This window comes from Emys orbicularis, chromosome 4 (assembly GCF_028017835.1).
Source record: "Emys orbicularis isolate rEmyOrb1 chromosome 4, rEmyOrb1.hap1, whole genome shotgun sequence".
NCBI lineage: Eukaryota > Metazoa > Chordata > Testudines > Emydidae > Emys > Emys orbicularis.
In genome coordinates, this window is record NC_088686.1 from 56,122,699 (window position 1) to 56,194,787 (window position 72,089).

The 72,089-nt window shown below is 39.7% G+C and overlaps 1 protein-coding gene across 1 annotated transcript; it reads right to left on the minus strand.

Annotated features, from left to right (window-relative positions):
- Window positions 1-10,813: 10,813 nt before the first annotated feature.
- On the minus strand, window positions 10,814-35,439 carry DPH6 (diphthamine biosynthesis 6). Its single transcript, XM_065403700.1, is given in 5 exon segments — window positions 10,814-10,914; window positions 10,917-10,998; window positions 27,079-27,272; window positions 29,435-29,529; window positions 35,326-35,439. Coding segments are annotated over 5 exon segments (495 nt in total). The 5' UTR covers window positions 35,349-35,439.
- Window positions 35,440-72,089: the final 36,650 nt, after the last annotated feature.

Here is a 72,089-nt window from a genome sequence, read left to right on the forward strand (position 1 = left end):
TAAAGAACAGTATTCAGGTTGCAAAGTCAAAAATTCAAAAGTTATGAAGTGCCAGAAATTACTGTACAACCTTAATTTGGCCCCTTGCACATATGCATTATGACACAGACTTTAATAACATGAGCACATACTATTTTTTTCCGGTCCTGACTCATTCAATGTACAGGATGGATATAGAAGGGGCAGAATTACGGTTGCACAGGCAAGCACAAATCTGACATATCTAAATTTTTGAGAGCTCAACTTTTCAACCTAACAATGACACACATGTTACTATACGTTTTCATGTAATTTTCCAAATACAGCACCTATTTACAAAAGGTGTCACTACCCACCATTCCAGTTAGAACTGGATGCTCTGAAAGTGAGGAAGTGGGACCTTGTAGTGAGTCGGTGTGGCTCCCCTCCTGTCCTGAAGAGGGAGCCCCGGCGCAAACACCCAAGTGGGCGGAGCCACCGCCACCTGTCCCCGCCCCCCGGAAGTCAAGGGGCGGGACAGGACGTATAAAGGCCAGCAGCCAGAGCTCAGTCAGGCGCCGGCCACCGCAGGGAGCAGACGTGCGGTCGGGAGCTCCCTGCCAGGATACCTCGGAAGCCCGAGGTGGATGCCCTAGCTGGCCGGAGCTGCCCCGAGCTCATTACGAAGAGGAGCCGCCGGAGCCCGTCCGCTCCCGTCGCTGGGAGGCGCCCGTGGAACTCCCCCACAGCAACCCTGAAGGGGAGGCCCCGCCAGAATCCTTCCCGCCCTGTTGTTATCCGGAGGAACCGCCCGAGGATCAGTGGCCGGATTTCCCTACAGAGCTACCAGACCTGCCGCCAAGCCCCGGCCGAGAGGAGCCCCCACTGATGGACTGGACCGCAGCCGATGCCACAGACGAGGTAGGCCCTGAGGGGGAAAATGGAAGTAGCCCGGGGGTAGCCGACCCCAGTCAGGCTACAGAGGCCTATGAGCCCATGGCAGTGTGTTTCGGTCAGGATACCCCACTGACCGGCAGCGACACTAATCGCTGCTAGGGCCCCGGGCTGGGACACAGTGGAGTGGGTGGGCCTGTGTCCCCCCCCTGCCACCCCTACACACGGGTGGCAGGCTTCCCCCTCACCCAACGCAGGTAGGAACCTGAGCCCCTTACCTGCCTAGGCCAATTGCCTGCTTGTGCTCCGCCCTGACCCAGGGCCAGAGCTCCTAAACTGCCTGTGTGCTCAGCCCCTGCTACAGAGGCCTGAGCTTATTGACTGCTTGTGCTCAGCCCCTGCTGCAGAGGGCCTGAGCTAAATGAACTATTGTGCTCCGCCCTGACCCAGGGCCGGAGCTCCTAAACTGCCTGTGTGCTCAGCCCCTGCTACAGAGGCCTGAGCTTATTGATTGCTTGTGCTCAGCCCCTGCTGCAGAGGGCCTGAGCTAAATTAACTATTTGTGCTCCGCCCTGCCTCCAAGGGCCAGAGCTTATAGACTGTGTGTGCTCAGCCCCTGCTACAGAGGGCCTGAGCTTATTGACTGCTTGTGCTCAGCCCCTGCTCCAGAGGACCTGAGCTAAATTGACTATTTGTGCTCCGCCCTGCCTCCAAGGGCCAGAGCTTATAGACTGTGTGTGCTCAGCCCCTGCTGAAAAGGGCCTGAGCTTATTGACTGCTTGTGCTCAGCCCCTGCTCCAGAGGGCCTGAGCTAAATTGACTATCTGTGCTCCGCCCTGCCTCCAAGGGCCAGAGCTTATTGACTGCTTGTGCTCAGCCCCTGCTACCGAGGGCCTGAGCTAGATTGACTGTTTGTGCTCCGCCCTGCCTCCAAGGGCCAGAGCTTATTGACGGCTTGTGCTCAGCCCCTGCTACCGAGGGCCTGAGCTAGATTGACTGTTTGTGCTCAGCCCTGCATCCAAGGGCCTGAGCTTAGTGACTGCCTGCCTGCCCAGCCCCTGTTCCAGAGGGCCTGGGTTCTTGACTGTGGTTTCCTCAGCCCCCTGGACCAGAAGGGCTGAGTCCTGAGCTAACGGACTATTTAATTCGTGCAGTAGGGAGTCGGTGTGGCTCCCCTCCTGTCCTGAAGGGTCGAGCCCCGGCGCAAACCCTTTTACAGACCTCAAGAAAGAAGAAAATGCTAACGGAAAGCACATGACTGCTATCTTTGGCTAAACGACTGAGAATATACTGGTGGCGGGTAAGCATTATTCTTTGATGCATTTAATTTTGAGGGATATGGTGTCTTTTTGTTAAAACACTTTGGATAGTCAAACGTTACAGGATATTGTTTTTAGGTAGTTACAGATATGTGATTGCCGGAGCCCCTCTCTCCATTATATTTCTCGGGTCAGCTTGCTGACTGACCAGCAGTATCTCTTTCAGGGCCTTTAAAGTGGAACTCCCAGATCATAGAATCATAGAGTCATAGAATATCAGGGTTGGAAGGGACCTCAGGAGGTCATCTAGTCCAACCCCCCCAATTCCCAACTAAATCATCCCAGCCAGGGCTTTGTCAAGCCGGGCCTTAAAAACCTCCAAGAAAGGAGACTCCACCACCTCCCTAGGTAACGCATTCCAGTGCTTCACCACCCTCCTAGTGAAATAGTGTTTCCTAATATCCAACCTAGACCTCCCCCACTGCAACTTGAGACCATTGCTCCTTGTTCTGTCATCTGCCACCATTGAGAACAGCCGAGTTCCATCCTCTTTGGAACCCCCCTTCAGGTAGTTGAAGGCTGCTATCAAATCCCCCCTCATTCTTCTCTTCTGGAGACTAAACAATCCCAGTTCCCTCAGCCTCTCCTCATAAGTCATGCGCTCCAGACCCCTAATCATTTTTGTTGCCCTCCGCTGGACTCTTTCCAATTTTTCCACATCCTTCTTGTAGTGTGGGGCCCAAAACTGGACACAGTACTCCAGATGAGGCCTCACCAATGTCGAATAAAGGGGAACGATCACGTCCCTCGATCTGCTGGCAATGCCCCTACTTATACAGCCCAAAATGCCGTTAGCCTTCTTGGCAACAAGAGCACACTGTTGACTCATATCCAGCTTCTCGTCCACTGTGACCCCCAGGTCCTTTTCTGCAGAACTGCTACCTAGCCATTTGGTCCCTAGTCTGTAGCTGTGCATGGGATTCTTCCGTCCTAAGTGCAGGACTCTGCACTTGTCCTTGTTGAACCTCATCAGGTTTCTTTTGGCCCAATCCTCTAATTTGTCTAGGTCCCTCTGTATCCGATCCCTAGATAAGTGGAAGGAAGTTCTACTCCTCAAAATATCTTATTTTTTTCCTTTAAGTGGTGAGGACTTCCATAGGAATGCTGTCCCCTGCTAGTGTAAGGATGTGTGTGAGTGTCATACAGGTGCAGAGGGAACCCACCAAATGTATATTGTATACATAAATTAATCAGCATTGGGTTGGGGATAAGGATGAAAATTTTCATCCCAAAGGATGAAAATTCCAGAAAATTATAAATGATTGAAAATAGAGAATTAGAATGGAAACCATTAAGCAACCTTAACTATAGCAGTCACTGCTGCTCTATAATGTCTCTCCCTTAGGGAGGGTAGAATACTTAATGCCAGAATTCTAAAACCACTCTGTAGCTAATATCATGGACCTTGTATAAAAAATAAGATCTAAGTCTCACAATAAAAGTTGCTCTGAAAGCGTTTATTGATCTTCCCTCTGCAGCATACATCACCATTTCTGTAAAGCAATACTTTGGGGGATGATGATTCAGGCAATGAATAAGTCACTATGGCTAGTGGGTAATAAATAATGACTGATAGACTTTTCCCAAGAATAATGATCTGATCTCCAGTAGTATAGAGATAACGGGGGTGTGACAGACAACAGGGGTTCTTCCAGCACCAAACATCTTGACAACTGAAGACCAAGAGTAACTCTTAACAAAGTTAAAAGAAGGTGATAAAAGGAGAATTGTTTCTCTTACATGAAAAAACAAATTGTAGCAGAATGAAAGATGAACACGGGGAAGGGAATGAGTAATTCAATAGGAGAGGCAAATAGTTATATAGCAATGGCTATCAAAGATTTGGAGAAGCACAAATAGCAGTTTAAAAGTCAAATTCGTGTGTGTGTGTGTCTGTCTGTCTGTCTGTTCTAGCACATGGGCCAGAGACATGGAAGCTAAAGAAAACCAAGCAGACAACGCTATACTAGATAATTCAATTCATCTACTTTCAATGACAGTTTCTGTAATACACTGTGCCCTGCTGGTATACGATGGTATCATTGTTTCAGACACCAAGAAATACCTGACAAAAGAGTCTTGTATCAAACCACATCAAACAGAGTCTAGGCAGCACCACTGGCTATCTAGAGAATCATTTACTAAGTTAGGGAATAAGGAAGAGAACACGAAACAAGTGGTCTGTGGACAGTAACAAAAGAGGCCAACAGAATGCAGAACAAATAGTTCTAAATTAAAAGAAATACCAGGAAAAGAGGAAAAGCACCCAGTGGTCTTCCATCCCTAATTCTTCATCATCTAACTGTAAATGTCATTTTACTGCAGCCTTAAGAATACTACTTTACTTCCCATAGCACTTTTAAAAATATGCATAACATAACATTACAAAATGTATTTTGTTGTTAAAAAATGTTATTCCTTCAAACCACAGAAAGAAAAAAATATCAATATGGTCTGTAAACTTCAATTCCAAGTTAATAACAAATGGGACACTAGGGATGTAACAGCGACACTTAAACTCTCGGGGAGTAGGGGGGCAGAGGAGGGAGGGAAGTGTCATCTTTCTTTTTGTTATGTAATGCTTTATTTTATATCGTATACCAGCAAGGCACAGTATATTACAGAAACTGTCACTGATATATATATTATATATATACACAAACGCACACACACGCATTTTCAGATCTTGAATTTGACTTTTAAACTATTATTTGTGCTTCTCCAAAGCTTTCATAGCCGTTGCTATATAGCATATTTAGTTTGTTTCTTATGACATTATTCTGAAAATCTAAAAGAAAGGAATTGATTGGGCATAGAAATACAATATCATAAATAGATACCCTCAATATTCAATCTGCATAACTTTTGCTCTTCTAAGACAGTTAAGTTTTGGAAATTAAATACTTTTGTCTGTTAAAACCTCCTTTTCAATCTTACCCTTGAAAATTTGTCTCAGCTCAGACTTCATAAAAGGACAGACAAAAATTATTTAGCAGTTAATCTTTAGTAATTTCTTTGAAAATAAGTGTTCGCAGCCTACAAAATTAAAATATACTCTAAAAATTATTTTACTTTATGGGTTCTTTTTCAGTAAGAAACCACAACAGTTTCCCTTATAATCCACCTACATGAAAAATCAAAGGATTTGGGATGGGGGGTTGGGGAGCAGGTATTCAGGAGGGTTGCATTTTTTGGTGGAGGGTTGTAAAATTATCATTGACATTTTAATTAAAGAAAGAAATGTTAGTAGAATAAACAGGACATTTCCTGAAACAGTCTGCAGTGGCTGCTCTGTCACTTCTTTGTATCGTCTTGGTAAATTATGCAGACTCTCACTAGACAGAGCAGCTGTAATTCACTGTCTCCAGTAATGTAATCTACGTTTATCACTATTTTAATTAAACTGAATCTTAATTTGGTACTTTTATTGCAAGAAAATATACCTTATTCCATTTTTTTTCTCAATACACAGCATCTTGTCTGTCTTGGAGGTTAGAGTTTAAAATTAAACACTTTTCTCATTGCAACTGAACCTTACCTATTAAACAATTAAAGAACTACCCTATTTGCTTTGATTATTAAAATGTTTTTATTGTACCTAAATCGACTTTCATTACTGAGGCAAGATTCTCATTGTCTTTAATGGGACTTCTGCCTAAATACAGAGTGAGTGCTGAAGGTCCATTGATAGCATCTATCCAAAAGATTAAAAATGGAGATGAAATACCAATTCACAAATTACACATGAAATGCAATCCACCACTTAAAAACATTACAGGCCAACATCTGCCGTTTCTCTATTACTGCTTGCAAGGTTACTTAAAAAAAATTAGAACAATCCACAATGTCAACTGCAGATTTCTGATACGTTTCTGGGCTATCATATGGGGAAAGGGGAAAAAAAGAAAAGATACTGTAGATATGAATTTTATCCTAAAAGCCACAAAATATGGTTACTGAAATTTAGGACATCTCAACACCCTTATATGAAGCTTATGAAGGTGGCAGAGCCCCAAATCAGATCATTAACAAGAAGATTCAATTCAACCCAAAGAAAACATTAAATACCAAAAGTGATTGTATATATTGGCAATAACTGTGCAATCACTTTACAAAATCTAAATTTATTAGAACTGTTAATGAAAACCATTTCCCTATTTAACAGAGTTTTAACATTCCTTCCTTCTTTTCTGCAAATGTATTAGCAGTTACTTTGCTCACAAATACATCCTTGTCCTTTTAACTTCTCTAACTCATATAAGTCAACAGACAATAGATTTTGGGAGTGTTTTCTGTATTAGCTGGTGCACGCTCCATGCCATGATAATTGCTTCTGCCAGCAGCATTTCAGAATATAAAAATCACAAATGCTGGTGAAAAGTGAAGATCTGATATGACTAGAGGCTAGAGATTATCCATAAACTAGGTAGACAAAAATCAAAGCTTCTGTGTATTACCCTCTCAAAGCACCTCACCTCTGACCGGAAGGTGCCATTTTAATGTAGTCTTCATCTTTATTTATTATCAGATCTCAAACACTGCCAAGAGTGGTTTGTGATGCAGAATAGTATCTACTACAAATGAAACTCCTAACACTTGTGACACGGTAAAAATGGTCTTCAAAGACAGAAAACTGGTGCATTAATCTACCCTTCCACCTGCTCTTCCAAAAGTACCAAGGGATGTGGGCAGTCATGTGTTTAACACAAATCATCAGAGATACTGGAATGTTTTGAATAGCCATCAATGGTTACATCATTAAAGATAATTTACTGCAATGACTTATGATTTTCAATTCATAGAAGTGCATTAAGAGTGTGTTCTACACTTATATTAACACTCCCCATCATAAAATAAAGCCATTTGACTTCTCACAGGGTGACTTTTATGATGCTGTTATAGAGGGAACTAATTGTAGTTAAAACATTTTTTTTTAAAAAGGTCACACTTTTTTATTGTAGCATATAATATTTAAATAGTATCCTAGGAGTGGTGAGGTGTTTTTGGTTGTGTGTGTTTTTTTTTTTTTAAACACAAGACCTCCCAATAAATTTCACTTTTAGTGGGGAAAAAACATAAAATAAAAAGTTACTTGCACACAAGCTATAATGAGATACAAAAAAAGAAATTTAAACATTAAGTGAGTTTGGGAGACAAATGAGTACTAATGAATGACAAATACTTCAGTCATTGTGTGAATTAAAACATCATCATTAATAAAGCCTATGTATCCAGTTCATAAGTAAGCATAAGTTCCAGGCAGACCATGCAAGATCCAGTTACGAAGAAGTAATAAGCACAAAGAGTCTGAGTTTAAAATTATTCTGTTTTGAAGCTCAGCTTCAAACAAAACTTCAAGAACAGTCTGTATGACTCAGAAAATTCCATCTATCTTAAATTACTGTGATGAATATCTGATAAAATTTCTGAATAGCCACTGGGTAATGACAAGCAGTAGCTAATCAATCTGAAAGAAGACAGAATAGTCTATTTTGTTCACTCCCTTCAATGTAAAGCAGCCAGTAAAAATCAAAATGTTTCCTTAAAAAAATGTGCTCTCGTATGAGCTAAAAATAAATCTAAACATCCCACTCTTTACCTGTATGCTCACACGGGCTGCATTCATTCAGTAACTGTTTACAGACAAACTATAGAGGGCAGTGTTGTATCAGTTTTGAAGCTTTACAATGGAAGTATGGCCCAAGAAGAGAAAACTGTCACCAAAAAAAAAAAAAAAGACCACCATCACGCACAAACACACAAACCACAAAGTGGAGAGGATGCAAATATACTAAACCTAATACAATAGTAAGGTAAAAGCAAAAAGACAGAAGCTCTGTTTCTGAAGAAGACTGGACTTCAAAAAAAAACCAAAAAAACAAAAAAAAAAACCTTCACATAACAGACTGTCAGACTGAGAGGAATATTGCAATGCACACATTTGGCATTTCCTTTTGTAGTGCTTCCCATGGAAAAGGTAACTAATCATAGCACCTCCTTATCCTTTGCAAACAGCAACCTATTACTGGAATCCTGGCCACAATCAATATGAAAATTAGTGAGGACTGTTATGCAATTCTTCTTTAATTCTATCAACAGGAAGAATACCTTCTCACTGCAGTTTTGTTTAAAAGGCCAATTCTATATTTTATCTTGTTGTAATGACAGCTACAAATCAATCATTTCTATTCTAAAAGTGGTAATGCTAGGAAAATATATATCAAATGAAATCCTAACCTTTCAAGAAGAAATGAATTTAAACGTAGTGATCAGCGTCTGTTTAGCAACAATAAGTGTCCAGTTCAACATAATGGAGTCAAGTTATTGCTACACTGAAACAGAGACACACACACGATATCAGTTGGGGGGGGAGAGGTGTTAAATGGTACGCTTACATAAATAACTAATTCTATATTTAGGTAAAATTCACTTTATAAAAAGAAGCCTATGAATACAAAATTTGATGAAATATTTTATTGTTCAATTAGATTAAAGCTTTCTTATCCTCAATTACATTTTATTAGAACTAATCCCAATTACACTTCATTAAATGCTAATAAATTTTAAAATAGACATTAATGCTGGTTTATGAGGGCATTGTAAACAATATAAAGAAATCAATTACCTCAGCACACAGTAGTAGTATTTTTAATATTTTTCATTTTTGTCCTTAAAAAGCACATTGAGATTGCCAACTAGGAAACCGAAAACACTGAATACTGAAACCTGTAGTAGGCTGATTGACAGCAGCATGACAAAGCTCTTGAACGTTAGCTTCACCTGTGAGTTAAGGAGAAAGGGCCAAAACAAAGTGCTAAAAAACAAATTAAGCAATGAAAAATAAGAAAAAATGCTAAAAAAGAAGAAAAAATGCTCAAGCAAACAGATGGGATTGTCCCATTGGGAGACATCAAGCAGAGAACTGTTTAGCAACAACTGATGCACAAATAACCAAAAAGCTAATGGACATTGCCTGGTGGACATTCACCCATATGCATGCTCACAGAAATGCTTAGAACATATTGATAACTGTAGAAAGAAATGCACTCATAAACATCCAAATAGAAAGGTACCAACATGAGAATAGATTACCATGTCACATTAGAAGCAAGGTGGGTGAGGTAGTATCTTTTATTGGACCAGCTTCTGTTGCAGAGAGAGACAAGCTTTCGAGCCACACAGAGCTCTTCTGCAGCTCTGGTAAAGGTAGTCCGATGTATCCACCTTGTCTCTCTAATATCCTGGGACTGACATGGCTACAACTACACTGCATACATGTTAGGCAAATCAAAATCAAGATTAGCACCAATCCAAAGAGAAAGGAAAGGAGGATATAAGTATGCTAGAAAAGGGGGCTTCATCCTATATTTTGTCATCTTCACCACACCTTGGAAGTGCAGGGCCTAATCCAAAGCCACTGAAGTCAATGAGACTTTTTTCACTGACTTCAGTGGGTTTTGGAACAAGCCCATAGGGCAGAGATCTGAAAATATTACTCACTTCTTGACTTTTTTAAACTCTTAAATCGTAACATTGTATGGTTATTAAAGATGATCCATATACTTGCAGTTTATTAAAATTCACAATCTTAACTTATTTTCTGCTAGTGAAAGACAAGGGTTAGACAGAAAAGTGTTAAATAAAGCTTCACTGTATTAAGTTAACAACTACAGCAAACACTCATCTATTGCTTCCTTAAATTATTAATTAATTTATTTTTGTTTAGGTTCCTCCTGAGGCAACATATTTTTGTAGGTGTACTACATGCATGCAAGTAAACTAAGAGCTTTTGTTAGGTACGAACTAGATAGATACACACACACACACACACACACTGAATACAAATTCCTACAAAAACTGGAATAATACAAATGGATTTAATAATTTAAGGAACATGTAGTTTCTAACAAAAAAGTAAACGTACTTTTAATTCAGAGAAATGGGTTTTTTTAAGTGATACATTCCATTCTTATTTTGACAGGCCTGCAATTGGATCCAAATGCTGCTGTTATTGAGATTGCTGAATCTATGCATGACACTTTGAAAGCAATTCTAACGAAATCCAAGAAAAAAGTTTTGATAACTTTTACAAAATTGATTTGAACACTAATGAATTTTTCCATTTAACTACAATGTTGAGTGCCAAAATGTTAGTACTGTAGATAACTTTCTAAACAGTCAAGGTATTTAACAAGATACTTGAGGTTACTTCCTCCCTGTGCAATGCAATGTATTAAAGCCGATTTTAGCTAACTAATTTATTCAAAGCTTGATTGTGAGCAATAGCTGCTAGAAGAAATACAGCATTGTTGATTCATATACAAGCATTTCACTTAACTACATTGGATAATAGCAGTGCTCCTAAAGGAGTATAAAAGCAACGTGATTAGCAGTCATTACTGTTAATTAGTGTTCACTTTACATTCATAGGGATGAACCTCTTCTGTGCTGAATAAATGGAAAAGTTTCTTTCTGAAGGCTTGCCAAACCTGGCCTAGGTAAGTCCTGGAATAAACAGTCAACTACCAGTAGCAGAATTTAAAACAAAACAAAAAAAACCCTAGGAACAGATCAGTATCCAATTAGTGAGACCCAGTTTTTAAACAGGAAAAGGTTTGAAGGGAATGAGTAAAACTGGAAACTCATACTTCACATTCTGCAATCTCACTGATAAAAGGAGGAAATGTGTGTTTATCAAACTTGCTATAAGTGCACAGTTCATTTGGCGTCCTGTAAACAATGCCTGCCCGCTCATTTCCAAATGCATGTGAGAATCTTGCAGACCCACAACATCATATTCAGCAGGCAAGGTCACACTAGCGATGCCCTGGAAATGGGAAATTAGGAAAACCTGGCAATCAGAGGTTTAAGGCTGACCAGAAAAAGCCCTGAGGCTTGCTTACCATCTTTCACCACTAGCCTGGCTGTCTCTGCTTATTCAGTATTAACACAACAGAACTGGGAGTGAAAGAAAACAATTCCACACACCTAACAGGGAGAAATACACTGACTTTCTTGTTTACATAAAGTTCAACATTTCTCACGGTAAGAAGCCACCTTTGAAATGTTGCTTAAGATCCCACTCTGAAAGGAAAACATATCCCTCCTGAACATTTCAGACAAGAAGTGGGGAATAGCAGGCATCCTGCTGATTAGCAAGCTTCCTCATTCCCCCCTCATTTTAAAATTCAAGCTAGAATCCAACCCTCAATTTGTAAATAGAAGAAGACATACAAAACAGAGGAAAACAATTATTTTACACTGCTTACTGTGGAGGCAACCACATGACCACTTCTTCCTTCCATTAATCCACCAAGTCACTCATTGTTAATTACTACAATGGTACCCTATATCTTCACCAGAAAAGACAAGAGGCTCCACATGAGAATAAACAGAAGCAAATTGCTGGCCATGTAGGTCATGAGTGTCAAGGGACAATGCAAATTCTTGAAGAACAAGATCTAGTCATTCAAAAAGTGAAGAGAGGCTACTATCCACTACATGAAAACTACATGCAGAAATCGGTGCTGAAAAATTCACCCCCTAAAGAGAAGTTCAATTATTTACTTCTCTCTCAGCATAGGTCACTGATTTTATTGCCCAGAGCAACACACAGCATTTAAGCATTACAGCCAGGATACACAGTTCCAGAATTTTCACCTATAGATAATCCACATAATTAGTACCCAATCAGCACCAGAAGGCCCTAAAAATAACTGCCATTATTGCGTTTCTCACTGCTGTTCCCTTAACTTGAGTAACAAAAAATGTTTAGTTTTTAAATATTCACTTCATGAATTTCATTTGCTGTATACAAATTTAAATTTCAGTTGATGCACTATATAAAGCTTATCTGTCAAAAATCAGAACTATACTCACCCATCTTGGTTTGCAGTTATTTTAAAGTCTGAACATATCAGTGGTTATCTCTTTTGAAAACTTCTCCATAAAGACTGCCTACCACCTGCTGCAATTTCAATATTCTGCAACTTTTTGCAGGTAATAACAGGAATGTTTAAAGGAACTACCGCACAGATTAAAGATTCATTCAACAGAAAAAAATAGAATAATGGAATTCTCTTAGACTGGAGTATGATGGTCAAACCATAGGACTGTGCGACCAATTTACTGACCACCTGTTTCGGTCTTCAAAATTTATTCATTAGTAAAAGAGGGAGAGTACTACCTAACCAATGTGGTGATAAGATGCTTAACTAATTAGGTAAAAAGGACATTGAGATACTCAGGTTAAACATTTTAAAAGTATTATTACTAAATTAGTAACAAGTTGATTCATCCCTTTATAAAATGCATAATTACTTTCACTGAAGTCTCTTTCTTATTTTATATTGTCATTCTTCCATTCACTAAGTAAAGACAATGAAGTACTATTTCCTCTCAGCACCCATGTGTAACTCACATTAATCGGAGCAAGGTGTGCATCATGAAGAGAACACAGTACATTGTAAATAGTGCTGTAGATGAAGGAAAAGGTCATGGTGAAATTAGCAGACAGTACTGATGCTTTGAAAAAAAAATCAATGTTTTAATACAAAAGAAGCAGACAAATTCTTGTTTTAAGTATCTGCAAATGTAGACTTAACTAAACAAAACTGGATGTAGTATTTTCTAGCTGATCTACAGGTTACTGAAGCTATAAAAACACTTTTTAAAATTTGTGACTAAGTCAAGTAAATGGTAAATAACATTTCAATTCAATAATTATGAAATAATATTATCCTAAAACATTTGTTCAAAGAAAAGTTGCACAGTTGACAAATGGTTTAGTTGTACAAATATTTAACAATACTTTATAATACGTTAACAGACAATACTTTATATCCAGCAACTGCAGTGGGTAACTCAACAAAAATATAATTGTTGCAATGACCATACTGTTATTACACAATATATGCCACATGTGCATAGTACCATCTTATTAGTAATCTCGTATGCATACCATGAAATACGCTATGTGGCCAACTACCAACCAAGCCCAATTTACCTCTAATCTAAACACAGACTATGCAATATAGTTATACCAAGAAAGTTAGACTTTGTTATGCATTCAGTTTTCCTGATAATATCTGAAATACATTGCTAGTAGTTTATTGGCCACTAATTCTCCAGTTTGTACTTCTGTATAACTAATGTTAAAAATCTATGTATATTATTGGAAAACAATACTCATTCATAGCTTCCAAACCAAAACCAAACCAAATTTAAATGAAATGAATCAACAATAAACAAAGCAGAAATCATCTAACTGCATGCAAACGGTACACCCATTATACTACCTCCTCTCACTCACACACACACACACACACACACACACACACACCCTCCCACCCTGCACCTTTCTGGAAGGGCTCCTCCCAGACTAAACTACTTTAGATAACGGATAAAATTAAATATGTATGAAAGCAGAAATACATTTTTAGTCCTCCCTTTACCCAGGCTTAGCATAGCAGCAATTGAAAACGTATCTTTTGTTCTTTATAGGTCCCCCAAAGTACAATTGCCCAGCAGCTCTACCCAGAATCTCTGTAATGTAATCCTTCTGCCAGTCAGAGTTGGCAGCAACAAGAGCCAGGTTCAGTATCTAGGGGTTCCTTTTCAACAATACAACACAAAACCAGCTGGAGCCCCCACCCAGTGACCTGGGACAATTACACACCACCCCCTGGGTGCCTCTAAGAGGCAATACTTCCCCTCTCGCAAGCACAGAGTCTGAGTGCAGCAAAAAAATTTTAATAAAAGGAGGGAAATAATGCAGCATCAATTTGGGAAACACCGCAAACAGGGTTTATAAACATAAACCATGAACAAAAGACCCACCACCAAGTAAGTTGGGCAGTGTCCTTTTCCCCTCAGGTTCTTAAGTCCAGCAACTCAAAAGTCCGTTTAATGTGCCCATCCCTTCTCTGCACCCCACTCATAGTTGCTGTCCTTGGACAGTGCAGACCCAGAGTTCAGAGGTGCACCTGCAGAGTTCACTTCCCCCCCTGGGTGGAGGGGGAGGTAACTCGCCGCCCCTCTCTGCGGGGCTCTGCTCTGGCACTCTCCACCAGCCACCCTGCTGGCCGCTCGCCGCACCGCTCCACCAACCACCCTGCTGGCCGCTTCCCACACCTCTCCGTTGGCCGCACCTCTCCACCAGTTGCCCTGCTGGCCGCGCGGCACGCCTCTCTGCCAGCCACCCTGCTGGCTGCGCCAAGATGTCTTCAGGGTCCCCCACACTTAACAAATCTCTCAGTGATTTCACCTCTCAGTGATTTCAGCTGTTAGTGGGGGAGCCTCACTGCTGGTGCACACTGGGCAGTCTCTTGATCAGAGACACTGTCCCAAAGCAGGTCTAATACTTAGACCTAGGTATCATTGATTTCAGCTCTGCAGCATGTAACAAGACTCTCAATTGAGTCTAAATTAGGTCTGTTATTACACAGTGGAGAGAGGAAGGGTCAAATGGTGTCTGGGGCCCTGAGGCAAGGCCCACACCAAAAGGTACAAGTACCTGTCCCCACCCTCTCTCCACTCACTGGGCTTTGGAATTCATGTCCCCTGCCTAGCAAGTGCCGTTCAGTTGAGGGTGAGTCCTTCAATTGGGAAATGCCAAGTACAGTTCTGCTGCCCTTGATTCACGCAACAAGGATAACAACCTTTATTACACCTTCCCCAATAACAAGGAGACTGTGGATCCCACACCAGCCAAAAGTGATCATTTGGGCAAGCAATCCCATCATGCTGAGCACCTACGCAGGGTGGGTGTGCCCGAGCAAACGAGATCGGCTCCTGAAGTCCTTTTCCACAGCTCATCTCTAGATGTCAAGAGAGAGCTCATTCAGACTCTGCTTACATCCTCCCCCCAGCCGAGAATTTGTCATCCCAACAAATCACACTCCCTATTATACCAAATTCATTAGTTCCCTCCGAAGGGCCTCAGAAAACCCACTATGGCTTCAGCAAGCCTGTGAGCTAAGTGTATTGGTTCTTCACTAGCCACCCCAGGTGCATCATAAGTTAAGCGGTTTACTGGCCTTATAACCCTGTCCCACCTATTGAGAATGTGCATTGCAGGGTTAGGGGGGACATCTTCTTGGGCGACGGATGGTGAGGGTTCCTTTGAAGGTCTCTCAGCTACTAACATAGGCCCCTGCATCTCTGATTCTAATAGTGGAAGGTTCAAGGCACCCAGGACACCTTCCACCTGTATGTCTCCACTGTCCAATAACCTGTGTGTGTCAGGGCGGTCTCATTGGCGGCACAAATGTGCCAGCAATGGGCCTAAATACTTCCTCCATAGGGTTTAGGGATGAAGAGGTGGAGCTCTCTCTTGGTTCAGCTAATCGAGACCGAAATCTTGTCTCCATCCTTGGATACGCCATGGTAGTGTCTTCCTCCTCAGACTCACTCTCAGATGTGCTGAGTAGATGTAGGTTAGCCGCAGGGAGCCCACTATCCATGCTGGATGGTGGCTTTAGTCTAGCACTTTTGCTCTGCCCAGTTGTCATGTTTAGAAGCAGAACTCTATCCTCCAGCTGGAGCTCCTCCGAACACACCCTAGCATCATACCGATGTTTGTTACGGTCTGAATTTTTCCAAGCTGCAGACGTAGCTAAGCAATAAGCATCCTACAGCTTTTCTCTTAGTCGGGATACATACTGCTGATGAGTCTCATAGCTATCTCCATCATCTGATATGCCAAAATACAAGTCTATGGGTAATCTTGATTCTCGCCCAAACATCAAGAGATATGGGGTTACTCCCATAGCATCGTTCTTTGTAGCTTAGGCATGCACCAAAAACACAACATGCTGGCTCCGGGTTGCCTTCTGCTCTGGCTGTAAAGCCCCCAACCTATCTAACAGAGTTCGATTAAACCTCTCTGCTGAGGATCACCTTGCAGGTGATAAGGCTTTTTCCTAGACTTTTTAATTCCTGCTATCCTCAGCACCTCCTTCAGAAGGTGACTCGCAAAGTCCTGCCCCTGATCGGAGTGTATCCGAGCTGGGAACCCATACACTGAAAAATATTTTTCCCACAACACTTGAGCAACAATGGTAGCCCTCTGGTCACATGTGGGATATGCCTGCGCATACCATGTAAAATTGTCAGCCACTATTAAAATGTTCCCGACATTCCTCTTGTCCACTTCTAAAGGCAAGAAGTCAATGCATGCCAGCTCCAAAGGTTTGTGCTGGTGATGTTCTTCAGATATGCAGCTCTAGTGGACAGAGTTTTCCTTTGAACACATCGAGCGCATGTCTCACATTTCCTGCGAACGTCTTCAGCCATCTGGGGCCAATAGAATCTACTACGAATAAGTTCCAGGGTCCTCTCCACTCCTAAAGGTCCAAAGTCATCATGCAGGGCCCTCATGGCCAGGGCTCTGTACTCTTTTGGTAGCACTAGCTGCACTCATTGCTTTTGTAAAGGATCAGTGGTAATTCGGTACAGCATTCCCTGAATCAGTTTTAGTTTGTTCCATTCTCTCAATAGTAGTTTACCCTCAGGGTTAGGTGGAATAATCTCCCCTCCCTTTTGGCAATTTATCATGAATTTCAGTATCTTGCAGCTTGGCTTCTTGCCAGTCAGCCACATTGAGAATGGGCAATGGAGATTGGTCCAACACGATATAGTTCACTGAGGCAGAAGGCACACTTGCAGGGGACAGGCCCAGAGCTTCTGCAACACACCCATGAAGGCTCTCATGGGCCTCTGGCTCTCAACAACTCACGCTGAAAATAGCTCTCACTCCATCCATAGGTATCACAGCAACTTCCGATGCCTGTGGAAGCCGGGACAATGCATCCACATCAACATTGCTTCTCCTTGATTGTTACTGAATGCTGAACTCGTAACTAGCCAGGGCGGCCACCCATCTCTGCCCTGTAGCATCCAGCTTAGCACTTGTTAACATATAAGTCTGGATTGTTGTCCGTCCACACTTGAAACTGAGCACCTTACAAATAGTCTCAAAATTTCTCAGTGATGGCCCCTTTCAAGGCCAAGAACTCCAGTTTGTGGATGGGGTACCAAGTTTCACTATCAGACAGTCCTCAACTAGTAAAGGATACAGATTTACATTTGCCTTCCGCTTCCTGGTACAAGACTGCTCCCAGACCCTCCAAACTGTTTGCTTGGGTCAGCAAAGACTAGGACTGGAGCATGAGTTAGGAAATTAATGATTTCCTGAAAAGCCCTTTCACATCTCTCATCCCACCGTGGTCCAAATGGTTCTAAGGGGCCACAGTGTCTCTGCTCAGGAGGCTTTGGGGAGCTCCCCTTATTCTTGGTCTTAGATTTGTTCTTGCTGGACTGGTATCCCCTGTTAAGATCATTCAGAGGTTTTACAGTGGTAGCATAGCTCTTCACAAATATGCAGTAGTAGCCACTAAATCCAAGAAAGGTCTTGAGTTGTCTGTAATTACTTGGGCAAGGCCATGCAGTGAGGGCATCTGTTTTATCGGGATCAGTACTCACACCCTCTTGAGACACAATGTGAGCCACATACTTCACCAAGGTTCTGCAGAACTGGCATTTGTCAATTGAAAGCTTCAGCTCATAGGCTTCCAGCCGATCTAGAACTTTAAGAACCATGCTTCTCCAAGGTTCTTCCAAATACAATCAGGTCATCCAAATAAACTAACACTTGCATTAAATTCATATCTCTCACAACTTTCTCCATAAGATGTTGAAATGTAGCAGGTGCTCTAGAAATTCTTTGGGGCATGCGTTCAAATTGATAAAACCCTAATGGACAGATAAAGGCCATCTTCTCCTTATCTTCTTCTCCCAGAGGGATCTGGTAGTATCCACATTGAAGATCCAATACAGAGAACCACTGGCTATGCAGCAAATAGTCCAAGGCATCTTGTACTCGAGACACATTGTACTGGTCAACTACAGTGCACCTGTTTAGGGTGCGGTAATCAATACACATCCAATTTTTTCCATTCTTCTTACAGACCACCACAATGGGTGAGGCCTACGGACTGCAGGACTCGGTAATTATGCCATTTTTAATCAGCTCCTGAAGATGATGTTGCACATCTTCCATCTCTGAGAGGATACATTACAATGACCTAGTGCTGCATCCTCTCACCTCCAGCCCTGGCCCCCTTACCATAGAACCCCAAAGTAGCAGTGTACCTACAGGATGTTTCATGAGATCGGAGTGAGGGAGCCTGTCAAACCAATGCTCCTCCCTTTTCACCTACTACTCTGGGGATTGATGAATTTGGCTTATTCTAATCACTACATGTGATTACAAAGCAGGCTATGATAACATCTTGCTGGAATTCCTCTAGCACCTTGGACCAAAGGTGTCACAGTGGCTTACTAACTTCTGCATACGGGTCTATAGCGGGGCAGTTACCCCGCTCCTAGGGAAAAGGGTAGGCTGATTGCAAGAGGCAGCCACAGATGTGGCCACACCCAATCAGGCCAAAGCTGGCCCTGATATAAGTGCTAAGAGAGGAGCTGGGTCAGTCTCACTCCAGCCTTGGAGTGGGAAGGACCTAGCTGCCTTGGAGCACAGGGTAGAGCAGTAGAGCAGTGCTGGGGAAGGGCAAGAGGAGCTGGGGAGCTCCAGCCTGGCAACTCCCCAGGCTGAGGCCTTGTTAAGGCCGAAAGAGGTACTGGGTTGCAGAGGTAGAGGCAGCTGGTCCAAACCCCTTGCCAATGATGAGTGGCCATTACGGACTGCAGTTTGCTCCAGAGAAAGGGGGCTAGATAATAACTGGAATAGCCACTGAGGCAAGGTGGGCATAGGGGGATTGGGTTCCCCTGGGAGGACAGACCCAGAGTATGGGGACTGCCGTAAGGCAGCATCCCAAGGTAAGGGGCACCAGGGTCCGGGAGGGACACAGGGGCCTGAGGCAGAAGAGAAACCGGCCAGCAGGGAGCACTCCGAGTGCTGGAATCGAGCTAATTCCTGGACAACCAGCAGGAGGCGCCATGGCGGTGAGTCACCAATCTGCTACAAGGTCATTAATAAGAATAAGTTACCACGCACTTGGCATTAAGCAAAGATTATTTCCATTCTTAAGCCAGGCAAGCACCCCTATAATGTGTCGAGTTACCACCCAATATCCTTGCTGTCAATGTGTTTCAAGGTGTTTGATCCTTCAATGAACTGCTTCAGATTTGGACAATGTCTTGCAGGTCGAGCAGGCAGGGTTCAGGAAAGGACTACCTTTATCGAGAACAGTTTTCAACAAAATCCAAAAACAGGAGCCATCTTCTTGGATTTGACTGATGCTTATGGCATCGTTTGACATAGACACCTTTCGTTTAAACTCTCTCAACTTGTCCCACATGGGTGGTTGAAATAATAGAGCTCTTTCTCCAAAATATGCGGTTTAGAACACACCTAGGCAACTGCTGTAGCTCTCAGAAGTGTCCGATCAATAGCTTTCCTCAAGGCTCAGTTCTTTCACGGATACTGTTCAATGTGTACATCAACGATCTGCCAGCTACACTCTTGCACAAGGTTATCTATGCTGACAACATCTGCTGCAGCTACCAAGCTCAGTCCTTCTCAGAAATTGACGAGGTCTTGAATGATGATATGAAGCTCATGGCAGTCCATTGTAGTCGATGGCACCTGCAGCCGAGCTTTTCCAAGACGGTTTCTAGTGTATTTCATGTGCATGATGCAAGCCACGAGATAAATGTTTTCTTCAACGGCCATCTGCAGCACGATCCAAACCTGGTTTGCCCCAGTGTGACACTGGATAGGTCATTAATGTACCTCAACCACTTGAAGACGACGGCAGCCAAAGTCAACACTCAGAACAAGCTGCTCAGTAAATTTGCTGGTTCAACCTGGGGTGCAAGCACCCAGATACTTAGAACATTAGCCCTTTCCCTCTGCTATTCACCAGCAGAGTACTGAGCTCCTGTCTGGTGTTGCTCATTTCACACAATGCTGATCGATGTAAAGCTGCCAATATTTACTAATATAGCACCACCCCATATTCACCATGAGAGCCTCTGTCGTGCAGCTGGCCAGGATCAATGAGAATAGCGACCTGCCATTGTACGCAAACCTCTTCAACCACCCGTCAGCTTGCCTGTCTTCTAGATGCCCTTATGGTCATTTATGCCATCACAGGACATGATAGTGGAATCTGCTTGGTGCAACAAGTGGTCAGCGATGACAATTGTCAATCACTCTCTCGTCACTGACTCAACCATCTGTCAACTAGGTTTTGATCTGCCAAGGCACCTGTGGTCATCTCTGAACCAGTTTTGAACAGGAAAGGACAACTGTGCAGCCAATCTCTTTAAACGAGGTTTTTCTAATGACCTGCAATGTAGCTGCAATCAACTTCAGACTATTTCGCATATCCTTGACAAGTGACCACTGACTTATTTCAACGATGGGCTATTGGATCTCCATCTGGCTGATTATGACACCATCAAATGGCTCGGCACATTGTGCATACACTGAGAGGGAGAAAGGAGAACCAAACCCCTTAACATATGCAGGACAATATGAGAGGAGAACAGTTATCACAATATTACTCGTAGTAAACAAAAAATTTTGCTGTCTTTGAATAAGTATCAGTCCTTTTCCATTCCAAGACCATACACCGCTGAGCTTGAAAATTCATTTTAAAAAATAGGTTTAAAACGCATTATACTGCTTTCAACTGCTGCTACTAAAAAAGCAAATGTTTCTGGCTGGGGCTTTTGTGGGTTTTAATTACCAGCCAATAAGATTGCTGATCCATGTCGTCTCACCATTTTTAAAGCAGAATTCCACTCCGCTTTCCTCCTCTTCCCTCCCCCCCCCCACGGAAAAAATTAATGGCATGATATGGTATAGCAGGCAAAGACTTTAATAATTAAAATATTTTTGTCAACACATTTTTTATATTGATCTAGTTGCAATATTTATTTTTCAGCTGATGATCAGTAGAAGATACTGCAATTATCCTGCAGTCCTCAAGTCCATCATACCTGTTTTTCTCAAATGTGTTTTTTCTTCTTAATAATCTTTAAGACTCTAACCTTGCAAAGCCCTCCACACACAGAACTCGCACTGAGCTCAAAATAACTTTGGAAATATGCAAGAGACGATGGAAATGTTGTAATCATACTTCATAAATGGGTTCACATAAATTTCTTTAAATTATAAACAGAATTATAAATATCTGGGATAAACTTTCCAGAAACTCAAGAATAATCATGTCAGAAGATTTTATTATGGTAAAGGACAAGCCAATATTTCAAAGAAAAAATGCCTATTAAGAACAAGATCTATAACGTACATTATATATACACATAGACACATATATACATCAGAAGCACAGAATGAACCTGAAGAACTCTATAAAGGTTAACTGTCTTAGCAACAAACCTTATCAACTAAGGGCCAAGTTCTGGTTTCCTTCGAAGAGTATGAGTAAGGAGACCTACTCAGGTGATTGGTAGAGAGTAGAATCCTCCACCGACACCCATCAGCCTGGTATGGAGCACCAACAAAGTAATCTGCATTCTGCTGTACTGTCTATGGGTCCACTGTACCTACCCCCTAGACATAGTTTTAGCCACAGGACCCACATGTCATAGACAAACATCCTACACCTCCAACGCTCAACTGACCTGCCACTCCAACCTGTGCCTCAAGCACTATGGTAATGGAGGGCCATTTAAGTACCTATGATTGACTGATAGAGGATAGGTGCTTCTGAGAATGCACTCTGTACAGGCTCTCCCTGGCCCGTTCCCTTGAGCACTTTTCAGGCTTTGAACACACACAACGAGGAGGACCATCTAAAGAAAATTTGAATCACTTAGAAAAAAGCTATTGGTGGTTAAAGACTTGCACATTAAAGCTACAAACCTGCATATTGTAATAAATAAATGTTTAAAATAAAAATCAATCAAATGATTTCAATTTTGCCGTTAACATTCAAAAAGCCAAAAAATTCCAGTTCCATCTTTTTCTAAAAACTAGTGAAGACCAACAAAGAATGATAGCTCTTCTAGATTCCTTTTCTTCCCGATAATTACTCAATTACTCAGGGGAATATTTACATTTTTAAAAAATCTTGTTTTCATAAAGCTGTTTTTAAAAATATTTAATACTTTTCCATTCATATAGGAGGATTTGACCATAAAGGAAATGTCAGATAACCGGGGAAACCTGGTATCGTTTTAGGCTTCAGTCAGTAAAGCACTTAAAAGCCCACACTTAAGTCCCATTGGCTTTATTTAAGTGTTTAAATGCTTTGTTGAAACAGGGCCTTAGGCACTAATCCTGCAAGTAAATACACATGGTTGGACACATGGATTCAGTAAGGCTCCCAGAGTGACCTGCCTAGTATATTAAAATTAAATTAGCCTTTAGTGTTCAGAATTTATATATCCCACATTCAACACACATGGTACTATAAACTGACTATATATATATCCCTACATGTTACACATAGGAATGGAAGGGACCGATTAGGTCACTTACTCCTGGGAGAATTCTGCGTCACTGCACGTGCGCAGAATTCATGTCCCCTGCAGATTTCTTTGCTTTCCCGCAGAAAAATGACTTTCTGACAGGGAAGCATAAGGAAGCTGCAAGAGCAGTCATGCACCACTCCCTGGCAGAGCAGATACATTGTTTCAGGCACCCGGAGCAGCCGGGGGCAAAGTAAATAACCGTGGGGTTGGGGACACCTCAGCCAGTGCCTCCTACTCTGAGCCAGGATCAGCTGCTAGTCCCAGCAGGGCTGGAGGCAGAAGAGGACAGGACTTCCCCTGCAAAGAGTGTCTGGGGCTGTATCAGACCCACTCCAAGAAACCTCCCCCAGCTGCAGGAAGCTCAGCATCCAACCACGTCCTGTCCCCATCACTCCTTAACTGTGGGGGCAGGGGTCACTGTACGAGGAGCTGCTCCCCCCTCTACCCAACTCCCGGACCTCCCAAACCCAGACACTCCTGCCAAGTCTCACCAACTACATCCTAACCCCCATCCCACTGAACTTCAACCCCTGCAATTGGAGCCCCCTGCTGCTCCCTGCCTCCGGACCCCCACCCCTTCACTCAGACCACCCTGCACTGAGCTCCCTACACTCAAACCACCACCCTGATGCCCCACCCCCTGCACCACCCTGAGCCCCCACATCCAGAGCCCCACACCACTGACCCTAACTAGCTGCACCAGACCCCCACCCCACCAAGCCCCAAGCCCCCAGCACCCCCCCCCCGCTGAGACCCCCACACCCAGACCCCTCTGCTTCAACCACCTTCAACTGGAAGCCCCTGCAGAGTCCCATTGCCTCTGCACCTGGAACCCCCCCAACGAGCCTCTGTCCATCCAGATTCCCCCAAACCTAGACCCCGCACTGAGCTGCCTGCACCCAGAATCCACTCACCTCCACATCTGGATCCCCCCACACTGAGCTCCTCCACACTTGGATCCTGCCTGGTTGAGTCTGCCTGACCCACACTTGGTGCACCTGGCGCAGAGGGGCAGGGCCCCAGGGTGTTTCTGGGGCAAGCCCAGGCCATGCACTGTGTCAGGGTTGGGTGCAGCCTCACTGCTGAGTCCGGGTCCTGTGGGTGAGGGGGCTGCAGGGTGATCTCCCGCCTTTATGCAGTCAGTGGCTTGTGCTCCCCACTGCCATGCTGGAGCCTCTGCATTTATTTATTGACAAATAACACTTGCAGAATTTTAAAATATTGTGCGCAGAATTTTAATTTTTTTTGGTGCCGAATTTTTAATGTTTTGGTGCAGAATGCCCTCAGGAGTAGGCACTGAGGCCATCAATACAAGTAATTTGTATGGTTTTGGATTTATATTTATATTTATATAAATCCAAAACCATACAACCTACTTGTATTGATGGCCTCAGTGACCTAAGCAGTCCCTTCCAGTCCTATGTGTAACATGTAGGGATATAGATAGTAACACTAAACAATCTTTATCCCCTACTAACACATTAGACTATTTAAAATAAATCTAATTTACGTCACACATTTCACATAGGGTAGAACACAACATCAGAATGGTCAGTTTCACATTTGTCTGCAGTCATTTTCACTCTCTCAGTTTTACACACTAGCACAAAACTGCTGTGGTGGGCTTTCCAACATTGCAGGGGAATATTTACATTTTTAAAAATTCCTGTTTTTATAAAACTTTTAAAAAATATTTAATACTTTTCAATTCACATAAGTTTTTTCAATGTGGTTTGTTTTAATTTATTATTAAACAAGCACTTGTAATATAAAGATACTTTACAAACTAAAAGCTAGACATATTATGTGGTTTTCATCTAGACAGACTCTTTCCTGCATCCTCATATCCAAAGCATTACATTAAAAAAAGAGTGATGCTATTTTGGCCAGTGCTTTCAAATTATTTCAACTCAAGACTTTTAATAAAAGTCTGAATTATTAAAAACCTTCATCAATTCTTTTTTTCCCCTACTTTCAACAGGCAGCAGATTGAGCTCTCTTTTAAAAAATTATATTGTAACACCATCTAAAGAAAATTTGAATCACTTAGGAAAAAAAGCTATTGGTGGTTAAAGACTTGCACATTAAAGCTACAAAACTGCATACTGCCATAAGTAAATGCATAAAATAAAAATCAATCAACTGATTTTAATTTTGCCATTAACATTCAAAAGGTAAAAAAATTCCAGTTCCATCTTTTTCTAAAAACTAGTGAAGAACAATATAAAGAGTGATAGCTCTTCTAGATTTCTTTTCTTCCCTATAATTACTCAATTATTCATTAGAGTACTCAAGAACCCCATTGCAATTTTTACACCAGAATTTCATATATGAGTTTGACTGTAAGGAGATGGTTACACAATGTCTACATAAAGGCAATGTATTTCCAATATTTATGTCTGTAAAATATCCTATAGTGGAATTCATATTTCCACACAAGAAAGAAGCAGTTATTTAGTTCCAGACAACTTGATAACATCTCTTTCAACTATAGTTATAATTATCGTGTACGAACTTCCAAAGCAGAAGTTGTCAAGATTTAACATTAGCATTAATTTATGTCATAACTGATTGTTACTATAAAGATAATGGGAAAGCATCCATTTCTCCAAAGACAGCATGGATCGAAAGGGAAATTTCATCTTAATTGCCACTAATCTCCCCATTTTTAATTAAATTGATCAGTAATTTATCATCTTTCCCAGCCTTAGAAAGCTGTTATCACGAAGCTTCCAACAGATAGCATATCTGTACTTCCCTTCTCCAATGCTGTCGTTTTCAAAAACATTTTAAAAGTGCTGCCGCATGTTTCCTCAAATTACTGTCCTGCTTCCTATACACACTCTGTTTAAAAAAACAAAACAAAAAACAAAAAAACTTCACTGATCTCTCTATACTGGTTGTACAGCCTCGAATGCCCTATTGCTCCACAAAGATTTAGAAGAAACATCAAGAATCTTGTACTCCAGACTAATGGATACTATGGGCAAAATCCTAGCCCCACTGAAGCCTATGAGAGTTTTGCCACTGATTAAAAGAGTTTTGAGAAAATGTAACGTGGTCTCGGAAAGCAGGAGTATAGAGTATTGAGTTCAGGTCACTTCCCACTGGATCCCAGAGATCTCACCCATTCCATCAGAAGAAACTGTGGTAGGATAACAGACAGAAAGGAAGTAATTTCAGAGGAAAGATTACCCAATCCAGAACTTCCCAACTTTATGATATTAAAATTAAATAAAACTTATAACAACCAAAGAAGGACATAATGGGTTTAGTCACCTTGCCCCGGTGATAGTTTCTGATCTCTGTAACATACATCTTAGAACCAAATTATTCATACAATTTTAATATAAAATAATGAACAAGCCATTTAAGCATGACGTTTTCAGGTTTATCAATTATAAATCTGATGAAATAAAATTATAATTGGACAGGTATTGAATACTTAAATCGAAGATAAGAATTATCTTTTAGGCAACTTAAGGAAGTTTTTCTAGGACTGTAAATAATATTCAAATTAATCATTTCATTTTAGTAACAACTTTCACAATTAATACTGCCTTCTGACATTTACAAAAATATGATTACGTATTCTGGAAACCTCAAACATAATCTGCTGAAAGACATTCAGGACAATGAAGAAACTTCAACTCTGTCATTCAAAGTTGCTTCTTTCCTCTCTGTGATCCAAAATCCATTGGAACCAATGGATGTCTTTCTACTGATTTCAATGGGGGTTTGAATCAAACCCCAGGTAATAAAGATCACATTACATTTTTTGAAAAACAGCAGAATAAATTTCAAGTGTCTTAGCCAATATATCCATTTTTATTGAAAGAATGATTGTATTACTAAAAAGATTGGGTAAAGCTACTGCTGAGTATATAACGGTATTTGAACATAGTCACTGCACTACCAACATCAAAATCATAATTGTAAAGTATTTGGGAATACTTTGAGTCTGAAATGCATTATGAATAATATTCTAGCACTTTGGGTTTTACTTTATAATACATAAGTCCATGAAAAAGCAAATGCATACATTTCCTGTGCACTAATAAACAAAATGCACACAAAATCTATGAGAACCAGTGGGAAACAAGCAAAATATTACATCAGTTGCATGAACCTCAGAGAACTTTACATCACAGTTTCATGATAAATAATTCTCTTTACATATAATACTTTCTGAATACTTTTACAGCATACAATTGTTTATTATTATGGGCATCTATTTATTGTATATGATCAAGGTTTTTGGTTTAAAATGAGGGATAATCAGTATGGTCTATCTTAACAGATTAAGATAGTAAATCCCCATTTCACATAAATTTATACTGTAAGGAAGAACAACAGAAAAGAAAACAAATATTATACAAGAGTATAAATATTTTTTAAAAATTTTCAAAACTTTCCAAGAGGAGTGAGTTATGCAACATACCTTAACAAGTTTCAAAAGGTGATAAAGATCTTCGACCTCATCTCCTTCACACTTGGTATACACTCTTCCAGTGTCCACACTGGTACCCTTTATGGTGTGACGATAGAGAGGCAAATCCATTGCTTCAGCATACAGGTCTATGGCATGATGTCCTACTGTCTGATACATGTAGCTGTCCAGCTCATCTGTCCCTTCTGCCACAATTAAATAGAGACAAACATGACACTAAGCACATCATTCAGCATTTATAGAAAATCATAATACTTTAAAAGCACCAAGAGTACCTAAATCTGACTATTCCTTAGTTCATTGACACACACATCTGTGATGGCATCTCTACAAACATGGAATTAAAAAAAATGGATTTCTCCCCTCTTATAACAATGTGTCTCATGCAACTGCCTACTTCTCAATGGAAGTGTCCACTTCACTTCTCCCCTACCATTTCCAGTGCTTCCTCCACAAATCCCCCACTACAGATCCAACCAGAACCAAGTGAAGCCAATGGTAATTTTGCTTTGCTATGCAAGAGGAGCACAACCCCAGAGGCACAGACCAATAGTTTTTACTTGTGTTTCAGCATACTTAGTGCAATATACATAGAACACACTGCAGCACTTATTCTGGTGGTTAGAAATAGGCTGTCAAAACTTCCTGAAACTTAGCCATTAATACATTTAGTACTGACAACATGATACTCACAGCATGTTATTTCAGTATAAATGGAACAATAGAGGATTACGGCAGTAATTTTATATTGTTTTATACACTGTAAAGAAAGGGAAATCTTTGTTGTTGCATCCAGGACTTTTTAATCTCCTTTCCTTTTAAAAACTTAGGATAGAACTCACCAAACTTCTTGCTGTTAGTGCTTTAATTAAGAGACAAATTTCACTAAACATTCTTACCGACTGGTTGGCAGCTAATCAATAACAAAAAAGGTAGCTCATGTAGATTGTAATAATTAAACCGCAAACCTTGCAATTCACATTTTACGTATCTCAGGAGTTATCCAACAATTGTGATCTTTATTGATAATTTTTCAACTGATCAATAATAAAGAACACTTAATTATTGCTCAAAGCTACAATTCACTGGTAAAATTTGATAGAGTTCGCTTTATTTTAAGACCACCCTGAGTAGTCCTGGAACTTCCCCTAACTTCGGCCCTGCTCTGTGAGGGCAGGCCTCTGAGCCCACATGGAATAGCTTGAAAGGAGAGGTCCCTGTATCACGGAAACAAGCCGTTAAACAAGTTGTGATGTAACCATAATATGCTAAAACTGATCATTATAAATAATACTTGACTTTACTATAGTGTGTAATGATTTTTAGAATGGACATGGTGACTTCCAATAGTAAGAGAAGCAGGTATTTGATCAAAATGGTCTAGCGGGTTCTATAATCTTAACAAATTAACCAGGACCGGAGAAGTTGATTTTACAAGAAAAACAGAGTATTTTTAAATTTATATAAAATGTGATGCCTGAAAAGAACAGACAGGGTCCCTTTTAAGCTGCCACTTAGTTCTGAATGTGCAGTTACTTTATTACTTGAGGGTCTCCAGGCAACAGTGGTACAAGATAAAATAAAATGAATGGGATAGGCCCTACTGCTGCCTGGGGTACCTCAATTAACTTTCCATTGCATTTCCTACCACATACACGTAAAGAGGCCATTTTATGATTTGAATGACAACATTCTACATTTTTGATGTGGATACATTAGTTTTACAACAAACATATTTCAATAAGATTCGAGAGGTTTTGTCCTGGGTACCAAAGGAATAAATTGCCCCAACCTACTGATTTTATATTCGCCTACTCTACCAATGATTCACACATGAACTCCTCCTCCCAGCAGGCACACCTCCTTCTCTGCTTCCCTCACAAACCTCCACAGTTCAGATGGCGAAGGTGACACCCTTTTCACTTGTGGGGCCTCTTTCCCCTCCCACTGGTACAAAAGTCACCTCCTTTTCAAATCTCACCTTGAAACCTTCCTGTTCATCTTAATTTAAGATTGATGCTAAGCCTCACTCACTTTTCACTACCTTCATTACTGCCTCCCCTTACTACAGTACAAGAAAGTATTTATGCATTTTCCTCCTTTTAAACTGCAGAATCCTTTCTTTTACCATTTTTCATTTTCTTGTATTGTTTTCTCGTTTGCTGCTTTACAAGTGGCTTTAACAAATTCTCTAAATTGTCTCTCCCCCTTTTCACCTTTCTCTGTAAAGATGTCCTAGTATACCTGCCATATGTACAAAAAAATAGCAGGGTTTAATTCAGAGACAGCTGTGCCTCAGCTGTTTCCTATTTCGAAAAGTTTCTTACAAGCAATGAGGCATTCTTACCTGTGTTTTCAGCAGGTCTTAAGTTGGCTAGAGCAACAATCTGATGCCCAGCAGCAACACACTGCATCATATTGTAACAGCTGTCCTTTCCACCACTGGAATTAGAAAAAAAATGAAATGATCAGAATATTAAACCAGGTCACTACTAGGCATTGTCGCCCTTTTTTAATTTTTACCTGATTACTTCAAAATTACAATGTAGGCCCACGGAATAAAGTTTTCAAATAAGAAGTATTAAAGAGAATTATAACAGTAACAAACGTCTAAGACTGTACCATACAAAATCTTTATAAGAAAATAAAGTATTTATAAAATGCTGAAGAGTGCAGTTAGATCTAAAATCCATAAGGTTTATGTGAAATTCCTAATTTGATGGCAGAGAGAGAAAAACTTATATTGTATGTAAGCTCTTTGGAGAAGAGGCTGTCTTTTGCTCAAAGGATTAGTGATGGATCACAGAATGTTTCCTCTCTAAAGTACTGATTTTTACAAGCAGCAGTGACAACCTGGCTTCTGGTTGTGCGCCTAGATGTAACTGCGGACAAAATTAATTACAGGTGTATTTTAAAGCAACTGGCACAACAGGTTCCTGATGTTCATCTAGGTGCTGATGTAATATAATATTTACTACAAATAATAAAGTGCAAAATAGATTTGATTTTGAAATTAATAACCCAACATTCAAAAGCTAAAAGAATACTCTGCCTCTGTCAACATGGCAACGGCTGAATCCTGTTCCCATTGAATTTAATGGCAAAATTCCTATTTCAGTTACACATAATCAAGTCTTAAACAAATGTCAAGTAATAATAATAAAACAAAAACTATCTGATCTATAGAATACTATACTTCAAACGTCCATCTTCAAATTGATAGACACGGCACCACAACCAGAGGGGAGAGTCTGTGCTTTACCTCTCTAAGAGCCAAAGCACAGAACTCACAGCCCCAAGGGGGGGAGGGAGGCAGTGGGGTATATACAGTGGGGTGAGAAGAGGGGGTGAGGCAAATTTGGGACGTGCAAGGCTGCGGCGGCCAGAGAAAGAGGCGACTTTCCCCAGCTCCAGGGCTGAGGCTGCTGGGGAGAGATGGCCCTTCTTCCCAGCCCCAGCTCAGGGGCTGCTGTGGCGGGGGAGAGGCACATTCATCACATTAGAAAGGTAAGACTACTGATATTAAAATATGAGTTGTGTACTTTTATTTGTAGAACAAAGAAAACGTTAATTATTATTAAGTTTTTATTATATAATGCTTTTATCCAAAGCATTTACAATAGTTAGCTAATGGTACAAACAACATTTGGAAAGATCATTAAGTGGTCCGCCGAGACCCTCAGCAATTTTCAAGTGGTCCATGGGAAAAAAAGTTTGAGAACCAGTGGTCTAGATAATACTAAGTCCTGCCTGGAGTTCAGGGGACTGGACTAGAAGACCTCTCGAGGTCCCTTCCAGTCCTATGATTCGATGATCAATTACTCTCTCTCATTTCATTGCTGTTAAAATTTAACATGAATTTGTTAATGAACAGGTTTTCAGCAAGTTTCTAGTTTGAGGCTCAATCACTTTTCAAAATAACCATGATGTCAAATTTCTTCTAAACAGCCAACAGACAATGTAATTTAAAGCCCTATCTCTATTATTTTGATAGAACATGCTTGGTATAGTTAACTTAGTTACTGTTCATTTAGTTACCAATGAGATTGGAAAAAAAGACTGGATGGATCAAGAAACAGTAATGGGACAGAGAATCTTACCCTTATACAGACTTCTTTCTCAAAACTAAGGGCCTCAACTTAGCCCCGATTTTGTCCCTAAATATAACTACAGCCAAAAACAATTATACATGAACTGTGTAGCCTTTACATATCCAACGACACAATTTATGAGTATAATCAGGAAGCTACATATCTAAGCACTATAAAATGTACCCACAATTATTTGTACCAGCAAAATTGCAGGTGCAAACTCAGAAACTGAAAGTCACCAGTCTTGATATTGTCCTTGCTAGCATTCTCAAGAGAAGGACCATGAAATTAATAGAGATGGTAACTGAATTACACTCAGACCTCAGAGGTACCACAGAAACAGGGTTGAGGCACGTTGCTGGGACAAATCTAAAGAAAACTTGCATTGCTACTGTCTGTATTGTATCTGTGACATATACTGGGAAATCCAGTGTTGGCTTCCACAATCTGGCATGTTTTATGAGAAACAATTTCATTCTAATTTTTCTTTTAAACAACAAAATAAAGTACATTGGCTAATTTACCAAAGTTATTAAATATTATCACACCATTCCAGTATTAAAATAAAAATGCTCAAAAATAAAATATCTGCTAATTTCAAAAATTGCTTGAAAAGAACAAGATAGATTTTAAAAAGAAGGATGTACTTTGACATGATTTTAGGCCTAGTTTGTTGTTTATGGACCACTTGCTGATGGTCTGTATAGTGCTGGATGGTTACCTGGAGCTGGCTCTCCTCATTTCCAGAGAAGAGAAAAATAACAGATGAAAGGGGCATGGGGGGGTGAAATGAAGAGCCAAAATAGAAAGTGCGATAAACTTATTTCCAAGAGGACAAAACATCTCAAAGACAGCAAAATTGTACATAAAAGTCCTTTCTTAATATCACTTCTACACAAAAACAATTTTTGTAGCTGCCACTGACGTGAAAACAATCACAAATGGGAGGGAAAACAGTCTGTGCAATCATGAATGAGAGGACATGTGGGTCCAACAATACTCAGGCCTCCACTGATACTCAATATTGATAGCTGGAGAGAGCCCCACAGAGTCAACAGAAACACCAAATAATCATGAATTGGTGTCCCAGCATTACACGGTTGGGATTTTTTTGTATGCCACTGCATGATGATAATCACATCAGGCCAGAACTCCATGATAGTTCTGTGACTCTTAGGGGCTCCATTTGTCAAAATATTTCCTGTCTCCTTCCATTGCTTTCTAGCCTCTGAGAGAGAAAGAAGTGTTTTTCATCTCTCTCTCTTTCTTTGTCCTACTAGCTGATGGAACACGGTCAGAGTTTTTTATTTTCTTTCCTTCTCTTCCTCTCCTTTACACCCTAAATTCCTGGCTAGTTGGAGGGAGAGATAGGATTACTACTACATCTGTCTGTTTTTTCAATGCTACCCACAAAGCTTCAAAGGGGAGAGCCATCAAACCCAGGGATTTCACCAAGTGAGGCCCCCCTCAAAAAGCTGTATGTGGCTCTAGAGCAGTGATACTCAGACATCAGTGGTTCGGGAGCCAAATTAGCTATTAGTCTACCCAAAAGAGCCACAATAGTGTGAATTCATTGTTTCATTTACTACTGTACTACTCATATTTAAATAGTATGACAGGGAAAATATTTAGGTTTTTTTTATATACACACATACACATATTATATACATCGCTACCTCGATATAACGCGACCCGATATAACACGAATTCAGATATAACGCGGTAAAGCAGTGCTCCGGGGGGGCGGGGCTGCGCACTCCGGTGGATCAAAGCAAGTTCAATATAACACGGTTTCACCTATAACACGGTAAGATTTTTTGGCTCCCGAGGACAGCATTATATTGAGGTAGAGGTGTATATATATATATATATATATATATATATATAATTCTCACAGTAAATAAGTTCATAACTTAGTACGAGTTGATAACTTAATTGCTTTAAAAGTAGCAAAAGCATCCTGATTGGGTAATAATTAAATCACAGTGTTTTAATATCGTGTGCTGCAAAGAGCTGTGGGAAACACATTAAAGAGCCATTTGCAGCTTGTGAGCCTCAGTCTGAGTATCACTGCTCTAGAGCCACAGTTTGAGATTTGAGTATCATTGAGATATGGAAAATAATAGGAGGCCAGAAATGGTAGTCAGATGGTCTGAGTTCCTGGAGCAAGACAGATGTCTGGTTGCGGCATTCTTGGTACCCTGACATTTAGACTTTTGGGAATATAATAAAAGAAGGAACTGCAATAGATATGAGACTCTTAACGATTTCAACAGAAGCACAGCCACAGTTAGGACAAATTTTGGCCACAGGCACGCTGATAGGCAGACTTACAGACAAGGGGAATATGAAAGAGAAAAAAAAGGAAATGTAAAGATTACTTTAGCGACTATCCAAGACTTCTGAAAAGGATGTCCTTCATATTCCTGCATGTCGCTGTTCATGCAAAAAAAAAAAATCTAGGCTAATTAAGGATTGGGGGGATGGGAAGAAAACTTATTTTGGACAGATCACTGGCTTTAAAATGCCTGATGGTTTCTGATTTAGCACAAGTTACACTTTGAGGTTTACTCAATCACTACCTCCTTAGAAAGAGAGTGTCAACTTGAAATATTGTCAATACAAAAAAAAATTAGTTAAAATTGATTCAGATACTACTCCTGCCTATCAAAAGCACAAAAGATTTTTTTTTTAAATAGAGAATTTTCTCTCTCATCTTTTACATTACTTGCAGTGGGTAGGTTAAAAAAAAATCAGACTTTGACATCCCTTTAAAACAAAAAACTCTTCTTAAAACTTTTTCTTAAGCTAAATCCATCCTAGGAAAACTGCCCACAAAAATAACAGTCATGTTACAAACCTGTTTTTAAGATTTTATTTCATGCTGCCTTTTAACACATTCCACTGCATAACCAATATCAAAATAAGTACTTCTAGAACTTGAAATCTTGCCTTTTCTACGAGTTGGGAGGAGAAAGTGTGGAAATTGACTGTGTTAATCTGCTATTAAAAACAAATCTGGATAAAAAAAGTACAATTTTTCACAACAAAAAACAAGTCCCTTTTGTTGTATAACATTTTCTTTTGGGATAATTTTAAACCATGATCCTGCAACTGACCCTCCATGGCCAAACCCAAATTTTAACAGGGCTTCATGCAGCTTGCAGGACTCTGCACAATGAAAGTCAATATAGAAGCTGCACCTTAGTAAAAAAAAAAGCTATGGGTTGGCATCTAAAAATAAAAATATCACAGGGTTCACCCAATACACAAGCACAAGTTCCTGAGTAACCTTCCTGGCTTACATGAACCATCAATGTATTATCATTTCTCAATGAAAGAATCTACCTGTCTTCTTCAATGAAAAAATAATTTAAATACATATCTGAAAATATTAAAACCTATTTAGAGCATAAGAAGTGCAGAAAACGAAGCAGCAGAAGGGTAGGAGAAACAGTCCCCAAGACAGAGGGCTATGTCAAGCTCGGTGTGACTACATAAATGAGTGAGCTTTTTTAAAATGATGAGTGAGATTAAATGTCTCATTGAAACACACATTTGCAAAACTGATCCTAAAAGGGAGATACTTGGAAAGGAAAAAAAAACAGCCTGAAAATCAACTGAAAACGAGTGAGACTAGGTAGAAAAAAATAGCAGCAGCTCACATATATACAGCACGTCTCCTTCCAAAGCATGTTACATATAATTACAGGGCACACCTAAAATGCAGCTGCCTCTGGGGTGGAGGGCAGCCACTGACAACAAAGAGCACATTATAAGACGCAGGGGAGAGTGATGATGGTACGGTGGGCCTTTATTTATTTATTTTTTTAAGTGTGACAGGATGTTCAACACCCCAGGGCAGAGCCAGGCACTTGTGCAAGGCCTCCTACTAGGCATGCAATTACACACCCACCACTGAGATGCAGCCAGCTGAGGCAGAGCAAGCTGGGGAAGACAGAGCTGTTTAAAACTCCTTGCTGTGTTTGGGGGAGGAAGGAAAGCAAGAAATGCACGAGCAGGAGGGTCCCGAGGGCAAGGCTGCGGGGTAGCAGCCCAGTCCCTGCTATGGGCTCGGCAGCACCCCCCAAGGGCACGAGGTGTGGCTCAGTCTGTGCAGCAGGGCAGCCCCCCACAGCCACGTTACCTGATTAAGGCCACTACTCTCATGCTGCTCGCACCCCCCCCCGGGCTGGGCTGACACTAAGGGGGGGCTGAGACCCACGGGCGCTACTACAGGCTGCAGCCGGCGCCCTCCTTCCGGAGCCACGCGCCGTTCTACACGCTCGTGCCGCTGCCGCCCGGCCAGACCCGCCCAGGGCAGCCCCGAGGCTGCCTGAACCAAAGGGCTTGGGGTGCGGGGCGACCCGCGCCGCTCTCCCTGCGCCCGGCCAGCGCCCTGCCCCTGCCGCTCGGGCCGCAGCGGCGGGCGGGTGAGCGGCGCGGGGCGGCGAGGGCTGAAATGCAGGCACCGCGCTGGTCGCCTATGCGAGGGCAGACGGGAGGCGCTGCAGGGAGGCCTGGGCTGATCCTGGGAGTGTTCGCAGCGGGCCCGCGGCTCAGAGCCGTTCCAGTGCGTGACATCAGGATGAGTCACCTCTGAGCTGTCAGCGCCTGCCCTGTGTGCTCATCCTGCTTACCGGAACCCGTTTCCCCCTGACAATACCCTCTCTATCTAGTTATTATTGGCAGTGGGGCAGTACCCAGTGTTGTCCCTGGCACCAACAGAAGTTGGTCCAATAAAAGATATTACCCCACCCACCTTAGCTCTCTTACAGTTAAGGTTGCCAATTTTGTTTGGACATATTCCTGGAGTTTCATCACATGACATAATCTTTAATTAAAGATTAATCTTTAATTCCTGCAGACTCCAGGACAACCCTGCTTATAGTTATCAAAGACTGCCCACTGTTTTGAATGGTGCTGAAAGTAAGAAGGCTGGTTTGTTTCATTCCTATTCAACGGCCACAGTCTGGAAAGGCCCTTACCTGGCGCATTGAAGTTTAAAGCAAGTTCTCCCACTTTTTTGGGGAGTAGTTAAGAAGAGTTTGGCACAGTTTACAGGCACTTGTCTCTCTGTTGCAGATGAAGGATGGCGGGGTGGGAAGTTGAAATGGGGGAGTTAGTTTGTTGTTTTAAAAGTTATTAAATAAAAAACAGGACAGTGTGTAACTCTACTCAGATGTTGAATAACAATGTCATCAGTAGATCAACAGCAGCAACAACACGCCCACACACCCTGAAACTAAGGATGTTCATCTGCAGATTTGGTTTCAAACTTTGCAATTCATTCCCATCATTGTAGGGAATCAAATTGTAATATTGAATACAAACACCTTGGAATTCAGATCCAGAAAAAATCCCTTTGTAAATAGTGGTACAAAGTCAACAAGGTTGTAAATATGTAACTAAAAGCAGAATATGTCACACACTCTATTTTAGCCATCTACGACTGCATAGCTTGGGGCTTCCAAAGCTACCGAACATGTCCCCAGGATAGGAGATGGGGGAGTGACCACATGTGGACAGCTTCAAATAAAGAATTAAAAGTGATGAACTGAAGATTGTGCATGGGGCTGGTAACCCCACTATGTAAACACAAACTTACTAAAGAAATAAACACTGGGAGCCATACTTGAAAAAGAGCTCCACTTCCCATGAAGTATATGATAGGCATTGGTCAAAGTTGTAAGGAAGCCTATGTCCTGAAAATTCCCTTGCTCAAGGCCAGATAAGTAATGAAAATCAGTCTTTGGAATATGAGAACTATGTACAAAGCTACGAAAGCTATTCAAGCAATTAAAATAAATGGATAGATACCATCTTGATGTCCTTGGAATCAGTGAGGGTAGATGGACAGGTTCAAACAAACTTCACTTTATAATATGGACACCACCTAGAAGAGAAAAGGAGTGTGACCTAGAGAAACATTATGCAGAGCAATAGAAGAAGAAGCCAGATCCATCAACATGACACGTAGAAGCCTGAACAGACCAGCATAAGACCAAAATAAATGGCAGATACTAGTAGATGCCCTATCCATCTGAGGGTGTAGGAGGATAAAGAAAAATGCTGCATATGCTGAATTAGGAGAAAGCTTCAGGGTGTATCTGTTCCCTGGTTGGGAGAGGCATTCGTCCAAGGAGTTTCACTTTTGGGATTGTGCCAGTTGCCTCAACTGTACTGCCAGTAGGCATCCTGACCACCTGCACTAAATGCACCCTTTAGGCTAGCTCCAACCTTATCTGACTGGGTGCCACCCACCCCAGTGTTCTCATGTCTTCCTGTGGGACTCAGGCCTAGGGTTGCATGAGCTAGTGTCCCTCCACTTGAATCTAACTACTATGAAAGCCATAAATGTGTTTGCCTTGAATCAACCTGATTCACAGCCTACAAAAATCAATCTGCTAAACAAGGGTCTACTCCAAATGCCCATCAAATTCCCTGTGAGAATCATCTTGAAAATGAAAACAGAATGGAAACAGGATGGAAAAGACCCCCTCAGAAGACCTAAAACACGATGGATGGACAGTATCAACAGACACATGTCCCTTCACAGGCATCCTACCCTGTAACATGTCAGATTTGGCTCAGGACAGACCATCATAGCTCATTCGGTGGCCTCCCTGCTGTCCAAGTATATTATGAGAATGAACTCAACCTATCTTAATTTGTTCCCTGCCCCAGGCACTATGTGCTGCTCCAGCACCATAAGAGAGATGGAATGGCTCCCTGGGGTCTTTCCAGGAGTGAAGTGTTGGCATTAGGCCAACATTAGGCACTCCTATTCAACCCTCATGCATGGCCTCCAGAACAGGGCAGTGTGTGGGGAGTGGTTGGAGCACTTTGCATTTTGCATTTCGGAGCTGTAGAGCATGGAATGTTGCTGTATATCCCAGTATTCCCACGCATTGAAAAATTATGAGTTAGCCCCCCAAAAAATCATGAGATAGGCTTAAAATTAATGGAATTTTAAAAACTAATTAATTTGGGGTTCTTTTTATTGTCCTTTGTTTTTTGAGGCGTTGGGGCTCATATTTTGAGGACTTGAAACCTACTTTTTAAAAAACTCTCATGTAGCCCCTCCACTCCAGGAGCTGAGGCTTTAAGAAAATACCAAATATCATAACACTTGTGATAAATTAGAGGAGCCCTTGGGGCTGCTGTAATTTGTGCTGGAGTCATCATAGTAACCCAGAATTAGGGAGGTGCCAATGTGGCATAAAGCCACATAATATCTATATATATTGTATAAACTGATATATATATCATCACACACAGAGAGCATATTATTGGCTCTTAGGCAACAATAAATAAGAACATGTAGTTGTTAGCATTACTGTTAAAAATAATGATGCGGTGTTTCCAAAGAGAAACTACAAGAAGATAAGTCAGATCTATTTTGGGCCTTCATATAGTGCAACAGTCTACCATGCACATTGTAATTTGTAGGATCAGGGCCTAAATATGAAATACCACACAGGAGTCAACATAGCCTAGAATGAGGATTATCAACCTGGTTTTATAAATAAGTGTCAGAGAGCCACAGCTACCCGGCCCCTACCATCCTTCTAAATTGGAAGGTAGTCCTGGCTATATCCTGGAGTGATGGGAGGTCCCAGTAGGGGGAAAAGGTTAAGAACCAGTGTCCTCGATCAAAAATAAAATTGGAATATAATATTTAAATATGCCAGAATCAGTTGAGTAGGGCCTAGTAAGACAAATATAATATTTTAGGAAAATGCATATAGTACATGATACAATTAAAATCAAAATGTTTGTTTTATGTAGAAGCAATCACAAGAACTTGTAAATATAAAATAAAAGTTCGCAGTTATATACAGAGCTGAAATTGATAATACATGAAATTGCTAATTGCTGCCTTAGTTTAAACTTTTGTAAAAAGACAAAGGAAGTATTTGTAAAAGCTGCAATAAATATTTGTAAAGGCTAGGTAACCCATAAAATGGGTTGCTGGTAAATTTATTGTATTTAGAATACATATGTACAGCTGAGGGTATTTAAAAACTTGCATTTATCACATTGAACCATTTAAATGGAAATCACAATATTTTAAATAATTCCCCATTTTAAATATAGAGAAGTCCAAAATGCTGCAAACAGCATTAATAGCAACAGTGGAAAATGGCTAGTGTTTAAGGGTTCCCATTTATCCGGACTTTATACTGTACACAGTGGATACAGTCTTTCCAGTACCTCGCTGGATTTGGGTCACAATATAGTATGAACTGAAACAGCACATTAAAATGCATGGCAAATATATATATATGTCAAATGTATTTTTTTAAAATAACCTCAGGGTATGCTCTGACCATCATAGACTAGCAATTCACTAGACAAAACCATTTATTTTATTGATACCATTTACAAAGCAGTTTGAATTTTCTTTAATTTGATGATCATGCATTAATACAATAATTTTATAATGTTTATTCTCAGAAATTCTTCCTTTTACTATTCAAAACAATGTAAATGATCTCAATCAGATGGCTTGGATGTGAAATGCTAGTGACTCTCAGAAGGGATGGTAACTTTATTTATTTATTTATTTTTGGAGTGAGGAGGGGAATGCAGGCCTGTTCTGAATTAAAACTGTAAATCCAGGGATTGTAGAGATTTTAGGTGGGATTACCAAATTAAATGAAAAAATAATGCATAATAATCTCATCTGATGGGAAATAACCACCTCCCTAAAGAACTGTAAAACATGTAGCACCAAAGTACTTTGTTTTTATTGCAAAAACTGTGATTATTTTATCATACCTCTCTACATTTGCATTCTTTGAAAGATGTTATAAATATGTTTTTATTTATGTTTATGAATTTATGTTTATAAGTTCAGGAATTCAACTAGTAGCTGTGAACATTTAAATGCTGTTGTCTTAAAAAGCTTAGCAACAGTGTATGAAAAGTCTAAGAAATCATGTACATAAATTATTCTGCCTCTTTGAAAAACTGGGGAACCCATAAAACCAGTTGCTCTAAGCAGACAGCTTTATAATACAAGTTCCAATACTTGTAATAGCTGTGTTCTAAATAGTGTATCATTCCAAGACCAGAAAGGAGAATTCTTCTAAAGTACACTCCATCCTCAAAGTCTCCATTATTAGTAATCTACCCTGATATAACACTGTTGTTCCATCTGCCAGGTCTGTTGCAGTTCATTATACATTCTTTCAAAAGACATAACTCTGTTTATAATCTACTCAGCCCTTTCATTTGAAGAACAGAAGTGTAATCTCAACCAAAGGCAACAACACAGATCCTAAATTAAGAATAATTTCCAGTTCCACTGTCCTGTTGGTAAGCATAGGAGTAGAGGCAGAAAGGTGAAGTTTCAGAATCAAACCCTGGTTGCATGTGAGTGGTCCCTTTGGCTTTCATTCTGTGAGGACTAAAGTGGTTATTATATTCACGTGAATAAAATAAGCAGGATTTGGCTCCTAGAATCTGGTAGCAGATACTGAGTACAGATTTTTAATAAGCAGAGGAGTTTTTCTAAATAAAACAAAAATAAAATAAGTAAATTTTCTTACATAATTTAATACATTCAAATTTTTAAGTATCAGAGGAGTAGCCGTGTTAGTCTGAAGCTGTAAAAAGCAACAGAGGGTCCTGTGGCACCTTTAAGACTAACAGAAGTATTGGAGCATAAGCTTTCGTGGGTGAATGCCCACGTCCCTGCTATCCAAAACCTTTAGAAGAAACCGCTTTATTTCATAATAACTGTGATAGTTAGAGCCTGATTCTCAGTTACTCCATTCCTGCTCCAGGGAGGACAGGGGGCAAATTTGGCTTTAAGCTTCCTTTATGTTCCCTGTATATGGGGGCTGTGTAGGGACCTGCCCAGCCCTAAGTGTAAGTTAGAATAGATTCACCAGAGTGTAAAGCAGCCTTAATGTAACTCAGACCCACAGTTTATATGTGATAAAAAGCAAATTTTGCTTCTATTTTCTGTCTCTCTACTTGGCACCTGCATGAGAGATTGTTGAAAGCAAAACAGTAAAATGTTAGGTTCCAGTTATATCACAGAGAACCAGAAGGGATCTCCCCCAATCCATGTGGTACAGCAGATTCTGGGAAACTGTCCCCAATCCTAGGAAAAGATCTTCCTTCAGCACACATGGTTGGTGGAGGGTGAGCTTGTGAATGGTATTCTCCTCCTCAGTGTTTGAATCCTGGGAGGGCCTACAGTAGCCCCAGCTGAGCTATTCTGCCCCCACAGACCTGACATGCTGTTGCAGTCTTGACAAAGAGTTCACTAAAGCCTTCATTCCACTGCAAGGAATCTCGTGTGGCATTTTGTAGGGGAGTGATTACAATGGTTTGTTGCATTTTTCTCATACTTCTCAGTCAGTAAAGTTGGAAAGTGTAACAATGAATTACTAGGAGGAATCTGTCAGAGGATTAGAAGAACAACAGCAGTATCCCTAATGACCTGAATGGTTAATTAAGTTCTCTCTTAAATGAGATCCAAAAATATCTTAATACCAGTATATTATGAGGAACAGTCACTTTTTGCAAACCAGAGCTACAGTGCCTATTAGGAAAAGGCCAATTATCCAATGACTGGCAGAGAAAGCTGGACCACTAAGGTTCTTAATTAAAAGAAGATTTTCTGTTTAAGATCCCAAATCAATACCAGAATAAGGCATATATGGAGTAGACATAACATTAGAAGTGTATTTACATTTTAGAACAAAGTTTTGAAAATCAGCTCCTCCTTCATTTACTTGCCAAGTCCCAAAATTAGGATGTTGTGTTTTTCTTTGGAGCAGTTGGCAATGGGACACTTTTGCACTCAGTTATGGAATAGCTATGAAGTTCCACTGAAGTCAATGGGATTTTACTGGTGTAACAGAGGGCAGAATTTTGCCTGCCATTATTAACACCTAAGCAGCTTACAAAGGGCAGGGGAATGCTTTCTGCTCCAATTTAGTTGTTAGTTTTGGAACAGAAAAGGTGCTTTATGTCTGTTTAATTAAGAAGCTTTGTGAAGTACCTTTAACTGCCAGTCACTGAGTAATTTTAAACTATCCTACTTCATTGGCTCAGAAGGATAAAATCAGTCCTTTACTGAAAGCTTTATTAGAACATCATCCTCACACCATCCAATCTACTTACCTTTCCAGCAGGTCCTAACTCATGTTAGAAGCTTGCTGGAGCTGTCATAATAGTGCAGCTGAACATTTTTTTCATTAATCAGACTAATCTTCAGTTCACAGAACTTTTATTTTTAATAATAATTGTCACACAGAGACAGCGTCAAGGTTGACAAGTGTAGCGCTCACAAGGGAATGTAAGGGTTAAATTTACCTGTGCCCTGTTCCTTTAAGGATTGAAGGTCTGCACTGAAGGATTGAAGGAACTAAAGGGAATAACTTAGGTTGCAGCAGCAGCAGAGTGGTCTGTGCTTTGAAAGGACTAAGCAGCAATGGGTCTTCTGGAATCTGTATTTGGTTTTTTGATACTGAGTTTAATAGAACTCCAGTTTTAAAACTGTCCATGGTCTGGGAGTGTAACATAGGCAAAACTATTTACTCTCTTTTGTGTTTGCAAAGTCCATCTAATTTTACTGTGTTTTTTCCCCACTAATAAAGTTCCTCAGCATTTTTTCTCCATAAACATAAATAAATAAATTAAAATGGCTGCATCCCAGTACTCAAAAGCAATCCTAAACTATAAAACAAAACCCCATTCAATTCTACAAACACGGGCTAAACTTCACCCCCATGATTTCAATGGGACTACCTATGTAGTAAAGTTAAGCATATGTGTAAGTGTATGCAGGATCAGGACCCACGTTCTCCCTCCTTTCTTTCACACAAACACACACACCCACCCACTAAGAAAGGGAAAATGCTTGTGAGAAGTAAACTTTACAATTTTAAATTTATTAGAAACAACAGTGGGTAAAAAATAAATATTTCCAAAATGGCAAAATAATACATTGAGAATTTCTGATAGGATTTTTCAAATTGCAGGGAAGTGAACTACAGCGGGCCTGATTCTGATATCACTGACACAAATATACAATAGAACCAACTCCACAGTAAACAAAACATGTGTATGTTCAGAATAAGGGCCCAAGACAACCTGATAATATAAGTTTCCCATGCAATTATACTATTTGCCTATAAAAACTCAAGAGAAATTCTTCTTAGTTGGTAAGTAAAAGTGTAGACCTTTAATTAGCCATCCTAATGGAAAGAAAGGAACTATTTGGGCTCAATTAGTTGTAAGTATTTCACCATCATCTCAGACTTTGAATCAAAAGATATATGCCTTAATTTATTATAAAATAGCTGGGTATGGCATAGCCAGGGAATTGACTTTGTGGGAATAATGTTTATAAAATACTATAATATTCTACAGTAATGTAGGCCACTAATATCTCAAACTCTGTGTCTAACAATAGCAATACTGTAATGTTTTAGGCAATTACTATGGTATACATGAGTCTTTGATTTCAGTCACATCGGTGAGCACTGGTCTGTCTGCTCCTGGTAGAGAAGCAAGAAGAATGACCACACACTCTTGCAGCATTCAGAACTAAATGCAAAACTCATCTCTTTGAATTAGCTTTATTTTAGTAACTGTCTCAAAAGCATCAGCATTCTCACAGAGTATATATTTATTAAAAATCCCACCGATTACTTTTACTGCTAGAAGGGCTGGGAAGAGAGATTTTTATATTTACTTCTTGTGGAAGGTACTTTGATACCATGATGATGGATGACAAATAGATAGACAGACAGATAAATATTAGCCAGATCATGATTTTTAAGAGGTACTTTGAAATTTATTGGGCTGAATTATTTGCTGACTAAGGCCCCCAATTCAGGAAGGTACTTATGAACATGCCTAACTTTATGTACATGAGTAGACCTATAGACTCCACTGGTATTGCTTACATACTTTAAGTTAGGCACATGTTTAAGTTCCACCCTGACTCAGGGCCTTTAAGTATGTTTCAACTCACTGAAGCCACTGGGGTCTCATGGAGTAAAAGTCAACACAAAATTTTACTTATTTTTCTCTGCAATATGCTGTCTGTATCATTAAATATCTACTAAATATCTTTTACTAGCAGAAACTAATGGTTTCTCTCTATTCCATATGTTCTATCTTGTCTAAATTTGGCTTTGCAAATAATTCAAACTCTTTTTGACTGCATGACATTTAAGATTGTATTCTCTTATAAGCAGAATATTCAGGGGAGAAGCAGTTCATTAATTATAGAGCTGTTTTGACCTCATTAGCTGGGAAGACAGGTGTGGTTTTGAACTACAGAAAATAAAAAAAGGAGTTTCTCACTGGAAAAATAAGCCAAACAGATGGCAACCTGGAATGTTTTATAAAACTTTTGATTATACTGTATGGGGAAGAGCCCCATGCAGGAAACATAGTCTGATATTGATGCATCTGGTAGGGGAGTCTGTGACAGTGCCCTTTTAAAATAATACTGAAGTGTCAACTCTCTTGTCAACATCATGATCTAATCAGTGCAGTCTTTTTTGTTTCAGGGTCTTGCACCTTATAATTGACCCTGACATATGCTATTCTCTTTACCCGTTGGCTTTGGACATATAACTCCTGTCATGGTCAATTATTAGGTGATAGAGCCTGCAACCACTGGGACCATTGCTTAAAAGCATCCTACATAGCAAGCCCTGAAGTGATCAAATTCAAATTTGATTGAGAAAAGAAATTCTGGTCTTTTATAAAAGTGATACACTTTTTGCTTCTATATAAAAAGTGTCAATTTCCATTATTCTATACATTACTGAGACAAACGGTGACAGTGCTATTTCTGAAATAGGTTTAAGAAATGTATGAATGTCTGTAACAAATTCTACAGACTCTGAAATGAAGAAATTATCTGTACAAGCATATAGTATGCATATTAGATTACACTAAATTTGAAAAGCAGATCAGAATATGAGAGTGGCAAGTGGGCCAGAGCTAAAAATAAGGGTGTGTTACCTCCTTTCTTACACTTCTTTGACAGGATGCTTTCTTTTTAGGTTGTAAGAGCTTTGAAGAACAGAGATATTTTTTATTTGTCTGAAAGGTGCCTACCATACTTTTGGGTGCTACATCTATAAATACCAACAATAATTAATTTTGAGCTACAAAGAGGCAGATATACAATTTATATATTATATATATAAGCTCCCACAATTGGGTCAATAGGGTCTAGTGGATTGGGCATAGGATGAGGAGACAGGACATCTGGTTTCTATTCTCAATTTTATCACAGACTTTTTAAACAACACATTTCAATTTTATTTTGGATATTTAAAACAGAAAAAAAAATCAGTATTTCACTTCAAATTACCTTCCAGCACCATGGAAGAAATGACACAGGAGCAGAAGTTTAACATTCATCAGCACAGCCTCATGTGAAAGGGAAGAACCAAGGATCCACATAGTTGCACAAATCCTGCAGCCTTACTGTCCCCTGTGGAATCAGCCCAGAGGGATAGTGAGCTCTATTCCAGCCTGGATACTTGGTGTGTGTGTAGGGAAGGGTGGATTTAAATTCCCTAACCTCCCTTCACTATACATCAATATAATCCTAATATTCAAGCTCTGCGCAAGTGGAGTGAATTTTACCCTATGAGAATAATCTATACTTTCTTGAACCCCAGCATATTATTTAGAAGTATCTGCCACTGATTTGCATGACTATTGCCAACTTATTTAACAATCCTATACCTCAGCAACCCATCAGAGGGAGAATAATTCTTAAATAACCCTTGTAAAGAAGTTGAGTTCTATGGATTATTAATGTATTATTTATGTTCTGAAGTACTTGATTCAAAGCTATGTTTATTACTACCCTAGCCTGAATAGCCACAAATGTAATTAAAATTATCTAGACCTTTAAAAAATCCAGCCGTATAGTTTGTCTCAGTGATGTGTCCCCAATAAATATCAAGCAAATGTAAAGTAAAATACTTTTTATTTAGATCAGTTCATTAATTAAACAGCCATTTAGCTAAATGTGGGTCTAAAGTCCTAGTGAAGTGTGTGCCGGACAAAAGCCTATTATTGGTACTGATTTGTCAAGTGTAAAATTGTTCCCCATCTCCAGAATAAAAATGCCTCTTCCAACATGAATACTTTGCAGTTACTCCAGGCATGTCATGTGACATTACATCCCAAACCATTATTTCATGTGTGGGTTAGTTCATGCTTCAGATGTCACACTGTGGTCTATAAAGCAAGAAGTGTTGACACTGCTCATTTTGTGATTTAAGCATGAACCAACATACTAAAAGGGTTCTATAAAGTATACATTTCAGTATCAACAGTGTATTTTAAAAAAAATCTGTCAATCTCATACTGGCCTGATCCTGTGAGAGGATGAGCATTTCAACTGCAATTGAGGAGTGAAAGCAATGTGTTATGATAGATGGGGCATGCTATGGGAATCAGGAGTCCTTAATTTATTTCCAGGCTGGCCAATGACTTACTGTGTGACCTTGGGCATGTCACTCCACCCCTCAATGCCTCAGTTTTCCCCATCTGTAGAATGGGGATAGTGAAACTTTGCAAAGCACTTTCAGCTACATGACTTCAAAAAGCTATGTAAGTAACAATGGGAGTTGAAGGATTTTAGAATCTCATGAGAGATACTCAGCTCTTCAAAGGATCAGGCCCTAAATCTCACGTTAGAATAGGCCATGTCAATATATTACTTCTTTTGAATTATTTTGACAAGAATTTGCTCAATTTTAATATTTGTTTGCAGGTTATTCTGAGGAATTTTGCAAGGAATTCACAAATGATATTATAATCCTCATGACAGCATCTGATTTTTCTACGTTACAAACATATCAATAATGGATTTGCAAGTCTGCTAGCTGGAGATGGAAACTGCAAAGAAATCAAACATTATATATGTAAGTAAGAGATAACATTTCAGCTACCTTTTAGTATTTAACCTCTTTAATATTAGTCTGTATGCATGAACAACAAAAGGAAAAGATGAAAAAAAACATACAGCTTAAGCTGACACAAATCCAAACAAAATACAATACTGAATGTAAAAATGTTAAATATTTGGACAATAAACCTTGTACAGTAAGGTAGCCATGAGGTCAACATGAGTTTTGGAGTAATGATCTCTAATGGTGTCCTGCCAATCTCTCCCTCTCCATTATGGAAAGAATCGGCAAAACCAGAGCAGTGAACATTTTGATTCTTCCAGTCTCTTCTATGTGCAACCAGTGTGAAAACATTTAAAGACAGCAAACACGCAAAACCTCAGTGCATTTTTTAACCCTATTTCAGGCTGCATTAGATCAACAACAGAAATAATTGCTGTCAGTTTGTACTTTTTGACCAATAATTCTCTGTATTTCCTGCAAGAAACTTGAGTGATGCAAATGACCTTATTTTTACAGCATGCTTTTATTAAATAGTTTATTATTTTGGCAGACTAATAAAGATTTTGGTATTTGCTTTTATTTGCAATAATATTACCACCACATAAAAAAGGATTTTATGTTCTTTTTGAGGAACAAGGAGGATAAAAGTGTTGATGGATAGCGCAACTGAGGCATCAGCAATGAGCTGGAAATGAGACACATAAATATGAAAGCAGAGCTAAGAAAATAGAACTGCACCCTTGGCCTTTCTTAAAAGAACATGCACAGGCCACGGTTCATTCACACAGTTACAGAAACTCCTTTTGTTTCCAGTGAGTCAGTGAAAATATGCGAAACATTACTAAAACCCTATTAATACTCTTAGCTGCTTGACACTTTTCTATAATTAACGTTATCATGAAATGTTTCCAAGACTTTGAGAGATGATTTTTTAATTACTGTTATTATGTTTGTCTTAAAATATGTGTATTTTATTTAGGAGAGGAAAAATGATCTGTCTTTTTGGTTATATCTTAGACAGAGCTGGTAGAAAAGTTTTCATTTTTTTTCACCAGATAAAAGGACACATTTTGAAACCAGTTCTAATCTCAGAATATTCTTCAGGGATTAAGGTTAGAGCTGGCAAAGGAATTGTGAGCAACTTTAAAGAAGAATGTAATGCAGGCTCTGATTCAGGAAAGGCACTTATGATGTCAGTGGGACTAAAGCACATTCTTTCCTGAACCATTCATGAAACCATTCATGCCACAAAGGCCTGATCTTGAGAGGTGCCGAGCCGCTTCAACACTCATTGAAGTTCTCGTGAATTGGGCCACTCAGCATTTTGTGGGAATTGCTCAGCCTCTCATATTCCATCTCTTAGTTTCTCCAATTAAGGACCTTGTTTATTCAAATAAATAATTACATATGCTGTAAATATAACATTGAGTGTTTGACTGGGCTTGTATTCACTTATAAGTCATCCCTGAAAATGATAATTAATGCAGGAAAGTATGAATATAGCTAGCACCACATGAAAAAGAAATCAGATACCAGCAGAGGAATCCACCTGTTTATGAGGTACAGTCCATCTTTGTCAATAATATCTAAAAGGCAATCACTAAGCTGGACTCATGAAGTATGAGACTGATAAGAGATTGATAAAAGAGTAAGTTTAACAATTAATGATATGCCAAGACTTAAAATCAGAAACTGCTTATGCCCAGTGCCAATCATTCACTCCCTGTCAGTAGTAGTTCACATCTTTCCTGGGATGTCGTCCAACCACAGTGGCATCTAAAATATAGCAGGCTATATTGTTACAGTTGGAGGTGAAATTGAAAGTTGCACCAAACAGAAGTGACAAATTCACGTTGCTGAGTGTTGCCTAGCAATAAGAAATGAGATTATTATGATTGCTGACTTTACCCATAGAAAAGGGGGCTTTGTATTCACACCAAAACATCATCATCCTTACAGGAAAGGGGTAGCAATAGAGAGGGCAGAAACAAGAAGAGTATCATCAGGAGCTGTAAGCAGCTTTTGAAGTGGAAGGTTGCCTCTCTGACTTCTCAGAAGCCAGCAACGGGAGAAATGCCCCTGCCCAGACTGCTGAGGTTAGCTGGGTTGTTTGTCACTGACCTACATCCAGAGGTTTCATCTTCATCATGAAGACAATATCGAGCCTTTTCAGTTTAGATACCTCCTCTACTGGATCTCCTCCCTTTGAATGTCCAGCAGAGCCACTGTTTAGCCGTCTTCATAGTTCAGCGTAAAGGCTTTCTATTTGGGTCAGCTCTTTTTTTTTTTTTGACCATTTTTGCCTCTTCCCTCCACTCCTCTCCCCAACCTCTTCCTTTTCATGTTTTTTTTTTAATCATTTTTTTATACAGAGAGGGTCTGATTCTGTTTTGGACTCTGGTCCAGATTTTCAAAAGTATTTAGGTGCCTGAAGATGCAGATAGGCACCTAGACCATTTTGAAAATTCCCCTGGGCACCTAACTCCCATTAAAATCATGAGCGTTAGGTGCCTAGGCTCTTTTGAAAATTCTCTCTGCATCTTTAGGTGCCTAAAAACCTTTAACAACTTGTCACATTGTGCCCAGATCCATTTTATTTATCGTCGGCTTTGCTTACTTTTTGTTTAACAGCACTAACATTTGTTGAGATGAGCTTGATCTAATATATACATGTGTAAAAAGAAGGTGGGTTACATTCCATTACATTTTTTATTGGCCATGGAAAGATGGCCTGAAATGGGTTTATAATGTTTTTTCCAACTGGCAAAAAAATGTATTTGTATCATAATATATGGCAGAATCACAGGTCTGAAGGTCAACAAAGGCTGTTTTAAGCTAGTGGTGTCAAACTCATTGAAGTCATGACCCCTTTGGCCTGTATGAAAATAAGAAGAAGGATCAGATAGACGGACATCTACATACCTTCATTTGCTTCCACAAATAACAAATGAGCAATTACTTGTGAGTACAAAAAAGGACTGGTCTGAGTCCATGTACTCAGTGCACAAAGACCAATGGCTTGTGATAGTCATTATTGACCTGGGCTATAGTTGTACCAATAACTTAGAAGGGAACAGCTCTTTATCCATTTCCTCTTTCATGAGGATCCAGTCCCCACAGGAGAAGAAATTCTAAAATGTGTAAGTAACTTCTTTAAAAGACCTTAAAGGTGGTTCGCTGGGAAGCAGCCAGAATAATGAGAAGTCAAGAAAATGTCAGAAGTAATCACTTTTTTCAACTGAAGAAATAGAATAGGATGCTCATTATGCACATATACCCTGAGCTCTTGTATAACACTAGCTACAGAACCTCACTTAGTAATTTCTGCACCAAACCCTATAAATTGTAGCACACCTTTTTAAAAAAATCCAATTTTTTATATACACTTGAAGACTATTCGAACTACGTTTTTAAGAGAGCTCATCAGATTAAATTTAAATAAATATATTATCAAACCAATGCATACAACATGCATAATTTTCAGCAGGCTGAAGTGCAGATTTCATGTTGTGATACTGTAGCTAAGCACACTGACGTTCTCCTAATTTCAGATTTACAAGAATTCTTACTCTGACGACTTCTTTTAGCCATTGATTACACAGAAAATGCAGATATAATACACAAAAAACAGTTATGAAGGTAGAAGCAAGCATATAGACAGAATCATGAAGGATAATGTATTAGGTGTGATAATGTCTAAATATCTGAACATTCTTTTGATTGTCTTTACATTTATGAAATGGTTAAATTTGTTTTAAAAGCCAATAATCCCCCCCCTCCCACCCCATCTTTGGCCTCCTTAACTGATTTTCACCTGGCCTCCTTAACTGAACCCATAAACATTTACATGTACAAAAAAACATATTTCTCTGGGAAAAACAGATGAATTAATGCAAACTGGCACTTACTCATTCAGGTACACATTTTACTTATGTAAATAGGTGTTTTACAGGCACCAAACTGATGTGCTTACAAATTTTGTGGAGGCAGTTATGGAAACCTGCAGTAAATCTGGCCCTTTCTTTATTTCACATTCAGTGTTGCTACAGATAAACATTTTGCACCTGTTACAACAGTCTGGCATATTACTTTCTTGATACGTGATGATACAATACCTCTCAGGTTTGCTAAGTAGCAAGGAGAAATGTAAGCAAATGAAAAGGTTTTCCACCTTCACAGGTTTTCAGTGCTTGGGGTTCTGTTTGTCTGAGAACTGTATGAATGGAAGCCATATTTTATAGTATTTCTTTAACCTCTGCCATCTGGTGTAGGTTAGTTTTTCCACTGCCAGCATTTCGTAGAGCCTTTTATACCAAAATATTTAATTTTTAAGTAAATGTTTGGACTGTATAAATCCAGTTAAAAAAATAGAGCAGTATTTTTTTAAACTATATATTGCTTTGTCAATAGTGATGGCACCAATAAACACACGGACAAGTGATTGGGTTTAAAGTCCTCTGGCCACAACTTTATTTTCTGTAACACAACATCTAGGTCACATGGCACCTTTAATCACTGAGGTCATGCTCAATTATCTTTGAAGAACTTCTGTGCCTCTCACTGGCCCAAAGACTATACTCCAATAAAGGGAATAGTATTGCCCTAGGCTCAACCTCTCAAGCTAAACACTGCTGTAGACAAGTCAGGTTCACCCAACACATGCCAAAGCTGTGTCTGTTCCAGAGCCTAGGTTCAAATTTTGGGAAATGACTAAGACAGCCCCACTGTTGCTCCAAAACAACTTGCAACATTAAATGACTGGAAACCAAAATAAATGATTGACAATGTGGCCAGCAGCCACATCTCAAAACCAGGACTAAAGCCCCCATAGACCCTGACAGCAGATAAATGGGAAATCAGGGAGCTGCTCTATTTGCCACCAGAGAAAGACAGAAAGGGGGGGGGGGAAAACCATGTAGCAGGACTATTGTGCCATGACGGGAAAATTCCTTTCTGACCCTACTAAAAAAAGGTGATCAGTTAAACCTTGTGCACATCATCAAAGATCGCAAATCCCAAACCATAAACATGCCCTAATATGTGATGCCCCCAAATTAACCTTCTGTGGGGAGAGAGGATGGAGAAAACTCACCACTGAGGGGAAGGAGCAAGCAGGACTCTTCCCTTCTACAACACATCAAATCTCCTGCCAATATGTATATCCTGGAAGTAGGCAGTGGTAGGTGATGAGTCTGCAGCCTAACAAAAAGCTGCCATGCTACAAGTCCACTTTGCGAGAGGTAGGTAGTGATTGCCCAGGTGCTCCCTCCACCGGTCCTATATCCTGCTGGATCTGGAAAGCAGGATCCCAGTGGGGAACTAATGATCCCCATTTGTGCGTGTGGGCAGGGGAGGGGAGATTTTCTTCAAATCATAAACTCATTTACATTCATTTATTATGAATTAAATATACACACACAAACAAACATACACTTTGTGCTCCTATGCTGGCTTCCACTGAGAGTCTCAAAATATTTTAAAAGCATTAAGCATTCATTCAAAGCATCCTTGTGACCTAAGTAAGTGACATTATCTCCATTGTGCAGAGAGGATAGGCTTGCCCAAAGTCAAACAGCAAATAATTGGCAGGGTCAGGAATAGAATACAGTATACTCCTGTTTATCCGAACCCCTATTATCCCAACCCCTTCCTTGTCCCCCAGGTATCTCATGCTGGGTGACAAGAAAGGGATTTGGATAATGCAGAGGTTTGGATACTGCCCATGGCCAGGATTATGAGGAGGAGGAGGAGAAGAACGGCAAGCCCCTGGCTGTGGGGGAGGCCCCTGCAGCAGCACAGGGAGCCCTCTGCAGCTTTGCTACACAGGAGTGAATGAGTGGGCTGTGCCAGCAGAGCTGCAGAGAGCTCCCTGTGCTGTCCCTGCAGGCTGAAAGTGGAGGGAAGGCTGTAGTCCTGGCGGGGCAGAGTCTCTGCTCCTCACTTGGTGCATGCAGCAGGGTGTGGGTGTCACCGGCCCTGAGGCAACATAGGGAGCCCTCCATGGCCATACTGTCACAGGAATGAGCATGCAGGGCAGAGCACAGACTCCGGGCCAGGACTGCGAGGAAGAGGAGGAGTTCAGGGAAGGCCACCCCTCTGCTGAATGGCTCCTGCCCTCTCAATTACCCAAACTCCTGATTATTCAAATGAAATCTGTGTCCCCCATGCTATTTGGATAATTGGAAATATACTGTATAGGGGTCTTAAAGATACACTGCTACTACAGCCTTCAATTTCTTTGCTAAGAACAGGCACCTCCAACATCAGGTCAAACCACTCCTCCTTAAGCCCACATGGGGTCCATAGTTTATAAAAGCTTTTTACTAACTGATTGTAACTGTTTTGGCATCCCTCTGGACAAAAGCCATTATACCTACTCAAAATGTGTTCTTGTCATTAGTAATGTCTTTTCTATTGTAGAGTGCGCCCACATGGGTAGAGTGGTCTAACAGGTCTCTTATTATAGAGTTTTAGTAATATTATATTAATTTCTATTTACCTCCTTATTCTTGTGCTCACACTGATTGTCTAATGTTTTATTTCTACCATTCCCAGGAAGTATTATGCTTTTGCATAAGAGAGTTCCTGACTATTTTGGACCTAGACTACTCTGGATGAGTAGTACTAAATGAATAACACCACAAAGATTTGTGTAAAGATGACCCGCAGAGTTAAAAAGAAATTGATTTTGTACCCTTTTTTGCTTCTGCTTGATGTATAAAAAGGGACTGAAAAAGGATCTCGCTCTCCTCCTTCCCCCCAAATTATGTTTGTTTATTTTTTAACATTAGAAATATCAGTAATGTCAATTCTGGCCTTTCCTCCTTTGTTGGAGGACTTTTCTGGAGAATCAGAGATGTGGCTTTGGAGCTCTTTCATCCCCTTATTAAAGTTGCCAGGCAGTTGAATCTTTAACAAAGAGCTTTGCTACCAAATATATATTCAGGTTCAAATTAAACAGGTGCTAATGAAAACAAAGTTTTAAATATATTGAATAACAATCACTTCCCTTCTGAGATCTGATCTATCCTGGAAAAGCTGCACCAATTTAAACTAGATTACATTTAAAATGCAGACATATTTAAAACTGGTTTAGCCATCAATTCAGCCAATTTACCTTAATTTGGTAATATACTGACACAAGCTAACATAAGCTAAACTTATTTAAATGAGGGCTAAACTGGCTTACCTGCATCCGCACCGGGGTTTGCACCTACTTAACTAGCTCCATTTAACAATGATTTAGTTGAACAGGTGCACCATTTCTAATATAGATAAACTCTCAGTTAATCAGGTTTCATTTCCATGACATCTGTGGTGCCACAAACTTACTAATTCTCTAGTTATCCATAGAGTTGACATCTGTTGATGGGGTTGAGATTAATGAAAGAAAATACGTTAAAGTACTGTCTTTGTTGGAAAAATTGGTATATAGTGACATTTTCACCTTTAAATATGTTTATAGGCATTTTCTATCTCTAACTTCTGTGATAATTATTACCTGCAAATCAGCATTTAATTAACTGTAGGGAAGCAATGTTTAACTTATCTCTGTTTAAATGCCTCTCAGCCAGAACATGTGTGTTCCATACATGCTAACAAAAGTAAAGACCACATGCTGGGTAAGGATACCAGTGAAATACTTCACAAACAGACAGAATGTAAACACACAAACTGCTAATGCAATAAACAACTTCAAGCTCAGCACAAACAAAATATGTGCCAAAAAACCTGTTTAAAATTTCATATTGAAGAAAAATACTCTCACAATGTCTGAGGATTTTTACAGTTATTTAATAAAACAGAGGGTAAAACTGTGCAAATTGCATGTGGCTATAAGGACACAACCCTTCCAGGAGCTCCAGAGAGTACAGAGGGAGTATGATTGATATGTGTTATTTGCATGGCAAGAAGACTTTGGCATGCTGTGTGACCTTTGGGCAGGGACCTTTTTTTTGTTCTTTGTGCATCGCCTGACACATGACTGGAATTCCCAGGTGCTACTGTAATACAAATAAATAATAATAACAGGGAAGTCACTCATGCCAACATTTTCAAAACTATCCACTAATTTTGGGTACTTCAATTTTTAGATGCCTAAATGGGATAGTGGGCTTTAGCTGGAATTGTAAATGCATAGCACCTTTGAAAAAACAGGCCCCAAATATTGGGCTATCGACAACTGAGACACTCAATGGATAATTTTGAAAAGGTGGATCTTAATTTAGCCAAATTTATCCTTTGTATAACTCTATTGACTTCAGGGGATACTACTACTTATCTACCTATGTGGATGGGTTTTTATAAGATTAAATTAGTTAGTGCTTGCTTACATGGGACTTAAAAATATAGGGCCTGATCTCATTTACACTGAAAGAAGCCTTTGTGCAAATGAAAACCAGGCCCACATTTTCAAAAGCTCTCAATGTTCACATAACTCTGCTTCCACAGAAACCAATGTGAGTTTTACCATTGACTTCAGTAGGGGCAGAGTTAGGCCATTGCTAAATGCTTTTGAAAACCCCACCGATAAAACACTTTTTAAGTGCTCAGATTTATTATCATCATAACTGAAGTATTTCTCAAATAATATGCACTACATAACAGTTCCATTTCTCTGAAATGCATTTTTATCCAAGGCTATACTTTTTTTGCTTTTGACTTAGGTTACAGATGTGGAACACAATTCTTTCGAATTTATCAATTTGATATAGTAGCTTAAAATACACTTCTCTTAAGACTGCCTGTCTTTGAAAACTGGAGTTAAATTAAACTAATTAAATGAATATCAGTAAACTCATTTCACTTTTGATCCATGCACAACTCTGAATCCACTTTTCTGAAGGTGAAACGTTATACCTGCATTATGTGCAAGAGCACATTCTGCTGCCTACTATTATTACTTCTGTATGTATTGTATTGTAATGTACAGTGAGATCATTGCTTAAAAATAATTATTTAATTGATGTTAAGTGGATTAGAAAGGATATAATTAGGGGTGGAACCCAGACCCTCCAGTTACTATCCTTCTCCTATAATGCCCTGTACATATATTACCGAGAAGCCTAAATTCAATCTGCAGAAAATAACATTGCTGTGCCTCATACAGAATTGAGGAGCAAATTGTGTACAGAAATAAACTTTGCATTTTACGACTGTGGCAGCAGGTTCAACCTTTTGGAACAGAAATCATGAAGGGGAACCAAACTGGACTGTGGCTCAGCTGAATGTAGCTGGGAAAGATGAAGTTGGTCTCCTAACAGAGCATTGTCTTATTTTTTCTCAAAATAGTAATTTGCAGTTAAATTAAGGCATGCACACCACCAGAACAGACCATTTGTGTATAAAATAAATGTGTATACTTTGTGTATACTCCTATGTTTCTGCAGCTATATAGAAAGTATTTTGTGAGTATTTTAAATGGTTAGAAATGACCTAAATGAGATAGCGATTAAAGTAATATCTAAATGATGATGTAGTCATACCTTGCCTCTTATTTAGTCATTTACATCTGTTCAAAATGGGTGTATAATCCTATCAAATAATATATAGATGAGCCTAATATATACATATATATGTAATACATATAAGGACTGACTTTACTTTCATACTGGTGTAAATCAGGAGTACATCTCTTGAAGTCAATGGAATGCCATTGGTGAGATCATAAACAGGTCCATAATATGTATAATACACTCACACACACACACGAGAGAGAGAGAGAAATGAGCCAAGACTCAATCTGCACATTTCAGCTCTCTCCAAATTGTGGCTGGTATGCTGAACACTCAGAGCATGAAGTATTACAGTATTTTGATGGCATTCTTGGAAATGCAACCTCCAAAAGCTGTGTTTCTGTATTTTCAGAAATGCCTAAGTGACTCTGGAATCTAAGTCCCATTGCAAATTGGTGGGATTTAGGCTCCTCAGGGTATGTCTACATAGCATACTAAGCCTGGGTTCTGCCTCAGGTTTGAGCCCAAAACCACATGCCAACCAGTATGACTCGTCTCAGCAAGCACTCAGAACACAGGTCCTAGAATCCTGCTGTGGGATGGGTCAGAGCCCGATTCTCATTGTGACTTGGGTCAAAGCCCTGTCATTTTGCAGTGTGGACACGGGTCAAGCCACAGAGCTGAGTCAGAAGGTCTGCATAGTACAGTGTGGTTGCATTAGCACAGTTAAGAGACCTGGGTTCAACAGCTGTAAACCCAAGTTTACAATGCAGGGTAGACACTCAAGCGCAAGCTTGGAAACACCAAGTTCACAAGCCCAGTTCCCACAGCCCCAAGCTTAGTGTGAAATGTAGACAGACCCTCAGTGACTTAGGTGATTTTGAAAATGGGACTTGAGCTTCTAAGTGACTTAAATGCTCTTCACCATGATTTTAATGTTTACCAATTCACATTGGCCAATGAAGCGATACCATTACTGAAAGAACAAAAAACTTTTGGGAATCTTCTTTTGGGACTGATAACATTAAAAAGGGCAGACACTGGTTCATGTTGGTCAGGTGAGCATAATGTCCCCAAATACCTCAACTGCACCTTTGTTTGGAGATACGTTTTGCAAAATTGAGGTATTACATAACTTTGACTGGAGTTTTGTTTTTAATGTATAAAACTATTGCCCAAGGGACTAAAATTATGTTCAGCATCAGTATGTCTAATAGTTTCAGATACTATTGCCAACTGAAGGGCACTTAAATTCCAGGTGCAACAGTTTTCCATTAAGAAATTAAGATGCTAGTCTACATTTGTCTGATTAAACCCTTTAAAAATAGTGTCTCTCACTTTGATGTAAAGGAGGGGGAAACGTTTCATGAAATTCCCAGTGAATTGGAACTTCCTGCTTGAAATGATATTCTAGCAACTTGCTTTCTTCCTGGAGCTGGGTAATGATTGTTCTGGTCTTGATAGAGCTAGCACAGTGTCTCCAAATGTAATGTTATGCCTTAGCATATTTTCAATAACACGACTTTCATGCAGAAAAACTTTTTAAAGACCATTTAAGCAGTGCATGAGTCACAATCATCCTCTACTGAATGGACTACTTTAGCAACCTGCAAGGGTCAGAGATCAGTGGCACACTGAAGTTTGATATGGTTATACCTCCAAAAGCTTGACCACAGCATGGACGACCCATTCCCACCACCCCAAAAACCTTGACATTCTCTTTGTGCTGCACATTTCTTAAAAACTCGTTGTTTGAAGAAGCAGGGCAGGGCAGAGCCGGCAGTCTGGAATACTGCCCTGATGTGTTGTGACAGACATGTAATCTGCCATTTGACCACTGGTTCACACATCAGTGTTAATGTGAATGTGACATCTCTCAGCATGCTGCTAATCATGTATTACTCTTCTGTCTAAGATGTCACAGCAATGTGAAGTAGACTTTCTTTTTAGTACAACGAATTTAGTAAGAAGAAAAGCTACAGCCACAAATGGGAGCAGATTGATGCCTGTACATCAGAAACCACTGTAAAAGGCAAAATTAATTCATGTACATTCACAAATTTTGAGGCCAGAAGGGACCATTAGAACATATAGTCAAACTTAAAGCATTCTTACCCCACAGTTGTGCAGATTCTTAAATGTGTAAAAGTGAGGCACCTGAGAAATGATCCAGCTAGGATCCAGCAATGATATTAATTCTGATGTCTTTTCCTTACTCAAACTTTTAATCTCTTGGATTTTGTTTCCTTTTCTTCCTGGAATTTCAGTACCAAAGTTCCCAGGAGTCTATGTGCTTTCATTCAACTGAAATGCATGCACCAGATGGTGCAAATAGCCCAATATATTTCTATCTTGAATCCATGTCAAAAACAGGCAGAGTGCTGCAGTTTTTGGTTGCTGCATCTCGTGGAATCAAAGGCTGGTTAGGAAAAGTGATACTGCCTGACAATGATTTTTCAGGTCTGGCAGAGAATTTGCTTTGGAAGCTAAAACTCTGCTTCTACTCTGTAGCGATTGCTTTTCATGATTAATTAATTGTGTTTACTTTAATCTACAAAGAGTATAAAGAAATATAAAAATACAGTTGCAGAAAGATGTCTAGTTAGGATACTTTACAGTAACCATTTCATGCCTTGTATTTTTACAATAATATTATTTACTGCTGTTAGAGTTTTAATAGAAGTTGACGTAGAAATGAAACTGTTCATGGCAAGTATACACTGGCAGCAATACAACATTCCTGGTGAAGACATTTATCTATGGGACCACTTGAGTCAACTTTGTTATGTGCACTTCCAGGAGGTCTGGAAACTTCAGAGATCGGAAAGATACAAGGCATCTGCAGAGTCAGTGCGAACAGTACATACTGGAAGTTGCTAGGAAGCTTTTATCTGAAAACAGTTGGCAAGAGTTCAGCCAAGAAAGTGTAAGAATCTATAGAAGAACATTAAATTTGAGAAGCCTGTGGTGTTAGAAAGATGATAATGTGGGGTTAAGAGAAGGGAAGAACTAGGTTTGGCTGGAGGGAAGGAGGCAGTAGATAGTGAACACAGGAATAGTCAGAACAGAATGGATTGTCGCTCCAATGTCTTATCTTTGGCGACATACTTAATCTCATAGAAGAAGGCTGAAAATTATCCATAATACAAATAGCCAGTTGTGCTATGCTGTACCATATTGTCCCTCTGTCGACAGCTCTGGAGTAACAACATCTAGAATACTGCATTCAGTTCTGAGCAACACATTACCAGAGGGTTATTAACAAATTGGAAGGATCTTAGAGAAAACAAAAATGATCAAGATGCTGGAGGAACTGACTTATAAGGAAAGATTAAGGCCTGATCTTCTACATGCAGTTTTTGTACTGGTATAACTATATTAGTTAGTGGTGTCATTTTTTTTACCAATATAGTTATACTTGTACAGCCCCTAGTGTAGATGCAATTATATTATTATAGCTTATTCCCATTCCTGTATGGGAATAAGCCATACTGGTATAAGCCCAATTATACCAGTGTAACAGTATCCACATTAGGGAGGTTGTATTGATTTAACTGTACCAGTAGGAAGCAGTACAGTTTTTATGTGTATACAAAATTTAAAAGATGTAATAACAACCAGCTTCGCTAGAGATAAACATGCAGGGCATGTTAACAATGTACAGGTGTTGGAAGGGTGTAAACACTGAAGTCTGGGAGAGGTATTACTTAGTGTGATATGTGAGGATGTAACTAGGACTAGTGGGATGAAACTAATAAAAGGGAGAATTTAGATGAAATTTCAGGGGACAAAATCTGACAGTGACCTGCATTAGGGCTGTGGAATTTTCTCCCAAGGGAAGTTATAGTGCAACAGGCTTGGGGAAAGTGCAATGCTAATGTTAGGTATAATATTTCTTTCCCCTTTCCTGCACCTCAGTTTACCACTCTGCTGGGATTCAGACCAGAACTTGTTTTTTCTTTTCAGAACTTTGATATATATCTATACTTACATGTTGTATAGAGTTCAATCTCTGATAGAACAAAAGTAACAAAATCTCTAAAGGAAAACATTTAGCAAATATCTCCCTGTGTGTGTATATATAAATACATAATACAACCCATGAAACAAATGTGAATACATTTTTTTAAAGACAAAAGTTTTAGTATGTGTTCCTACTACAAGTTCAAATGCAACATATGCGGCACAGGCATACATCCCGTGGGGCTCTTCTCTAGGAGAATTCACTCTTCTCATTCTCTGTGGACTGGCCTCTGCAGAGCATGCTAGCTCCTCACACTCCCTGTGAATCTTTGCACTATCAGTCTACATTTCGTATAGCCTCCAGAAAATTCTAGTCCTCCTCTCCTTCTCTAGTGGCGTGCGGGAGCCTGCAGTCTAAACCCAACAGACTGGCAAGGTCCCTGGAACACAATCCTCACAGCAGACCCTTCTAGTCTTTGCACTGCTCCTTCTCCTCCTAATTATAAACCCCTCCTCCTCCCCTTAGGTTCATTTGGAAAAACACTTAGTGTGACTCTGGGTATGTCCTACCAGACTGCTTACCCACAACAGAAGTCACCTAAGTAGTTTCAAACAGCTAATGAGCATACCTAGTGCCCTTCTCACCCAGTCTTTGGACGATTCTGGCCTATTCTGCAAAATCCCCCTCCTCCCCCTCCACCCCCCCCCCCCCCCGCCACTTCCAGCAAGTCTGCAGGCACACAGAGTCCCCAACACAAAATCCCAAGAAGCTATGTATCCTCCCCACTATTTCTTCTCTTGTTGTAAATGCTGCAATGTAATCATGTGGGTTACAACAGCACATGGAATTTTTATAACTAGGCTGGACAAAAGGAGCAGAAAATGCACAGTAGGGAAGAATCCTGTAGTGGCAGGTAGAGGGATTAGGTGACCTAATAGTTCCTTTCCATCTCAAACTTATATGATTCTGTGGGGGAAAATTCCTTTTCAACCCACGCTGGCAATCTGTTTATATTCTCAAGTATGATGATTGACATCCCTTTTAACTTTTAACCTAGAGAATGTCTCTGCAAGTGTTATTCCTACATATAAATGTCTAATGCTTTTTTTTTTTTTTTTAAAGTCTCTCAATTAGGGGACTATATCCATGTGCAAATGCAGACTGGAGATCACAACAGTCTGAGGTGTTATAGCACCCTGGGCAGCACTCCCACGGCTCAAAGCGGATGAGGGGCTGAGGAGGAAAGGGGAGTGTTGGGGCTTGAAGACTAAAAAGGGAGGCAGAAACTAAGAGATGGAAGAGAACTAGAGAAAGAGTATAAAGGAAGGGGAGAGAAGCAGAAATTAAACAGGAAAAGGACTGTGTGTGGGGAGAGTGGGAAAGGATAAGGAATAAGAACAGAGAAATATGGGAGAGGGAGTGAATTGGGATAATGGGAGGGAAGAAGAGAAAATCGAATATACCTGCCTCCCTTTACCATAATACTGAGTACCTCACAATCTTAAATGTATTTAACCACTGCACCATCCCTCCTTTCATGTACTTTTCATTTATTTTTTTATTTCAAAGAGTGTATTTAACAAGCATTGCTAAACAAGACACAGATTGTGTCATTAATACCCAACAGTGTATTTTACAGCTAAAATGACATGCCCACCCAGGGCACAGCCCTTCCATCTTGTGACTGAGACTAAAAGCCTGAAAAAATACAGACTATCATGTTATATACATAGAAAACAGGTGTGTCACATTCTGTTTATATCTCCTGCATTTTGCCTCACATTCCAGAATTGGAGGTTGAGAGAGAGATTTGCAAGCAGGAGAACATTACGTAAGAAACATTTTAAGAGAGGGAAAAAAAGATAGAAAACTTGCAAAAGTTGAAATTCTTGTTTAAATAATATTAATAAATAACTTCCTAGTGGTCTTTGTCATTTAAAGCCCTGTTAGGGTGTCAAGAGAGAGGATATATCATTGCTGAAATATAAATTTGCAATATGAATGATTCTGCATTTAAGAAGTGTGCTGCAAACATCAAATTCATCTTTACTGTGGGCTGCAAGCTTGACTGAAGCTAGGGCCTGAAAATTGAATGAACAAGGCATCTATCTACCAAGTTAGTGCCCCACAGAATATTTTAAAATTATTTAACACAAATCATCTCAGTGTCAACAACTCATCACAGATAAACTATCTAATTAACAGAAGCCATCATAGTATTTAAGAACTGAGTCTTGGCTCAGTTGTTATAGCAGAAGGGCAATCCTTGATAAGCAAAAATTATAAAAGCAGATTTAAAAAGCATTCCTGCAAGAAGTAGATTCTGCTTAGTTTTAAATTAACCCCCTGTTAGTTTTTTAAACTGCTATTAGATAATAATCTAAGAAAATACTATCAAGTTATTAGGTATATTCAGTGTTATGCTTTTACATTCAGATTCTGTATCATGGCCTGTATTTTGATGCAGTATTGTTTAAATGACCCTGTACTCTACAATAATTGGCACTTAGTGTTACGCCAAAGTGACAGGTGAGTTAATTGCATACAAAAATCTCCCCAGATGGTTAGAACTGTCTGTGAGATTGTTATATCCTACTTTAAAAAATTGCTAAGGTTTTCAAAGTCACCTAAGGGATTTAGATATTAAAGGGAGTTGAATGGATTTTGGCACATTAAAAGGAATGGGAGTTGGGAATCCAAATCCCCTAGGCAGCTAAACCATAGTGTCATCTACATACCTCCCTATTGGCCAGCATTCATATGTAGGACCAATACCCAAAATTAAGGACTTTAAGAAAATATTGCAAAAAAAAACAAAACAAAAAAAAAAAACCCTTAACATCAAGCAGGATTAATTTTTTTTAAAAAAACCCAGCTCCCTCCTTCCATGAACAAAATTCAAATGCATACAGAAATCCCTAATTTCAATTTCAAACTCAATTCTTTTGTTATCAAAGCTAATGTGTTTTATGATACCATTCCTCACAATATTCACCTTTGTGCATAACACCAGCACAAGGCCAAAACTCCACTTAAATCCCATTTAAGCCTTATTTGGAGGGCTTAAAGTGGGACTTGAGTGGTGAACAGACCTTTTGCTGGCCCTCTGTACACAGTGAATTTCACTTTTTAAGAACCAGCCTGTGTCTTTCATTAATTTATATTGTTTTCGTTTGTTCACAAATGTTACTCCATTCCTCCAATGAGTAATTTCAAATTAAGTTTCTCTTCCAATTGGTTGTAATCTTTCCATTATATTTACCCATTAGGAACCAATATAAATTAGAAACTCTTTTGCCACTGGTTCTATAATCATTAGTTGACATTCTTCAATAGGTTGGACTTTGATTCTTCCAAAAAGTCTGGATATCTGTACAAGTGGAATTGAGGAATGTCACGGCTGGGTCATGGGCAGCCAGACCTAGTGGTCAGAGCCAGAGTCCACACTTACAAGACAGGAGTTGAGAACTCATTCTGGGAGATCAGAAGCAGGAGACAAACTGGAGATCAGAACCACAAATCTGATGCCAGAATTCAAGTCGAGTTGGGATGCCAGGAAGTCAAGTGGGAAAGGGAAGCACAAGGCACACAGTCCAGAGCAGGGTATATCCCAATTGTTCAGATAGCTTCCTGTTCCTGCTACTATTACCTGGGGTTCTTTCAACCCAAAGCTCTTGGTAACTTTTACTCTGTGCGAGGTGGTGTCAGGAAATAAATCAGGGGAGACACGGCCGTCTGACCGATAGATGACTGGCACAAACAAGACAACACAAGAGTGCTTTCATTTAAAGCTAAACTTTACTTAGTCTCAAGCACTTACACACAAGTTAGTAAAACACCCCCAACCCTTGATAATTACCAAAGCTGAGTGTGGCTCTCAAGTGACACAGCGGCAGGTTTCCGGTGGCCAAATCTTCTGTCTGCCGGTGGGGACCGCAAGGTGTATCCAGAGGGAGAGTCCAAAAAGAGTCCAAAAGAGTCCCCAAATGAGTCCAACTATCTCAAGCTTTCCCCCCCTTATTTATTCATTAGTAATAGAATGACATGTCCCTTAAAGAAAATTTGTAAAGTAAGCTGTTTCAATGGTCAAGCAAGAGGTTCCTTCTGATTATTGATTAACCAGGTGTGGGTTTTTCCAGAGTTTGCAGCCTTGAGACCCCAATAGACATTCCTGGGGCACATCCTGCTCTTTTAAAATGCATGTATCAGCAACTTCAACACAATTCTTATCAGGAAGGATGCAGGGTCAAGCTGCCCTTTCTGTGGCACCCCAAACTCCCTCCCCTCCTACCTTGGTCAAGCTGAGACTGCTTAATAGGTTGCTTTTAACAATAAGCCATAGTGGTTTCAGGCACTTTACTGGTTTGCCAAAATCTCCCCGTACGCTACTGGCTTAAGTAGGGCCAGCAGGCCAACTGGCTGCTCTGCCAATAGGACCTTTTGGGCAGAGCCTCAAACTAGGGCTGAGCTTCATGGGTCCTGGTAAACAGTTGGCCACAGGTTGCCAAGTGGAGGGTTGGAGCATAGCTACTCCTGCGGACCTGGATTCAAGGCCTCTGGGTCATGATGTAGGTAGCTATCACCAAAAGATATAATTTCTAGTTTATCCCACTGCAGGAAAAGACTCCCTTTAAGAGCTCCAGTATATGAGGATTATAAACTAGAGTCACAAAGGGGAGACTTTCTGAGGACAATTGTAGGACTTTAAGAATTTCTGCCAACTAAAAATAGATCATATCGATTATAATAATTTTGTGAGAGAGGGATCAGCTCATCTTTAGAAATCATATAGTATATTCTTAGGTGTATATTGAGTATATCAGATGCAGTTTTACCAAATGGACACACTATTTTTTCTCAACAAGAATTACAAGTAAGCAGCTAAGAAATAATAATTTAAGAATGGTACTGCCAATTCACCACTTTTCTGGGGGAGAAAAGGTTTTATTTTAACTTGCTCTGGTTTAGATCTGGTTAAGAAACAGGGAAAAATTGCAAAAATATTCAGGACAATGTGTCCTCATTTTTCATATTTTTTTCAGAATGCAGATTTTTTCAACCATCTTCATAGCTGGTAGGAAAACAGGATAACTATTTTGTGATTATTTTTGCTAAAAGTTTGTTATTTTTGTGTTTAACATTTCAGAATTAATTTTTTTTCAACCAACTCTAATTTGGTAGTTTATTATTACAAATAAATAAAATAAAACTATTGCTTATCCTCAGTTCCTCTACCTACCTTGTCAGATATATTGACAGAAGCTGAAAAAAATTAAAAAATGGTAATAATGTTCATTTTAATAATATTAATATATTCAATCAATGAAAGAGGTAAATGAGTCCATTTCTCTCTCTTAGTTCTAACTTATTCTAATAGATCATCTCTGATTACTTTTATATAAGTTTAAATAAAACTTATATGTGTATGGTTTATTTGGAGCCTATTTAAGAGCTATTTTTCTTGGTATTTGCACAATGACTTCTCCTGGAGGTACTATGGATTTCTCTCAGTGTATCCCTAAACCTGAATAGAAGCTATATATTCATCTATAAGCAAAATGGCCAATTGGAGCCTTTATACATCAAACATGTCTTGATAGCTTTTTTCAGCCATATTTGATGTATAAAGCAGAATTATCATCTGCAAAAAGGGATATTATAAACTTCTTTTCCCAGCTTAGATTCCCTCTATCACCAGTGTCTCCTTCCATATTTAGCGAGACAAGGTTGAGAATAGAAGTGGTGAGTACAGAGAAGCCCCACGTATTCCTCTGCAGAGAAGAAGTAGCTATGATACTAATTAGTTTGTTTTGGCCCTCACCCTCTCTCCATTGTATAAAGCGTTCATACACTGCTGAAAATCATCCCCACATTCTATCTGAGCTAGTGTCTTTGAGGAAGCCCGACTTGATGCAATCAAAGGTCTTCAAATCAAGAGTAGACATGATCAAATCATGACTGCCCCTCATGTATTTGTGTCTGGAAAGAGCATGGCACTCCTCCAAGCCACTACTATAGCAACTTTTGTAAAAGCATTATTTAAAAGGGAGACAGGATGAAAAAAATGAGGCAAGAAAGGGATTCCTGAGTAGTATGGATATTTTCACTTCCCCATGAGTCACTGGGAAGCATCTTTTATTAAAGAATTTCAGCTATATTTCTGAAAGTAGAGGTGTTGGTTTAGATTCAAAGGGCATGATCCACATTCATGCACAACACAGCTGAAGGTGGACTAAAGACATCTCTAACCCCTCATTATACTTTTCCTGACAGGACTAGTTTTAGGAGGTGCTGCACCTGCTCAGTTTTCTTACTCTGCTGATTGGTTGGCCTCTCTATCTTTTCCCACCCCCCAGTGACTGGATTGACTCTCTGTGAGGTTTTTCTCTCTCTCTCTCTCCACATGGCTCATGGATGGGGATGTGTGGAACATTTTCCTGTTTCCTGAACCAGGGTGCTGAACCAGCTCCTGGGGCAGATTAGAGCAGTCACTTACACTGATGGTTTCCTTGGGACCATTCCACCAGCAGGGATCAACAGACTGTGTCACTGTCTAGCTCTATCCCCTCACACCTTTGGAGGCCAGGAGGCCTGACACAATTTAGTGACTATGAAAGGGATTTTAAAGACCATAAAAATAACGCCTTTACCTCTGATAGTTTTCACTGCACTTCACTGTACCTTTTCTACTGCTATGTTCTGTTTAAAATAAAATGTCCAACTGAATACAGTGATAAATGTAAGGCTGTGCCATCAGTTTATATAATAGAACTGTAATCTTCGCCTTTGTAGTCTCTATTCCCTTCTTAATGCAATTTAACAACTTATTTGCTTTTTTAATCATCACTGTGCAACCTCTTCATTGTGCTGTCTACAGTGATGCTAAGATCTTTCTCCTGAGAGGTTACAATTCAGGTTACTGATTCAGAAACCATCAGTATGCACAAATAATTTAATTGCTCCTGCTAACCTGCTTTACCTTGCCTTTATCTATGTTGACTCTCATCTGCCATTGAGTTGCCTGCAAGGTCTTTCTGGAACTCCTCACAATCCTCCCTAGTTTCACTAACCCAAATGATTTTATGTTATCAGCAAAATTTCACATCTCACTATTTACTCCCCCCCCCCAGACTGTTACTATATAAATATAGTGACTGACATTTGTCTTAAATTTAAAATAAATTAAAATTAATGGAGATATCCTATCTCCTAGAACTGGTAGGGACCCCAAAAGGTCATTGCGTCTAGCCCCCTGCCTTCACTAGCAGGACCAAGTACTGATTTTGCCCTAGATCCTAAGTGGCCCCCTCAAGGATTGAACTCACAACTCTGAGTTTAGAAGGCCGATGCTCAAACCACTGAGCTATCCCTCCCCCAACTCTTGGAGTTGCTTTTATTGATTCCATGGTCATCGTGGCTGAGATTGGCCACTTGCCAATCAGTCTTAGACTGGCCTCTTGCTACTATTTTTTGTTTCTGTTCTGTTGTTACTCTATTACTATTCTTTGCCTCTTATTTTTTGGCTACCAAGCTTTTGTCTTGTTGTATTCTTAACAAAGGATTTTATCAAAAGCCTTTAAGAAGTCTGAATATTTTGTAAAGACTTCATAAATTATCTCCACTTGTTCCCCTTTACCCACCATTTTGTTACTTCAAAACAAAATGTATCAGGTGAGAGAGGCATGGCAGAGACCATCTTTTTGTTCCGTGTTTGTTCCTAGCACAGTGGGGTCTTGGTCCATGACTGGGCTCCTAGGCACTACCACAAAACAAATAAGAAATAAGAATAGGTATCTCTCTCATATTCTACCTCTGTAGGTTGTTTTATATTTCTATATTTAAAGTATTTTAACTGGTACCAAAGTGAAGCTCATTGTCCTACAATGACCAAGATCATCTTAATCCCTGTATACCTTTAGTATTGGAGCTCAGCTGTTTTGGTCTAGTCTTGCTCCAGAAGTCTTCAAAGGTGGATCTAGTTACATGTTATGCAGCAATAGAGTCCTTGCCAGATGCCCTAGAAACCCCCTCATTAAGTGTTAATATTTTTTTCTATAAAATCTGTTGATTCTGCCTTTTAGTGAAAGTGGAGGGTAAAGAATCTGCCACATTTTCAGAAGATGAATTTCCTGCTATAAACACCATGACATTACAATGCAACTGATTGCAAAGAATTTCAGTAGCAGTGGGATTCAGTTTTTTTCATTGAAGTGATATCCACTCAACCTCAGTGATACCTTAGAGAAACATAAAGTGGAGAACTGTCTTCTACATTGTACTTTCTCAGTACAAGAATAAGAGAGATGCTGTGAGCGCTTCAGAGGTGTCATGTCAGCTTCTCCAAGTTACTGCTGAACGAAACAGGGAAAAGACAAAGGGAGGTTATTGCTAAAATTTCTTCCATGCATGAGACACACAAACACTGCTTACAAATGAATCTTATTTGGTTTTAAACAAATTTCCTGAAGTAAATAGTATATTTTCCTGATTTCCATGTCTTTTGGTGTGCTTCCAAAAAGCTTGGAAGTGAATTAGTGTGCAATTTGCATCCAAATATCAGCCAAGGGGATGTGGTTTATTATAATACATTGCCCTCCTAATTATTGAACAGCCCGAGAAAACTAGGCACAGTGTGCATCTGTTATTGCTTGACCACACTGCCAAACATAATTTGGCAAGCACAGAAATGTACATTGAGCAGAGCTACAGTCTAATTTGCATTAGAGTTTGTGGTAATTATATGAAAGCTATAACTGAACTAAGCTTTTCCTCTCTTTTTAGATCACATCATTCCTTAAAAAAAAACAAAAATCCAAAACAATTTAAAAAATAATAAAAAATAACCCAAAGAATTCCTTGTTTGTGCAACTGAGGTTTTTCAATATAATTTGATCATTACCCAAGTGTTGTTTTGGCTTACTTCAGTGAAACTCTCAAAGGAAATGGCTTTATTCCACATTTTTACAGAGTCTCTCCTGTGCTCTCCCTTTACAGACACTTTTCAGCAGTAATACAAAATTCGGAAACCACTACAAAGTTAAGCGCACTACTGTTGGTCATTAAAGTAAGTGACATTTGTTAACCCAATTATTAAGGAACCCCCTGCCCCCAACTATTTGCATCTAGATTTTTTTCTGACTGAAGGGAAAAAGCACTTTTACATCACAATAATATTGGAGACTCATGGCCAACGTCCAGAGAAACTGGAAAGTTTTAAACAAAAATAGAGGCTTGTTCTTCGGGAATTGTCAGGAAGATTTAAAAAAATTGTCTTCTCTCTCTTATCCTATTGAAACAGTATGGTAAAATGTATACGAATTTTTAAGGTCTAGATCATGCCCTTAGGCACAGACCTGTGCAAGGGACAAGAGAAAAGCTAAACCACTTCAGGAGTTCAACATGAGGAAAAGGTGGCAGAATCTGGCCCAGTGACAACACAATTTTATGGCAGTTATTGCAGGAATAAAGAAACTTGCTGGCCCAAAGAAAGGTTGGGGACAGAGGAAAGATGAGAGGGAGAATCAGATCCAACTCCCTTGAAGTTGATGACAAAATTATCATTGACTCCAATGGGAGCGGGACCATGCATAAAAGACGGAAATGTATTTTTTCTCCTTCTCTTTTAAGTAAACACTAATGTTTTCTGCTTCAGCTGCAGAGGGTAAGAAGCTGAGGAAAAGTCTTTGTTGTTGGCAGACAGCTTGAAAATTTCAAATACAGGAGCCAGTCAGAGTAGAGGGATGTCTATATTTGTAGTACGATTATTGAGAAATAGCTGTATAGTGATGGTGCAAATCCCTGCTTTAGTGATTGTTAGCCAGTCAGAATACAGAGATTCACATACTATACAGTTATTATGAAATAACCATATAGTGATTCTGCAGATCATACACCCAAAGCCAATCAGAGTATAAGGAATTATTTAAATGAATAAAAACTGTATAGTGTAGGTCAGTGATCGTACAGCATCCCTGCACTCGGACTGGCTGAACAAGGCTATTTCAATATAATACTCAGTAAAACCAAACTTGAAATAAATAAGAAACAAAGAGTAGAAACGAAAGAGGTGTCTATAAAACATAAATTACTTCTGCATACAGATGGCATTTTACAACTGACCAAAGACCCCAAACAGTGAATTATTTCTCCCAGGTACTATAACATACATATGCGGAAAGAATAAAGAAGTGTCTTGCATAATATAATAAGAGATACAAAATTAATTTTCTTTACTCTTGTTACGATTGCAGAGAAAATGCAGACTTCAGTGAGGTCTATCTTGATCAATTTGATTGTATTCAGGGTGTCACTTAACAGTGGAATTATTAACTAAACTTCAATTTGTTTCTGATGTTTTTTTTAAATGGAGATACCCTATCTCCTAGAACTGGAAGGGACCCTGAAAAGTCATTGAGTTCAGCCCCCTGCCTTCACTAGCAGGACCAAGTACTGATTTTGCCCCAGATGCCTAAGTGGCCCCCTCAAAGATTGAATTCACAACCCTGGGTTTAGCAAGCCAATGCTCAAACCACTGAGCTATCCCTCCCCCAGTGATAAAGTGCAAGCCAGAAAAAGCTAGCTTTGCTCTCAGATCTCTGGTTGAATGTACAGGATGCTTTTATAACTGCCATTCTTTTTTCTTGAAAATGGAGCAAACTTGATCTGAAAGTCTTTGGGAGTCACATATGGAACTCCATAATGCCATTTTAATGAAGTAGGTTTTCAAAGAATAATCACCCCTTAAATACAATGGGCCATTTACTCATCCAGTGTGAATGGGTACAGGATCTGGCCCACTATTCTAAAATAACAATATTAAAATTTAAAATACTTAACTGGAAAATGTTAAAAGAATTTAAATCTAGCAATTAAGTAAAGTGAGGAAGATTTTAAAAGGTGTCTGATACTTTACTCTTCTGGATTTTACACACTGTATCAACACAACATGCACATAATGTGATTCTATTGTTGCCCCTTTTTGATCCAAGCAGCTAGTCAAAGTTTGGGGCCTTATAGGTGTTCCAATTGGGAGTAGAAATTGATGATAGGTATTTCTTTGATTAAGTTTTGTTTATTCACACACACACAAAAAAGTATGCAGTCCTGTGTCTCTGAACGCAGAGGGAATCAAATAGCAGGAAACAGCTATTTTGCTCACAGCACCAAGAGCATTCTTTTAGCCTGTGCCCCAACCCAAAAACCTCTCCTCAGGTTTCTTCTGCCAGCTGATTGCCCATTACCCCTACATGTGCTGGGTTCCATGGGCTGATGAGCTAATGAAGCCACCTATTAGGCTCCCTGGTGAGTCAGTTCTGCACTCTTACAAAAATGGGGATACTTCTGTCCCTTGTACAAGCAGGATGAGGTGTAAAAAATTCTTCCAAGAGGACCATGACCTTCTTGACGACAGGGCAATCAAGTGAAAATGATGTCCACTGTATAGGTCAGTTATCTGTTCCAAAGTTTTACTCGTCTAGGCAACATTTAACAGTTAAATTCAAAATGGATATCAAACAATAATAATCTTGAGCCTATTAAGTTGGAACAGTACATTAAAAACACTCAGTTTTGT